The 72,089-nt window shown below is 32.2% G+C and overlaps 1 long non-coding RNA gene across 1 annotated transcript; it reads right to left on the reverse strand.

The window, feature by feature from the left end:
- Positions 1-6,293: 6,293 nt before the first annotated feature.
- On the reverse strand, positions 6,294-49,217 carry LOC146993276 (uncharacterized). The gene is made up of 2 exons (XR_015038777.1): positions 49,029-49,217; positions 6,294-6,650 (listed from the first exon to the last, which is right to left on the reverse strand). It is a non-coding gene; the product is annotated as an uncharacterized LOC146993276 (long non-coding RNA).
- Positions 49,218-72,089: the final 22,872 nt, after the last annotated feature.

Genomic DNA, 72,089 nt, shown 5'->3' on the forward strand with positions numbered 1-72,089 from the left:
TCTGGTTTTATGTATTGCATTTTATTTTATCTTTTACTTGTGATTTCGAATAATGTTTCTTTTTATCCGTACGTGGCAATATATTATGTTCCCAAGTTTTATTTGGTTATTGGCTATTTTCGAACTAAAATCTAAACTGAAATTTCATTTTTGGAAATTTAAGTTGTCTTACTTTTCAATACTGTAATTTTTTACTTCCACATTTATAAAGTTTAGGCAATTTTGCAATTTTTTTGTAATTTTGGTTTTCCTGTTTGTCGTTTTTCTTAGCAGCTTTTTCATTTCTGTTTCTCCAGAATTCCAGATTACTTTTTGTTAAAACGAAAAAAAAATTCTCCTTGTTTCAAAATAGTTTATATAATGGGAAATTAATTTAAAAGTATTTCAATTAACTTCTTGTTAAAGTACTAAGAAAAACATTATTGAAATTTTAAGTTCTCTAAAATACATAATGTAATATTAATATGTCTTTATGTACGCTTTTTAATGTGCTATATTTATCATTTAAACTGTCTCTTCAGGAATAGTATTCATTACGGTTTTCCCCTCCTTGTTTTCAAACGGTATAATTATTAGGGAAAGAGGGGAATACGCAAATAACTAGGATAAGCCTGATTTGGTCTAGTTTTTAAACAAGGGAACAACCCATATCAGATAAGTTTTGTACTTTAAATTAGGATATTTGCTCAATAAGTCGACAATTTTCACTTTTACCTTTTTTTACGTCCCTAAACTATAATTTTGAATTGTAACTTACTTTTGAATTTATATTACTTACTTACAATCAATACGGCAAGAACGAAAATCGGGTATGTTCTTAGAAAATTGTAAGCTAATTAGCCTGGAGTTGAAAATGGGTGTGAACGACAGCATCATCAATTTATCCTTATCTTTGCAAGGGACAATCTCCGTTTTTCGTGTAATTCATATTGACCTCATTTTACCTCTAAAATGAAAAAGATAAACTGAGAATTAAAGTAATTACAGCATACATGAAAAGCAACACCATATCTTTGTGCAGAATGTTATGAATTAAGATAACCTCCCTTAACAAATTGTATTCTATACATGATACTTATGTATCTTCGATGTTTTATGATATTTTAATAAAGGAATTTTTCATTGCGTATTTCATTCCACTCAAATAAAAGAGAAATACATCAGATGATTTTAAGAAATCCAAAAGTCTTTGTGGGTGCAGTTCGAAATTTTCAAGAGGATATAAACTGGGAAACGCAACCCTATTCAATATCCTGCAGTCTACTCATTTCTTTTAAATCTCCATAGGCAGGTGATAAATTCTGAAAATGTGATTATCATTTAAAACATTTACCAAAAAATCAAGAAACTGAAAAAAAAAGGAGTCACTTTTTATGATTTGAACACAAAATATATCACCGAAGGGAAATAACTTTTACATTTTACAAATGCAAAGCAATATATTATTGAATTTTAACTTTAGAGGCTTCAGGAAATATTATTATGTTTTGAACTTCAAACCCGGTTTCAATTTAAGCCATTTGGGTAAAATACGTACTTTCCTGCTCTCCTAGAAAATATGTTGTCATAAACAGAGGCAATTCTTCTTCATCTTAAATTTTATATTTCTCTATTTTATTTCTCAAAGTTACTCCTGACACTTATTTCTTTTGAAATAAATACTTCGTATTTCGGATCTCTGAGAGAAACTGAATTTAAAAAAAACAACCTTAAGTTAAATCATACGTATTTATGGAACTAAAGGTATATTTTGCTTTTTATTCAGCTAGAAATAATGTATTTTAAATGATTTTCTGTAATTTTTTCCTTTACGTAGGAAATTTAAAATTCACTTTCAAATACTAAGCTTTTAACTGCATGTTAATATGAATGAAATTACGATATGTGGACAGATTTTATGTAAAATTTAATCTTATATTTCATTTTCAAGACTATTTAGACCAAATGTTTTTTTTACTAAATGGCGCACAAATTATTATTAAGCATCGAGGTACATAAATTTTGATATTTGAAATGTCTATAAATATTTTTTATATATGTAGTAGGTGCATTATAAATTGCGTGAATCAGAGATATTATTAATAGAAAGTAATATAAAGTTACAAATTAAACCTCTTTTTTCGATATAATAATCAGCACTGCTGACTGCCGAATCGTTGGGCCCGCATTTTAATCGAGAATTATTGAGGTTATAATTCACCTTTCTTGCCAGTGTATTACTGGTCCACACCCTGCAACGTTCTTGGCGATAAGACGGCTAATTGACCAAAGGGGTTCTGTCATTCTCGGCTGATGCTTAACGTGCAACTATGAGGCCGTTAGGGAAGAGGTGAAGATATACATTTATAAGAAATTTGTGTGTACCTTTTAACTTAGTTAATGAATATAGAATAATGAATATAGTTTTAATTTACAGATAAATTAAACATTATACGCTCGGTCGAATGACGGTAGCTTTGAGATCTGGTAATTAAGCAGATCATATGAATGAATAAATTGGATATTATAATTTGTGCGATAACAACACTTGTCAGACTGCGGAGATGGTAAATGCTTTGATGGCTTTGGATAATGCAATATAAGGTAGGTGAGATTTACATCAATTGTGCACTGCTTAAAGGGTGTGTTTGTTCATACATTTGCTGTAATTGTAATTATTTTCCTTCTTTTATTTCATTTCTTAATCAAAAACATAATTTTCAGGCCATTTCATAGTTTGATGAATAATAATTACAAGTATAATGTACGTATGTTGTTAGGTGTCGTTTACATGATTAATTTATTTTTTATAATAGTGTTACTTGCAGAGGACGGTTATTTTTCAAGTATTTTAAGGTTATTTAGAGGTAAGAGACTGAACAAATATATGAAACGCCAGAACGAGTTTCTCAAAAAGTAAAGAACAAAGAGTTTAAATATCATAAAATTATCATAATTCATTCTAAAATGATTTCGTATTGCATCTTTATCTATTAACAATTCAACGATGCATATAGTAATTATGCAACACGTTACATTTTTTAATTAGAAAGTAATGAATGCAATTAAAGTCAATTTTTTAGGTTTTGAAATATATTAAATTTCTCTGATATTAATTTCGTTAATGATAACCGCACATTTTTGGAATTTCTTAACGATGTTTCAAAAAAACATTACATATAATGAGATCTATTAAAGTAAAGGTTTGAAAAATTTAATTGGAAGTAATATATATATATATACTTTGTAGAGGTAAATGGTATCTAAATTGCTTTTTATTCGCGTGTTTCTATATTTTAAAAACTGCTGAAACTGCTAATTACATCAAACCCTTTGCTCTCATCAAAAAAGCATCGTAATTATTGTCTTATGTTTGAATGGATTGTGTTTTAAAACAGTATTATTATTATTAGTTGCTGTTGCTGTTTCTGTTTACATGCACTTATATAAAAATAAAATTTCAAAATGGGGTTCATGCTTGACTTCGTTAAGATATATTTTGTGTTTACAAATACAAAATACGTGAGTATTAGAAAGAGCAGTACCTTATATCTGGGTTATGACAATTCCAAACAATTATTAATTTAAAAGAGTAGCTGATGTGTCTGGGGCTTCTTGCTTTTGGGCAAAACATTATCGCCTTAAAATTTCTAACACTTGTTTAAAAATATGAAGTGAAACAAATTCAAAGTATTTTTTCGAGTACAGTGTGCTTAAAATTACAACATCTTTGCACTTTAATATGTTTGTCAAACAATGCGAAAACTTTTTATTGTTGAAATCTTTTGCCGGAACTTTAAATGAGGTTACTCCCTTTTTCTCAAAAACTGAAAATTAAGACGTTGTCTCGCATTTTGCGAAATTTGCAAGTGCTGCTTGGGCATTACGGATTTAATTTAGTGTACAAACTTTCATTCTTAGGATTCCTAAATTGTTTGTTAATATGCAAGGGAGATTTCTAGATTCACCAAAAAGAGGTAGACGGCAAGATTAAAAATAAATTAAAATGTTGAGCACTTTTACTTTTCGCTTCAGTTTTATTGTTTCTGTTTCTGTAATTCTGTTTTCCTCAAACCATCATGGCTCAAACATATAGTAAACATATAGTTGTTTAGTTTAAACCATAATGGCTCAAATCAGGAGATAAGATGTAAAGCTTAGATTGTGCAAAAGTGTTTAAATATTATTCGGACAAAATCCGCAAAAGAAAAATCAGTAATTTATAGGTTGATATAGTAGAAGTATTATTGAGTTTTGTTCCAAAGAGTAAATAGCGTAAAATTTAAAAAAATTAATATTTCGAAAATTCATTTTGCTCAAGAAGTATAAAGAATAAAATGAGTAAAGGTACTATCTTTATAAAATGATTTACATAGAAATCAATTGTATATCTTTGATTTCTGTTTCTAAACTCTAGAACATCTCGTGATATTTTAGCTGTTTGTAGGTATCGAAATATTTAATAAATCAGTGAAACATAACTATAATTATAAATGAATTTATTATAAAACTTGCTTTTGAAATGAGAATAATACTTTTTCAAATGAAACCCTTACACTTTTGCTATCCCAAATGTATTAAACCAAAATTTACTTCCCTACCATTTTTCTCCATTAAGTGAAATTACACTTTGAATTTGAATGACAACTGTCTTGCACGCAGAGATTGTAAGGATCTTAAGTTTTACTAAAGTTTATTTTATTTTAAATCTTTACTATCACTTCTTATTTTCTACTTCCGGCCAGAATTAAAAGCTTTAACTTATTTATGCAAATTTGTCTGCCGAACGCCAAGTACTTAAGTTGTGGCTTTTTGCCAAGCGAGAGAGAGGAAGGAGTTAGTAGAAGCAGGCCGCTTGCCTTAGCAGTTTTTACTCGGTTGCTGGTTGCCTTCCAGGCCAGAGGTTTAATCCTCGTAATAATTTTAAACGTATTGTAGTGTTAACAGTTCTCTGTACTACATACGGCTTCCTGTTAATATACGGCCAATCTTCCACGTAGGCCCTTGTTTATTATTCCAAAGTTAAGTTAATATTTTTATATTCTTACGTTCAGACCACAAGTGGTTGGTCTCTGTATTCCGAAGTCCGGAAATTATTGTAAAGAGTGAAAAATAAAGGGTTTCGTATACCCTTCCTGTGTATCTTGTCTACTTCCCACATTTATTGAACATAGCTTTAGTAAGCTCCCTGTTCCGAGTCAGGTTCTTGAATGTTCCCCAAGCAAGTAAGGAGAAACACTGAACCTGATAAGATAAAAATCAAAAATCATCGTTTTAGTTACAGATTATTCCCGTTAGGATCATTTATACTTCTATTTCGGTATCTCCGAAAGAAATACTTTTCTTGATACCAAATAAAGGATGTTTTTGTGCATAATTACATCGCAATCAAAGATAACTGTAATAGCTTCCTGTTTCTTGTCTAAATCGGCTACCAAACTCAGATTTTTCTATAACTATACATCTATTAAATCCAGTGTCATTAGAGCGTTTTAAGTTTCCTGTTTTTATCTATGATGTTTCCCATGTAATCAAAAGGTTAAATGAATTCTTTGCTATGGTATCTATTCTTTTGCTTTTAAAATAAATATTGCTATAAAGCAGGTGATTTTAGGTCTTGTAGCTTTGACTGTTAATGAGAACTGGGATGTGTTTGATATCATTGGTACAGTAAGTAACATTCTAGAGGACGAACTTACTTTTATTTCCATAAAAGATACAAAATAGATGTTAGAAACTCTTGTCACGCGAAAATACTTAATCACAGAGAAATTCTATCAGTAAGTGCATAAAGCTTAAATCTATGCTATTAATAATAAATAAATTGATATATCAATGTAACAGTCACGAAGATTAAATAGTTATATTGAGTTCGAATATAACAAATGGCAAAATTATAGCATTTCAGTATGAACTAAAAGCTTTGTGTTAACAATTGTTTCGTCTTGCGAGTGAAATAAATTGATTAGATGATTACTGTACTTATTCTTAGCAAAAAATTTCTTGTTCAAACAAGCGAGGTTTATATAGAAAATTAAATAATTATTTAAATTTGGTTAAAATTCACATTTAAATTAGAGATGGTTTTACTCTGCTCCTATTTAAAACTGAATTAAACATGAATCGTATTGTATTCCGAAAAGTATTGATTTAATTAAACTCTAAATTAAGTGCCGTGAAAACAAGTTTGCCCTGATGGTGTGTTCGGAAGTAGAAAATGATGACTTACCAGGGACCTTTATATATGAAGAATATTTTAATAAAAATTGATTCAGAATAATTCCACATGATTTTATAAGGATGAGTTACACAGACACGGTTAACTTTATACACGATTCCTTACACAATATACATATTTCAGTTCGCACATCTCGTGAAATGCTATCGTAACGACCTATCTTTTACATTTTAGTTGTAATGTTCTGTGTCAGTCAACTTGCTACACTCAATAAGTTTTCCACTTTCCATTCGTTACATAAATTCAGAAAGTATTTGGTCCTTAAACACAGCCAGGCTACACAGGCCAACTTGCTATATCTTCTTTTCCACATTTACTCCATAATTACGTCTTGCCTGTAGTTCTCTAACCCGAGTATCCCTTTCACTCACATTCGCTCCCTTTGCTTTACAAACCAGCTGTCCGCGAGACCATCTGGCCTCGGATTCCCACACTAAAAAAATGTAAGAAAACATATTTCAAAACTAAATTAAAATGTCAAATAGTTTGCTATTTCTGCATCAAAAACATACTTCACATTTTTTCGGTAAATCGCCTTTTCGGTTTGTGGCAAATATAATAAACGATTCATGACCTCAAATGAGCAACCTATGCTGTCCATTCCTATGATTACTATATTACGTGAAATTAAGCTCTTGTTCACAGTTTCGTGAAAGGAAATCGTAAAACTTTAGTCTTTCTAACAAAAGGTGTGAAAGTGTCCATTGTTTTGTACACTGATGACATTTAAGCCAATAAAAAGGCATCATTTTTAAACAAGCGTTTTAGTCAGAAAATTACAAAACTTTGCATTTCTCTGATTAAAGCACGTATTTAAAATTATTTGCGAAAATTAAAAAAAAATATATAAAAACCATAAAAATAATTAATGCTGTTTGAAGCAATATAAAAGCTAACACAAAGCTTGAGGTACAGTTACGTTAAAATATTCAAAACATAATGGAATATAAATAATCAAGATTTTTAGAAACAAGAAATAATTGTACGCTCAATATCCTTATACGAATGATTGCTGTTTACCTGTTCTTTTGCGTTTTAATGACCGTAGAAACACATTTCATAGGGTTTAGTAGCTAAAAAGTACTTGCATATAATTCATATTCTAGGAAGGATATTCATATTCTTGTATCAAACCTATCAAGCTAGACACTTGATTGTCTGAGGGCTAGAAATTAAGATTATTTCTCCTTGGCTAACATACACTGTCGCTATAACTACTTGAAAGTAAGTTTAGAGACTTCTGATTAAGACGAGAAATGAATATAACAAGGGAAGGGTGCAAAAGACTCTTTTATTGAACACAGTTATTTACAGACAGCACAAGTCTTTGCGCTGACAAATCCACCATCCACTTGTTTCCATAAACTAAAAATAATGGCAAACTAAACTAAATTTAAGGATAAGCTAATAGCTCAAAACTATACAAATAAATTTAACGTAGCAGGTTTACTCAAAAACCAACACCAGCATAATAATATTAAACTTCAGCGGCAAGAATGATTCAGAATTCAAACAGCTGGTAGAAATAACAACCTGCGCACTCCGTAGCGAAACACACTCTGACTAACATTTTCGCTACTTCAGTTTAAATATACTCTTGTCCATTCTAAATCATTTGCATCCTGGCGAGGAAAGGCAAGAGGAACAAGAGAATGCAGAAAGTGCTAGCCAATTAAATAACTATTAGTAAAAATAATATGCACCTCACATAGTATTTTTATACTTTAAAATCTTATTTAAGGCAAGTCAAATAATTCCAATACACTATGTAACGATAATTTCATTTACCCAAGGTCTTTGCAGTTATAAGTGAGGCATAGTGCAACAGTACCATCATCATGATCCAAATGAGTTGTTTACTTGTTCATGATTTGAATCTGTTTCCCAGCGTTTGTTTCAAAGTTGCGTGAAAGTTAAACTGAAAACTCTTTTAAAGAAACGGAAGAATGCATTTAGAGTTAAAAAAATCATCAGTTAACGACTTGATGCTAAAAAAGCCTTTTTATACTGAATGTAAAAATCTGAGGAATAATTCTAAGAACTGTTGTAGAAATATAAATCAGTCCACTTTATATTTTACGTAATCGGGAAATTCTTCCTAATCATCTTCTGTTTCGGGATACAAACAACACAAAATTAAATAAAATTATTGCTTAACTTAGAAAGATCAGAATACGATAAAAAAGAACTTTTATCTTTGAATTGGAATTTATTAATATATGTGATTTAGCAGAAAAATAAACGAGTAATTAAAAACAGCCAACGTAGTTATTCCGACAATATCGGCACAAGTTATTAAATTTTTCTAACTTGATGCACCCGATCCTATGATCCTATGATCCAATAATTTTTGAAACTGTATTGCCTATGACTGTTAAATGTGAAGTTTGTGATATAATTACTTTCAATTCAATTTGCCTACACACAGAGATGGGAACAAATTTTACGTACTTGACTGCCTGTCAAGTTTATCGATTTGTGTTTTTAATGCAATGTTCTAATTAATGCATTAATGTATGGAAGACAATTCTTGAAGGGGGTTGTTTGCACATCTGTCAAATTCATTAAAAGTTCCATAGTTACATCTGTCAAATTCATTAAAAGCATTTTATGCCTGAGTTTTTATTAAGAGAATGGGAAAAAGCATTTCTTGAGCACGATGAAGTTTGGATTAGCGATGAGTTCAGTGACATCTTTTCTTAAATTGGGGGGGGGGTGGAGAATAGAAAAACGTAAATCTGATTTTCGAAAAGAGAATTCTTTGTCAAGAAGAGAAAAAAAAAAAAAGAAAACATCGAAGATTGAAAAAAAATTATACTTAAAATGCAATTATGCGCTTTAGTTATTCCTTAAAAATTTCCAACCAAATTGAATTGAAGTTTTGCAGAAGCAGGATATTTAATGAACTTCGCGTATAAAATTAATCGTATATAATAAATAAGCAATAACAATATGTATATTGTTGCATGCGTCCGGGTTCGTAATAGACTGAATGCTGACAGGTCCCATGGTAGGTTAATAAATTTATTTTATCAAAAGAAACACATCAGAGTTCTGTAACTTTCCACAAAATACTGATAATCAGTACTTACACCTTAAATTACTAGGAATGTTAAACACAACAGAATGCAAAGCGCCTCTAAAAGGCGAAGCTCTCCAAAGTCGCTCTGAGCTGATAACTACAACTACTAAGAATTGATGCTCTCTCGGCCTTATATAGTTTTTATCCGGCCGCCGAGACAATTCTAATACTTTCTCGAAATCAACTGGGAGGCATATGAGGTACAGATACGGTTGCAGCTAATATAGTGATCAAATAACAAATTTTAAATTTCAATATATAGTACTGTAATATAGAGGCTGTTCCCAAATGTCGCCAAATTGGTCGCCAAACGGCAATTTCTCTCCAAATTTGGCGACAAATATCAGTTATTAAAAACGTAGTTAACTTTGCGATATCGCGCCAAATTACCGAGATACCCATTAACTTATGTTAAATGCACTTACCTGTGTATCACCGATAGAGATTTTCATGTTACTTTATACAAAAAATACAACAACTTCATATATAGTTTCACTAAAGTTATCTATTTATGTAGGAAACTCGTAACGATATATATATATATATATATATAATGTTTTTTGATACATCATTATATATATATATATATATATATATAATGATGTATCAAAAAACAGTATTCTTCGTTTTGAGATGAATTTTAAATATTTTTGCTTTCCTGTAGCAAGTTATTTTCTAGCAAGAAATATTCATGTATCTTGTAACATGTAGCATTTTAGTAACATTATATTCTACCGGAATCTATAATGCTCGGAAATATGATTATGTTTTGCCTGAAAAAATACATAAGATTACATGTAGAAGATGTAATAAATATGTTACACTGTAGAGACATTAGGTACATTTTGGAAGCAGGCAAGATGAAAAATGAGCAAACGCCTACTCCGGGAATCGAACCACGGACCTCTGGAATACCGACCCAGCGTGCAGAACCACTACACCACGAAGGCACGCTAGGAAAGTGGGAGAAATACCTTATATCACAAACCATCAATCTGGACACTTTTGTCATGATTCAGGCGATTTGTTATTGCTTCTGCTCTGAAGCTACAAAACAGGAGAAAATGTTTTAGTATATAATAGCATAACAGAGTTTCTGAAAAAGCGAAAGACCGAATGATATAAGTGGTCATGCACACAAGAAGTATGTTTTTGCTTGGAAGAGAACATGCTAGCATAGAATTTAAAATCAGACAAGAAAGCAAACTTAGGTTGCATTGCATTTTAAATAAAACTCTATTGATAGTGTTTCTGTTCAATATTTATGCCACTTTAAAATTGTTTCTGCCAAATTCTAAAACTTACCGTATTCAACAATTAGCTCCCTGCAGAGTACAATTTTATAAAAGTATTACTTGGTTATTTCTCATCATTTCTTAAAATTCATGCTATTTCCTGCATTTAGCGTCAGGTAAAAAACAGTAGTAGGTAGGATTTACAATAGGATAAGAAAACGGCTCCATTACTTTTAATATGCTAATTACTTAATCTCCATAGTTACTCTTATAGACCAAATGTATAAACATATAAGGAATGAGTTTCAGTATATTAGAACCATATATCAAAAAATCACATTTTATTAGAGAATGTAGTCTTAAATATTATCAGATGATGCAAATGTAAGTTAATACGCAGCTCACTGTAATGCTACTTCTCCGATGGTGCGAAGTAGATCGGTAAGTTACAAAATCAGTTTGTTAAGAAACAGTGTTAACTAATGTATTTCAAGTGCAAAAGAATATTAATATAAATAATGCTGCTATTTCACAAATGAATGACATCTAAGAATGTGAATAATAAATATATAAAATAAATTTAAGTAATAATATAACATAATATTGTTACGAATTTGACATATATATAAATAATTATATTGATTTGATATGTAAATTATACTACCTCTTGTATAATTTAACATGAAATGCCTCAAGAAAGCGAAGCTTCGCCAATGACATAAGATTACAGGGACGAGTCCATTTGAAAATGGCTATCACGATTTGGAAATGGCGATGGTTTTGACGACGAATTTTTGTAGCCAAATTTGGAAAGAAATCATCAAAAGTCGCCATACCTGCTAACACATTAGTTTATTTCTGTGTAAATATATATGCAACATTTTCAGGACATTTTTAATTACGTTTCGAAAAATTGTTTAGAAACGTCAACTACGCAGATAATGTAACTTTTTATATCCTTTGGATTCAAATATTAATAATTGTACGCCATGTGACATACAACCATCTTGTGTTTTTAACAAAATAATTCTTAAAAAAAATCTGATAATAAATTGCGTTGATTATAAATGCTTTAGAATTTAAACAGCTGCTTTTAAGGAAACCATGAGTACAGTTAGCCGTGAAGTTACCAAGCATTTTCTTTCCTGTAAGCGACAGCGCAATATACGGGAATTTTTCACGAGAAAAAGATCTTGTGAGCACACTTTTTTTAAGCTACAGTATAGCAATTCATGTAGCAATATAGTGTTTTCTATGACGACATGCATAATATACTGTAGTACGCATGCACTGTAAACGGTTAATTTGCGGAAAAAACTTCTCCAAAAATAAAATTTGAGTTCCGAATTAACATGAATTTTTTTAATACGAAATCTTGATTTCTCGGCTCCTTAAGATTCGTGTTAACGTGGCTTTATTGTACTAACTTTTCATCGAAATTTGTGTATTTAAAATGTAAAAAAATTCTTACTGTCAAAATTCCCTGTTTCTTTCAATATATATTTTGAAATATATGCTTTTCAGTCACATTAATGGCTGCCAAAGAGTCTTATTTAACTAGGCAGAGAGATTCTAAATTCAAATTTTAAATATATGTACTGCATCTGATTGTTATTTTTATAATGAAATTCTTGAAGGAGTTTGCATGCACGTACAAGTTTACTCAAGACATCTGCACGAGGTTATCCTGGTTCACAAATAAATCTACTTTTGAAATTTACAAGCACAAAATTTAAAGTTGCATGTTACATGGATGAAAAATGTCCAAGTTTGTATATACTATCCTACAGCTTGTCAAAATGGTGGTTTTTAGACATCAAAAGGACAATTAGATTCTTGCCATACATTCTGTGTTTGTTACCTCAGTTGTTACCTCAACTCTTTGTTACCTCAGTTGTATCCTTTGCACTACCTAATACGCAGCTATTGCCTGATAGCAACCGTACCATTTTAAAAGCTCAACAGCAGTAAGAGTGTGGATTTGGAAATTTTTCATGCCTGATTGCGGTGTCCGCAGAAAACATCGCGGGAAAAACAATGCAAGGAGAAAACGTCGTGGAACAAAACATCGTGAGAGATAAAATCGTAAAGAGAAATATCGTAGTTCTAAAACATCGTGGTACAAAATATCGTTGTCGAAAATAAAACAGTTCAAAAACTTCAAAGTTTAAAAACATCGTCGTCAAAAACATCGTGGTAAAAAATAAAGTAACCTACAAATCATCGCATGACGATAACATCACACATGCATTTTCAGGTTTTTAAAGTTGTAAATGCATGTTCGTATAAATATCATACAGCGCAAGAAGACAAGAGGGATTCGTTTACTTTTATATTTGATATATTTGAACGAAAATTAATGCAACTTAAAAACCATAATAGAATTTTACATTTGTATAGTTAATTAACAAAGGTCATTAATAAACTAGGCTTTTTTTAAAGTTTCTGATGATTTTTTATGAAAAATATAGTCTAAAAATGCTTAGAAAAAGGAAGATAAATAACTTCATGAAGTTACCTGTATAAAATTTGCTTAGTTAATGACAAATTATTTTCTTTCACATTTCTTAATTTGATATTGTTTTAATGAAAATTACATATTGTTTTTCTCCGTTTATTCGTAAAGTGTCGTTAACATTTTCATGTATAGCTTGCAATCAATTGTTTAAATATCGATTTTTTAGTTATGACGAAAGTCAGTTACATATTATGTCACTATGCGTTTTGAAGAACGCATGTATGTGATGTTATCGTCATTCGATGATTTGTAGGCACTTTATTTTTTATCACGATATTTTCGAGAAAAATGTTTATAAACTGCGAAGTTTTTGAACCGCTTTATTTTCTCCCACGATGTTTTGTACCACGACGTTTTCTCCTAGCGTTGTTTTCTCCGCGACGTTTTCGTCCGCGATGTTTTTGGCTGTAACCCTGTATGCAAGCATAGTTATATATTAATAATTATAATAATACAATGAATAATAAGTTAAAATTCGTATGGTTAAATTATGTAACCATAGGACACTAGTTGTGGATTACCACCAGCTGCGGACTTAATAGCCGCAAATACAGTTGACCTGTTCTATGCGCTGAGTTAGAAATTATTAAAATGTAACATTCTTCCAGGTTTTACTGGTATTCTTAATTTCTTTGGTGCCAATGTCAGTCTTCCGAAATATCTTATTATGCATAAGTACCACAATAATACACTGCCAATATGTACGTAATTTTGCTCATTTGAAATAGAGATAATAATTTTTAATAATTAATATTATTGCGTAGTTTCTCCTGAAAATTTGCATATTTAGCTTAAGTTGTTTCACCGCGCGTAATTAATGAATGGTCCCTAAAATTCACCTCTGGCTCAGGCAACTAAAAAAGAAAGCAAATGGGCTATCTAAATTGCTGATAAAAAAAAGGTCGGAGGAAAAAATCCAGAAGAGTGTTTTCTTCCTTAATTTTCGTTTCTTGGAATTCCAGTCTTATGCCTGCTGGTTATGAACTAGCAAGCTCGGCTAACCATGCTAAATCGAGCGATTATTAATCTATGCATGCTGAAATAGGAAGCCACTTGTAATTAAGTATTTCTGCGCCAGATACACTAATGAGATTGTAAGCAAACTGAGCATTAAATAGTAGTTTAGTACTTTTTCAACGTTTTCTTTTAGAAAATAAAAATTGTCAGATGTTGAAAAGTTGGTTTTGTTTTCATTTCGATTCTACGTCAAAATGAATACAACAGTATTTCGTGAAATTTACAATTAAATGAAAGGAAATTATGGAAATTGCAGGAATTATTGAGATAAACTTAATAGCGACTTTAGATTCTACTTCTAGTTCTCCTTTCGTTTTCAGACTTTACATCTGATATCAATATACTGTTCCCAAATATTGGTCGCTATTTTCATTCTGAATTTCAAGACAGTATGGGCTGAAAAACTGCTGATACTATAATTTTGATAAGTCAAAATAATTTTGTTTTTCAATAAGAAGATTATAATTAAAACACCCGGTGGGCGTGGAAATAAAATAGCTTCAATTTGTCCATGAGAAAGGAAAAGAGCCTTGTGAAGCCCTACTTCTTAATCTTTACGCTTAATATCTTGTATAAATCCATATCGAAATATTTGCGTGTCTGATTATTATGAGAAAGGTAAGGATTCTTAAAAGCTTCTTAATGATGTACTGATAGATAAAAACTAATTTCCGGTTAGCAGCAAACAATTTACTCTCAGTAAGACTGAATGTCGTGAGCGTTTGTTAATTATTTTTAAGAATAAAGCTTCGAAATTATTGTAACATTCCCCATTAATTTTAGCAAAAGTTGTTTATTTCTTTTTCTGTTAATTGATCAGATCGGATTGCTCAGTGTAGACATAATGCTCTTGCAGGCTTTCGTTGCAATACACAGAGGGCCCCAAATACTAATAGTATACACAGATCGAAATTCAGGCAAAAACTGTTTTTTTTATTAGTGTTTATGGAACATGAGCATATGTGCTACATACTGCATTGACGCATATAAAATACTGCTACGAAACCATTGTGTACCATGTATCTAAGTCTGCAATCACTAATCAACTAAGCGTGCTTTTCGGTTTGTTTATACTTTTATTTGGGACGCCATGTAACTTGCATATTAATGTAACTTGCATACTAAAAATAAGAGATACAATTTATTACAGTTAATCCAAAGGTTATTTAGTTTGACCTTATGTTAACAAAATTAAACATTTTTATTTTAAATTCAATTAGAACGAGAAATTGCGTTAAACCCCTGCGAATATTTTTTCGGTTAGTTCATTCATGGTGTGAATGTTTATAAAATATATCAGCTGCAGTAAATGTAAATTACATCATTTAAGTATATAACTGAACCGTTAAAAGTAAAAAACCTGAGAAGAGTAAATAATGTCATACATCCTGTTACATCGACAGCAAGTACTGCTATAATTTGAAATATAAATTAAGGATTTTAGACAGTTAAACTTAAATCACAACAGTTATCCATTATCCTTTAATTAGATCAATTAAATAACTCTAAATCATCCATTATGCTTAAATTATTCAATTATGTATATAAAAAGAAACAAAGATTAAAAAAATCTATTGATAAGTATTTATAAATCGCTGATTTTGTTACATCGATAAAAAATGCACTGCTAATTTGAAAAATTAATTAAAGATCTTATGCCACGAACTCAAAAATAATTCAAAAATTATTTTTTTTTAATTCGCAGACCACGCCGATGATTAATGCTATGACAGCGTAAAGTAACATGGAGCGGAAATAAAAAGAGTAAAATATGTAATTTCTAATAAAATCACTTGTGAAAATTAGCATACAGCGAACAGTAATATTTTGACATACTGCTGCAACATAATGTGCTGTAGGCTCAAAAGCGTGTACTCTATGTTTCTCTACGCATTATGCAATGTAATGCCTGTCTGTCTTATGTACAAAAATTAAGAAAACTAATTATGTGTTTATTCTTTACGTCTAAATCTGTAATAGAAATTAATAATCTCACTACCTGTTCTTAGATTCCATTTCCGCAGAATTTATATCCGACGCACAAGAGACAATGGTTCTCGAAATGTTCTTCAGAAAATAAGCGGGACTTTTCTCTGAAACAAGTGTTATACAATTTGCATGAAGAGCTTCTAAGTCATTTGAAGTTAAGCATATTATGACGCGTAACAGGTACACTGCACTTTGAGAGGATATATTTCGTAATGATTATAAGTTACTCTACTTTGTTGCACTTGAACATTGCAAATTAGTTCTTAAATCTCGCCTTTTGGAGTGCTGCAATATTTGTAAAACTGTTAAATAAATAGTACTTTGTACGTCATTAACAACAATTTGTTATATATTATCATATTTTTGTAGACAATATTATTAGGCATTCTTTCATTGTTTAGCTTACATCAAAGGGCATTCTAAACGTCTAGATGTTAAGTTGAGGAGTTCAACTTAGAAGCAGTTTGCTCAACTGAACATCAGTAGCATTATGACTCTCAGACAGCACACAGTTTCACGTTCTTGTGGAAAGCACAAGCAAAACATTAGTATAGAAAATAACGGACTAGGGACATTCAGTTTCTTGTGCATTAAAATATGAAACCAGATTCTTTAAAGTTATATATTATGATAAAAATACATTACAAAAAAAGAAAATAATAATTAACATTAGCTAAATTTCATCATTAAATGCAAATTTCGATTTACACCTCCGGAGCATTAAGAACTCCCGAATTAAAAATTGTCATCAAATTACCGAATTAAAAAGAAGAAACTTTAAATAGAAAATGAATATCATAGATTTTGTAATTTCATACATCACACTTGCTAATTTCTAATGCTAATATTAACCAGCGTCTAGGTTTTTTTTTTAATTTTATTTTTTATAAGTAAACAGTATGTTTATTTTCTACTGCTGAGTTGCATTCGATTTGTTAAGACTTCGATCTCTGTGTTTTGTCCTTCGAGAAGGTCAACACCCGATAATATTTAACATTTGTATAAATTAGAAAAACATTTTGTCACAAGTAATTTCAAACTGTAATGGCAACTATTTTAAACAATTTTTTGAATACTTCTGGACTATTTTAAAGCATTTTAATGAATGTCATTTATGATAAGGATTGTCAACAAGTGAGTCACAAAATACAATTATAAAATATAACGAGATAATCACATTTATCCTCTTTTTATTTTTACACACATCATCTTCATAATAATTCCTACACTTTCCCATCTTTTTATCAGTTCTTTGATACCATCTGCATAAAAATTCTTTGGATTGCTTTCTCAGCTACATTAAGACTTGGTGTTGAACATCGTCATCATCTATGAAGCGACTGGCTCCAAGATTTGTTTTAATGCATCAAATAGTTACTGCTGCTGTTATTGTGTACAGTATATTCGTATATCTCGAATCACCTTCCTACCCCCTGCACTGCTCAGTATGTTTCAATCTAAACAAGATGCCCACTTTTAATTCTCAGTGTAAACTTTAGAGCAGCCTTGAGAAAATTTCTCAACAAACTTCAGTACTGCTTTACGCAACGAACACTTCTTTCCATAAAACTTAAACATTCATTTATGAATATCGTTCGCATGAAGTTCTTTCCTGCCTCTCCCCCCAAAAAATAAAGAACGGATAACAGCACGCTGCTTCTCTGTTGGAGCAGAGGATCCAGTATTTTTTCATCGAGTTTCATAGGCATTTTCAAACTGAATGGTGCAATTGCTACTTAGTAACTAAAAAAAATGAAAAAATGAATGTGGTGAACTAAACAGTTCTGCCACCTATAAACGTACATGGAAAGTATTTATTGCTCTTTTCAAATATATCATGCAGGTTTATAACTTACTTAATTACCTTCTTTCTTAGCGGCGTTATTGTACTTTTGTATTTGCGTTGAATCCTGAACTTCAGATAATATGAATTATATTACAGTAATTGATTAAAAGCTTATTACACAATATTTTTCTAAATACTGTAATAGGAACGATATAAAATAGCTTAGGATCAGTTCAAAGTTTTGACGTTCTCTGACTTAAGAAAAAAATAATTTTAAGTGTCTGTAACACTTAGCTTTTATGCACGAAACTGCAAGCTCAATAAGTTTATAGGTCGTAAATATATTCAAATTAATTTTTTTTAAATGAGACAGATTATTTTGTGAAAGCACTTTCAATACTGGGAGCACAATACTTTTAATGCAAAATTTGGCTCTTCCCGTCAAGCAAAACGTCCAAATTACATAAAATGTTTCTTTTATACTGAAATTGAAAAATATTCCATCCCGAAAAATGCATAATTCACCGATATATTCATGAATATCGGGTTGTCCAAGATAAACCGAACCAAAAGCATATGAGGTCTCTCATGCCAAGTTGGGTTTATCTTGGGCCACCAATATTGTTAAAGCACGTTCTGTGCCATTACGTGCAAAATTCAGTGACATAAAAATAAGGAATATTTTCTCCGGGCACCTGAGAAAGTATTTATAATTAATGCTACTTTGCTTAGTATGAAATCGTTAGTGCGAAAACGAACTAGTCACCTTTGTTTTACACGTTTTGCTTCAAGTTTAGAAACTTTTGTGAACGATGCTTACTGAATATTAAATTTTGGTTGAAATTGAAATTATGCGAAGAGAAGTCACCTAAGTCAGTGACTTTGTTTCGTAAAAAGTTTGCAAAATTTGCAAATAAAGATACGGAGCATACGATTTAATATTTTTAATAATATGCTGACCGAATATTTTCTTTCAAGGAGGCCACGCGGTATACTCAATCTTGTCTTTTCAGTAACGGTTCTCTTTAAAGATTTGAAACATTTCTCAGAGAATTACCTACCTTATTTTGAGAAATTATACAGCTGGAAGTACATGTTTTGGAGCAATAAATATAGAAAGCTTATGCCCACCTCTTGTGATGTTCAACAAATATTTCTTTTCTCATTTACGTTACACTGATGCAAAATTAAGCATTTATGGAAGTTTTCCTTGTATTGGTATAACATTGAGCAACAAAATAGAGCATGGACCTTGCTAATCTATTATTTCCCAAAAATGTACTGTCAAATGATAGTAATAGCTTTTCAAACAACGCAAATTTCAAAGTGTGCTATTAACTCTGTCAAGCACCTCTAATATTTTGAAATATATATTTTATCTGCAATACTTGGCATAATAATATAGACAGAAATTTTGTGGAGCTTCATGCTTGAACGAATCATTAAACAAAATGTTAAGTTTGCCAAATTATTATGCTTTTACAGACCTGCTGCTTACTATGTCTAAATAAAAACATCTGTTCAGTGATATAACGACAAATATTTTATTTCCATGCTTTCACCATAATAATATAAATTATGGAGAACTGTGTTTCAACAAAGTAACGAATGAAAAATTAAGTTTCTCAAATTATTGTTCTTTTGCGGAAACATGGAGTCTTTTAAAAAAGAAAACATAAAATGACATACATAAAGATTAAGTCGATGGAGCATGTCATCGACTCAAGTAAATCATTTAAGAGAAGCTTCAGCGTATAAATACGCTTTATCAGTTAAAGTGAGGGAATTATCTTATAGGAGTTTCGAAAAAAAAAGGTACGAGGATGACATTCATATTACCGACTGACATACTGTATTTTTCACTTTTAAATTGCTTTCGAAAAAAATTAAAAATTAGTATAAACATGAATTTGTGAACAAGATAAATCATTTAAAATGCTTGTTATTGTAGCATTTAGATGATAATAAAATTCTTTTCGCAAAATATTGAACGTTTTAAATTATAAATATTTCACATTAAGTTAAAATAGCAAGTCAATTTAAACGAAATATTTCTTTTCAACTAAAACGCAGTTCCTATATGTCCATACGTAGTTCATAAAATAAAATTCCGCGATGTCAACTGTACACTGCTGGCCTATAAATTGCTACAACAGGAAAGGAAAGGTAAAGGTAAAAGTATGGGGGACACAAGCGATGTTACCATAAGTCAACTTCCCATACTAACTCTTAAAAAAAAGGAGGGGGAATTGCAAGTTTTATATGAATTTACATAGACTGAAGCTTTCCAAAAGGTCCAGATTTTGCCTATTATGGTACATCGTGCAATATCACAGTAAGCCCCGCATCCAGTATTTATTAAAAATAATGGTGTAGGACATAAGTAAATTACAAAATAGTCGGAATACAATTTGAGATTTACAAGATAAATTGAACATCTGATTTGGTGCAACAAAAATAGGAGATTAACATAATTAATAAACAGATAAACATAATGAGATAATTGTAATTAGTACTGACAACACAATGTTAAAATGAATTTTAAGCAAACCAGAGTGTTATTAACTTTATATACACAATGCAATGGGAGGTAGGTATGATTGAATTTGTAGGTGGTATGGGATTATACTGCTCGCAGAATTCAGTCAAACCTGTCATCTCTGGCAAAACAATAGCTGTAATCCGGCTGGGCATCCAGTCTAGCTGAGCTTGCATGATACATATGGGTACTTCATTGCACGTGGATTGAACTCTATACCTTGGTTCATTAATCGTAGTGGCTGGCGTGCCAATCTTTCAACAAACCATGATCAGATGTTCTTAGTGGATGAGAGATCTAGTGGGCGAGATGGCGTCATGCAGGCCTTGAAGATAGTGCCCAACTATGACCTTATGGCCTTAACACGTCAGAAACGTAAAGGCGTCATCTAATTACTGGCTATGCGAACATAAAGTAACGCTTATATGGATCCAATGGCACCGGTAAACATCAGGTGCTGTGCCCACATCATTATGTCGAATACAGGCTGGCAACGTTCGTTTTCTTCGGTGCCTTCATACGAGTAACGTCCATTACAATGCCGTTCGTCTGAAAGGACTCCTTGGTGCTATTTTTGCGTCTAGCGTTGTAGCTCGTCTCATTATTGTAGGTGCACCTGCTTCTGCTTCAAAGTCAAAGGAAACCGCAACGATGGTTGCCGTGCTTACAGTGCGTGGTGCTACAGAAGTCGTATTGTCCGCACGGTTTGCCAGAAGTAATACTCTTTGTCCTGCATACGAGACAGGTTCGGAACTCAGTGCCCGTGACGTAACTGTACTATCCTGCAAGGTCGGAGACTGACAAATTGTGTGTCATCTCTGGCGTTAGTGGCGTGGCCACTTGTATCCTGCGTGGCGATTAGTATAATCTTCCTGGACAAATCGATTCATTTTCCGTCTGCCATTCATGCGATCAGAACCAACACACCAGCAATGTCGCAAAAGGCTAAACCGCATTCCCGATAGTCTAGTATCTTGCACCGTGTTAGAATTCCAACACGTGCTGGGAGGATTTCTTTCTTCTAAGAGACGAGGCGTAACACGAACTTTACATAAAGAAGTCAAATGAGAAACCCACTGTGAAATCTTCTCGTGTATGCACAATGTAGATGATGTTGCTCCTGCCTCCTTTTCAAACATGCGCTGGAAATCCAGCACGTAGTAGTTTAGATGAAAATTTGGCGATTATTGCATTTCTGCTTCATGCAATTTCACTGGCTAACAGTATACTAAAAATGAAAAAAGACACTATTATTTTATGTCTACCTGTAACCTATGAGATGAAGGTACTTGGTGTCCAATAAAGTTCACACATTTTTCAGGTGCCAGAATGGGAAAATAAAATGCTAAACCTTGAAAATTAATAACTCGGGAACTATTTCCAAGTTATTAAAACAAATGGCTATCATATGAGAAAAAAAGGTGCAACAAAGTAAGTATGCTTTGAGGCTATTGAATTTTCTTTTACACATAAACCAATTGCTGTATGTTCTTTATTACAAAAATGAAATAACTACGGAAATTGCTAAAGCTAAAAATCTTTTTTATTTCATTAATTTTAAACATGAATACTTCCTATTACATACATACAGTACCTGACAAACGAAGTGTCACACTATAAGGGAATGATGCAAGAAGAGACAAACTTTGCGCATAAATAGATAATCAAACACTTAACAAAAGATATAATTTGTAAAGATATATAGCATTAAGACAGTTATACAAAGCATAAATAAAGTTTTACGGTTAGCTCTTCCCGGCAATACATTCTTGAATATGCCTTTACATCGAACCAGTTGTATGCCAGCATCATATCCATGTGATGCTGCGCACCAACCGTTGCTGATGTGACCGCACATCTCATCTTCGTTTTGTGGATGAGAAAATATACTCTTTCACACAGCCGATGACAACTTCTGACCCACAAATGCTAGATGGTGGAAAGAAACTGTCGACACGCGGTCAGGTAGGGAAATTGAATCTGCAAGTGTTTAACAGCGAGGGTGCTAGAAAACATAATAGTACATTGGTTTTAATTGTATTTAAATGGTAGATTTGTAAAGGAAAAAATTTTGAAACAAAATTGTTTCCACGCCTCGAACGAATATCAGACAGGCTAGAAAAGAAACATTTTGTGGTTCCATTTCATATTGTTTAAAAGTTGTAGCTTTAAATCTTGAAAAGATTTAGAATTGAGTTTAATTATATTGTAAAAATATATCTATGTCAATTATAATTGACGTAAATATGCAAACAAAACATGCCAAACCATGTATGCAAAAGAAAACATACGAAAATATTTTTGAATTAGTTTCCTCATTTATTTTCTTAGGTAGCAGATATATTTGACAACAGACAAAATAATTTTAGGCATACTAATTAATGTAATTTTATGCCTTAATATTCAATAAAAAGTCATATTAATCATTTCAGTTTTCTACTGAATGAAATCTACGAAAGATATTTTTAGTTATGACTTAATGTATAATAAAAGTAGATAAATTTAGAGCGTTACAAGAAAACTCTAATAGCACTTATAGATTAATATTTTTACTAATAAGTGACATATTTAGTATTTGATAATAAATGAAATTTTTAGTAATAACTAACACTCATCACACTAATGGATGGGCGGTAAAGTCACTGAACACTGGTAATTCCAACCTAGGTTCGATTCCAGGTAAACGGGCTGGTTGAATTTGCGTTCTCCTGCTTTTCCCAATGTGTAACGTGTACACGAGCAATTTTCTCTTAGAAAGACATCCACGAAGGCATCTTTTCCCTTAGGCAGATAGCTCTCATGTACGTTGCCACAATTTAAAAATAACATAGTCTAATTTAATATGAGTGAAGTCATTTGGGAATTACAACAATGTAAGGATGAGGAATTCTTATAAGACTAATATAAAAGTCAAATGAGGATAGCTTTATTACATCTCACATTAATTAATTACTGATATCTTGAAAATTTTTGTCTCTGCACAAAATTTAAAGTACACATATTGGTTAAATACACATATTTCTTGAGTCAACCTCTACGCAAAACTTAAAAAGGGATATCATTTGATGAGCTCATTCAATAGCGATTAATCATGGTTGAAGATAAGAAAGCATTTTTGAGAAACATTTGATAAAAAAAAAAGAAAAGATTACCAAAATGAAAGAAAGGTGTCACTTTTAAATGAATGGAATAATATATTATTCACGTAATGATAAATTTTATCCATCTGGAAGCGTTTTTCGACACTAAATACTTACTTTTATTTTGAGATCTTTAGTGCATGAATAATTCGTTGAAAAAAAGTTTCTTTAAATTAAAATGATTCCTAACATCATGAAACTATTTTCTTTGCGTTCGCTAAGTATTATAAATGGCAATATTGATTATTCATACACTTTAATAAAATTTTTATAGCCAACTTTTAAAGTATTCGATTTTTTTTATTAATCACGCCAATCAATGAAATTTGAGAACCTCCTGAAGATCGTTCTCCAATATTTTTTATTGTGAGTCATATTGAAAATAGTTATAATATCACGCTTTTTAATGCACTGTAGCCTTATATTATACTCACAATTCTTCTAGAATTTCTACTCTACGCATGAATTAAAAAATCTTTTTTTTTTTTTTATTATTTTTTTATAATTACCTAGATTTTTCATCCAAAGCAGATAACCCTTGAGTATTTGATAACGTCTGCTCAAAATTCTCAGTTTTATACAGCTCCATAATGCAGTCATAACGTTGTAGAGCCATTCGGAATTTTTTACGCTGGAGACGTGAAAAATGTGCATTGCTTTCGTCGGTACTTGAACTCTGGACCTCTCGAATAAGCGTCGAGTGCGCTTCCAGTTATACCGAGAAGGTATGCGGAAAAGGGGGAGAAAATACCTTCTAACTTTAGGTAATGCTTTTCTTTCAATATAAGTATGAAATGAATTAGAATATATAATTAACATAAAAAATTAAGAATACATTCAACAATAAAAAGAAAAAAAATATCTTATGGTTATTAAAATGAAGATTTATAGTTCCGCAGTAGTACAACCAAAAATGGCTATAAGAAGTAGCTGCCTCTTTTTCTAAAACTCAGCGATTTCGAAAAAAAAAAAAAGCTGTGTTTTCGAAAACACTGCTTTTTTCAGAGATGGAACAGAATTATTTTATCCTTTACGGCCTTTGTGAAAATATTACTTTTCTGGCTTCTTGAATTCAAACAGAAAACTGTTTAATTTCTTTCTGATATCGTATTATTGCATTTTCAAACAAAATATTGTATCCTTATATTCGCAGTTTGACATAGAAAGCAATTTCTTCTCAAATATGAAAAGGAGAAAAGCATGTCAAAAATACTTGGTTTTAACCCTCAAATAACAAGCATAACTTTTCTCAAGTTTGAAATCTATTTCACCACCTGCGTTTTCATTATATGCGATTTTCATAAAAATAAAAGTTATATTTTGACGAAATCAATTCAATGAGTTACAAAAAGTAATATAAAAATAACTGAAAATATGCCTGATACTGGAAATGCCTGATACTTGGTTTAGACTATGCAAATGTCTAACAAAATCTGACTAAATGCCCTATGGAAGAAGAAATAAATATGATTTTTAAATTGCATAACTGTGGCAGGCTGATCGTACGATAAAAACAGCATCTATAGATTTAAGCATTCACTGCATTCATAAAAATGCATTTATAGATTATTTTCATAGATAATATGCATATCGGAAATAAAAATTTATTTGATCGACACATTCTATCTTCGCATCTCACAACTCTTAAGTGCAACTTATACTTCAAGAAGGTGGTACATTATCGTTTTACTATCATTCTTCTTATCATTTAGAATACTAATTTGCTTTTATGTGCTTAATGTGCTTATGTGTACAAAATACCTTGGCAGAAATATGAGAAATTTCCTAGTAAAGGGAAAATTTTAAAATAAAGGAGGATATTGATTTTCATTTTTATTTCCAATATAATTGCTAGGTAAGAGGTAAATATGCGTTGTTTTATTTCCTTTCATTTTTATATCCAATAATACTGGTTTTGTTCCAAAATCTGTATATATGCCATATTCCAAATTATATTTAATGACGTATTTTAAATTCTGCGTTAATGAACATCTAAATTTTGTTTTCACTAGTGCCTGTTTGAGATTTCCTTTTCACTTTCGTTGTCTTATGTAGTAAAATATATCATGAGCAGTAATGGTAAGCAATATTAACAATACTTTCCTTTAAAAAATAAATGAGGAAACGAACGGAGACTGTGTCTCCTAAATAATGAGTGTGATATCTAAATATTCCCACAACACATATATGCAGATTGCGCATCTACTAACATCCATATATAATTCTGTAATACAAATTCCAGTTCCAAATTTCAGGTAGTTGCTAGCTTACCTAACAATATTATATTTAAAAAACTGTTCAATTTAACAATCAAGAATAAAATAAAAACAATTGATAAAAATAAGCAATAATAATAAACCAAATTCGCTAAGAAAATGATACTCATATAAATTATAAATAAATACAAGAAACAACAGTTTATTAATATCTGTTGAAGGGATTTGACCTTAAATAATTGCAGTGAATCACAATTATCCTCGAATTCGACAAAAATAATATAAAATAATGTGGTAATAAAATGACTTTGAGTAAGCTGGAATGGATTGACGGTGCTTCTCTGCGTTATACCTTCGAGAGGCTTTACTGCGTAGTTAGGTTGGTTTATTGAGATTACGGCAAAGCACACTAGGGCTATCTGCCTAAGGGAGAGAGATGCGTTCGTGAAGGGCTTACTACGACACGTTGTACACGAGAAAAGCCACGTAAACACCCATGCAGCCAGCCTGTTCGCGAAATGTTTAACTCGGACAGAACAACCAGCGTTTAACGACTTTACCATCCTGCCGATGGTGGACTTAAGTAGGAAAACAGAAAGAAAGAAGTGACACTAAGGATTCGTAACATAACTGGTCAATTGACATAAATACTTTAAAAGTTACTAAAATTATTAATTTCATTTCAGGCATAATTGATTAGTTAGAAAAAAATCATAATAATTAAGAATCCTAGGAAACAACCGAAATTGATCAAGAACAAATGAAGTAACAGTTGCACTGTATATTTAACTGACATTAACTGAAATTTTAAAATCTTTAAATTGAATATTTTTCAAGTTTCAGGAGGATTTTTTGAAATTATCTTCAGAGATATTTGAGTATAAATACCGACTGCTTTACGCCAATCATTTAAAAACTTCAGGGAATATAATATTATCATCAAATTGTTCAATCAGACCATTTTCGAACCACAAGAGTACAACATACAACACCGGTTTAAAAAAAAGAAAAGGAAAACTTCGAACGCGGAGAACGCTAGAACTATTTTAATGAAACTTTTGACCATATAATCCATATATCTATATATATATATATATGTAGGTGATTGTGTAATCGTATAAAATATGCATCGTGTACTTTACAGGGGACTCATGAAATGAAAGCTGCAATGCATTGGCGGTGCTTCTCTGCGTTATACTTTCGAGAGACTTTACTTAGTAGTTAGGTTGGTTTACTGACATTATGGCAAAGCAAACTAGGGCTGTGTGCCTAAGGGCTAGCTCTTATACATGCTACCCATGGAGAAAACCACAAAACGCACATGCAGCAAGCCCGTTCGCGGGATTCGAACCTCGGAACGAACTACCAGTGTTCAGCAATTTTACCCCTTGGCCGCTGGTGAGGCACAGCTTAGTTAGAAAGATGACACTCGAGGGGAAGATTTGTAGACAGTTGTGGTCGAATTGAATATAATTTTTGTTGCTGCACACGGACTAATTATGGAAAATATATTTTTTATCACACATGATCATGGGCGCAAAAAGCAGCTTGCAATTTTATACAGAGTATCACATTTTAGATTACGGTGTACTTAGCAGCAGGGCAAAGCGAAGGGAGCGAAGTGGTGCCTTGATTAAAAGAGAGCTGAAACGAAAGTGTACAATTATCCAATATGGAAGCTCACCAAGAAACGGTTTCGGTTATAGATTAGAATAGTTTCAGTTCTTGAAATTTTGAGTTCATTTTCTAAATTAGCTACGTCATCACCGTTACGCAACCGATGCAAGATGGATTGATCTAGAAATGATTGAATCCAGAAGAGTTACTACGAATTTTAGAATAGGGAGGGAGAATTAAGAGGCTATTACTAAAATAAATTATAAAGTTTTTTTGCATATTTTTATCTTACGCATATATATGTGTGTTGTGTTTGCTTTTATGTGTATGGTTTAATAATTAAATTCCATTTGATGATCTCCTGGGAAGTGAAAATAAAAATAAAAATGAAAATAAAAATATTAATTTGAAAACCTAAAAGTGCAAAACTTATTAAAGGTAGACCACTTTATGGAGAGGGCAAAATTGCAAAATGAAAAAAAAATTAATGAATTTCTTAAATATAATATATATATAAATATATGTGTGTGTGTAAATAATATTTTCTAAAATTGGGCAAACTTTTGCAACTATCCGAATTTTAATTTTTTTAAATTTAGCTTTCTGAAAATCTGAACTGTATTATAATACGTGATCTAATATTATACATTAGGCACATACGTCTATTTCTTGACTATTCGATTTTAAAAAATCCAGGAATCCTTGCAAAAAGAAAAGAAATGTCTGTATTTTGAAATCAGCAGGGATTTCACCCTCCGACTGTAAAGCCAGGTGCCAAATAAAAATGCGAGCTTTCGAAAAGCTTTGTATTTTGAAAAGTCATGAGAGCAGTGACGAATTCCTTTTTATTCTTCCACACAGCACTATTATTATGCAAATTTCCTTTACACAGAAATTTGCGGGTTTGTGTAGAAATCGCATTATCTACTTTTTACGCAGCTAAGGCAAAATTTTCCGTATGAAAGTTGTGTTAAAAATAGTTTATATATTTTTACTTTCAGAAGGAAGAAAGTAAAATCTGTAACTCATGCGTCTCTAAGAATTATTCAACTCAACTTATTAATGACCTAGCAAGCATATAATTTAGGATGGCACTGACCAGCCAATTTCTCAGCTCTGGATGCATGTCAGCGTTAATATAGATCTAAAGCACTCTCTTCAGCCGATATACCTATTACGCTGCGGTAACCATGCGGTGTTATCTTTAGCGAAAGAGTTTACGACTGTGAACCAAAAATGGAATATAGACATCGCGCTTTACTCATATCGTGTTGATTCTCCTTTCTTGAGCCCATTTAGAAATTTAGCATTGCCTTTTCACTTATAACACGGATTTTGTCTTAGTCCACCGTGAAATCATTAAACTTATGAATTTAGTCAATCTAAGGAAAGCAAAACAAAAACAACAGGTTAAAAAACCTGTTGTTTTTGTTTCTTTCCAGAAATGGAACATTTCTTCTTATCTGTTTCTATAGGAATGATGCTCAAGCAGAAGGGAAATATAAGTATATGTTTGGTGATATATAAATGCTGTATAAAGAAACTGTGTAATGTAACGTTACTTGTGGAAATCATCTTGCCTTAAATTGATAAGAGTTTTGATAAAGGAAAAGAAATGAGATTTTGATAAAATTAAATACAAGGCATAGTTCGCATATTTTATCTTACATATTCATTATTTACGTTAGGCCCACCAGCTGCCGAGCGGTAAAGATGCTGAACACTGGTAGTTCGGTCCGAGGTTCGAATCCCGCGAACGGGCTGGCTGCATGGGCGTTTTCGTGGTTTTCCCCATGTGTATACGAGCCAGTTTCCCTTAGAAAGTCCTCCACGAAGGCATTCCTCCCTTTACGCTGATAGCCCTCGTGTGCTTTGCCATAATTAAATAATCCAATCCAATCCATTATTTACGTTATTATTTTCCTTTGTCCTTATTTTATATTACTAGCCTATGGAAGTCCTAACTATCTAGTTTAGTAAAGAAACAGAATTTGCATCGACGTATTCTAATTGTCGAGTGAAATTTGACTGAAGTATATTACTAGGCATAAAGTAGAGCATCACTAGTAAACGTATCCATTCAAGTCCATTAATAAATTTGAGCACTTTTCTCTCCGAACTTTCGCTAGCCTCCGTTTAGATACATAAGTACAACATGGTATTTAAATTCCGAGAATGAACTTGTAAAACTGTATGCGCTGAAAATATGACGAATATTGCCGGTTTCAGAATATTCCCATTGTGAGTTTTTCCATTTCTTAAATGTCATCCTCATTTCTGGAAGGTAACCTAGAATTAATTTTTCGGAATACTACTGAGCATCAGCCTTTTATTCTATTTATTGGCTATGAGTTATGATAGGAAATCTTCGTCTTTTCATCGCAACTTTTAACTTTCAAGACAGTTAAAAATGACACAGTTGACGAGGTTAGATAAACAGGTAGATTGATTAAATTGGGTAATAGCATTTTTGACTTGAAATGTTTCACAAGAAGCATACTGTGATGAATTGTGCCAGGCACTCATTCGCAATCTTTCACCTGCTCAATTAATGAGTTAAAATTAGTTTAAACTTTTCTCTAATTATTTATAATTCTTCAGATATCAGACTCATATTTAACCGTTAGTCTCAAAATCTCATCTAGCGATCTGTTAATACTAAAGTTTGTCGAAGTTTTTTCTATTTACTTGTATCTGGGACCAAAAATCACATCTATCTTGCCCATTTGTGTATCCCTCATGCCACTTCTATCCATTCAAGCTTATCATGACAATTTTACGGCATATTCTTTTCAGAACTTCTGACCCTTTAATAGCCGTTTTTAACAATTCACTCACAAAACTCCTTACGATGCTCTAAATTTTGAACACGCATTTTTAGGATAAAAGGTTCAAGCCACAAAAATATATTTTTGTCCAATAACTTACTAACACTTGCCTTTATCAGCCTTAACGTTTTCTGCAGATTATCTCAGATATTTCCAAGCACGAATATACTCACGTGATTTAGACACATTTATGTCTTGGGTGGCTCTACGTTATCATTTCAAGCATTTAATAGCCAACCCTTGTATGAGAAATTACGTTGTTTTGAAGATGTCAGTTTACTTAGGACCTAATCGTGAAATAACTGACCATGCAAAATTAGGTTTTGAAAACTTTAACTTTAAAAGTTAAAAATTTCTCTTTAAAAGTTAAAAACTCATAAAATATCTCTTGTTGCCGAAACTTAATTTTCAAACATGAAATGAAGCTACATTAAATGATATATTTTTCAGACCTCATACTTTATAAAATTGACGATTACCGGTTTAAAAAATTCTGGCCTAACCAACCAGTTTTTGGAAAGATTGAACATCAGTATCCAAATTGGGAAATTATGCGCATACTGATAAATTAAAGTGATACTGATAAATAAGTGATACATACTCATAAATTAAGTGACGATAATGTATATGAAATATCTGAAAATGTATTGGTAGAATGGTTTTAAAAAAATGGCAGGATACTATTTTCATTTTTCATCTCTTAGAATATACCAAATGATCCATGAGTAGAAAAAAAAGTAAAAATTTAATATTTCGAAAGGCATGTCTTGAACAAAAGCACGATGCAAGTCTTGCAGAAACCCTTGAAAATGTATAATAATGAAAGCTGTTGTTGACAGAATAGTTAACTGATAATATATATATATATATATATATATATTCAAGAGCAGGAATTTGGAAATCTTAATTTTTTATTTTAGCAAACATGTTGTGGCGACAATCAAGTTGGCACATTAATTGTGCTTGTTCTAAGAGATTTTACTTTTTAGATAAATTTGCAATAAGAAAAAGCAGACAGACTGCAGTGCGGCCAGGCCAAAGCATCGAAAGCAAGTGCGTAACGTTCAGGATGAAATCTCAAGTCACACTGAGTTAGTTTTTGTTCTCAAAGCATTTTGATTGGAGAGTTAATATTGCTCTAAAATTACTATTGGCTGGTTGAGTTTTACTTCTATTTACATCATCATAATTACGCAAGAATCATATGGCATAGAATAGTCTCGAAATGACGCAGGTTACTATTTTGACGAGGGGTTACTATTTTTAGAATAGAGAAGGGAAATTTACGTCGCTAATTTAATAAGACTATTTTTCTTACACGCATATATATATATATATATTGGGTAATTCCTCTCTCTACTTTAAAAATAGCATTATTTTTTCTAGGCTGCGTTATTTCTAGATAAATCAATGTCACATGAATTGCATAACGCTTATGAAGTAGCTAATTCTAAACCTGAACTCAAAATTTCGAGAATTGAAACCTTTCTCAATAAGCAACATATACAAAAACATTCTGTTGGTGCGCTTCCATGTTGGATAATTGCGCACTTTAGATTCTACCTCTCATCCAGTTAAGACGCTATTTCTCTCTGCTCTTTACTACAGCAGCAGTATAAAAAATGTAAATGTTCTTCAGTAGGCTCGATTAGAGTGCTAAATAAATTTTGGTTGGGAATGACAATTGAAACAAAGTTAAATATTTAATCTTACTTGACTGCCAAGTTTCCTGTTTAATACGGATCTACGTTCTATGCCATCAAATTTTCCTACGTTTTATTCATTACATGTATATATAAATTTACATTTTGCCACCCACACAGATATATACACTGCTGGCCATTAAAACTGCAACACCAGGAAGGAATGATCTGACGAACGACAAAAAATCACAAGAAAGGAAGAAGAAGTTGGGATATTCAGATAATTGGTATTTCAGTGCATTTAAACGACGCAGGAGAGAGAAACGACATCTAAAACACTGCATAAAAGAAAAGTTGTGAAGTGGATTTCTTATTCAGTAAGTATTTTGTAAGGCTGGAATTTGCTCAGAATACCTGTTATGCCTCGAATAAGAAAAGGAAATGCTTATCAGCAAGTTTCGAAATTCGATAGAGACAGGATCGTTGCCTATCGAAATTTGTTTGTTCCGATATCGCCGGTCGCACTGGTCGTCATCCAACTACTGTCATGCGAATAAGGAATAAATGGATTGCTGAGAGTCATACGGAACGACATGCAGGATCTCAACTCCCTCCCATGATTAACGCCTGAGAGGACAGACATATTGTGAGGTTAGCCCTGCAAAACCGCACGACCACATCACGGACCATTTGCCAGGAAATGGGCATGTTCGTAGCACGCTCAGCATCAGCTTGTAAGTTGCGTCGACGTTTGCAGCAGCGTGGACTATCAGAAAGTTGACCATTACTTCGACTTATCTTGACAATGCAGCATAGAGAGAGACGGCGTCTCTGGTGCGCCAAGCGACAGAGCTGGGTTCAGGAGTGGCACAATGTCTCCTTTTCAAAGGAGTCCCGGTTCTACGTGCTGTATTTTGATGTCCGTACACGTGGAGTGTCCGAGAAAACCGCACTTCACACGCTTGCATTCAAAATCGGAATAGTGGCCGTGCACCTGGTGTGATGGCTTGGGCAGCCATTGGGTACACGACAGGCACATCTCTAGTTCAGATCGATGGAAACTGAAGCGCAGATGGGTACATTTCTGACATCTTACATCCAGTGGTTGTGCCCTATTTTCGAGGCCTCCAAATGCTATTTTTCAACAAGATAATGCAAGACCACATGTTGCACTTCGTGTTTTAACCTTCCTCGATACGCAGGGTATACGATTGCTGTGCTGGCGTACACAGTCTCCAGATGTGTCACCCACTGAAAACAGCTGGTCATGGGTTGCTGAAACCCTGGCCGCCACTCCTCTCCAGCTAATACTGTTGATGAAGTGTGGCATACAGTTGAAGCAGCATGAAATGAGTTGCCCATTCTGTCATCCAAGCCCAATTTGCCTCCATGTTTAATGGGGTAAGGGTCGTTTCAGCTGCCAGGGGTGGCTGCTGTTTCTACTAATTTCGCACCCCTGTAAACCTCCAAAATGCTCACAAATTTAATCATTTTGTCTTCATGGTATACTGTTAACGTGCAATAAATATCTTTTTGTATTTGCTTTCCTTCACGGTGTTGCAATTTTAATGGCCAGCAGTGTATATACACTCACGTTTGTGAAAATTGCAACACCATGAAGGACTTTCGCGAGTGAGCTGAAATTTTCAGGAAATGCAAAGTAGCGCATGATATACAAATGATTAGAATTGCAAATCCGTAGCGCATGCGTATGCTGAGCAGCGCCCTCTGAACGGCTGATGGATCCGAATAAATAGACGGCTGTAGCGAGGCGTGTATGGTTATCGTTGGTTATCTGCTAGTGGTAAACGTTAACTCAATCTGTACTTATGCCTCGTCGACGAAAGAGAGCGAGATTTGAACAACTTACAGAGTTTGAACGAGGGAGAATCATCGGTCTTCGTGAAGCTGGATATTCGTATCGTGCAGTAGCCTCTCGTGTGCAGCGTAACAGCAGCACAGTGATGCGCGTTTGGAAGCAGTGGACGGACGAGTGTCGGACAACTCGGAAATCCGGGAGTGGACCCCGAAATGTGACGTCAGCTCGCGATGATAGACACCTGGTCCGCATGGCGCGGACGGACCGTACAGCTTCCTCTAGACAATTGGCAGCACTGTGGTCAATAGCTACAGGTGTTTCATTGTGTGCTTCATCAATTCGTAGACGTCTGCTGCAGTGTGGACTGCGCGCACGGACTCCTTTATACAGGATCCCCCTAACGCACGACCATCGCCGCCTGCGGCTACAATGGGCCAATCAGCATAGAGACTGGCGTGCTGATTGGCAGCATGTCGTGTTTTCTGACGAATCCCGCTTTAATTTGTGGTACCATGATGGCCGCATTCGTGTCAGACGCTATGCCGGTGAACGCCACCTTCCGGAGTGCATTATCGAACGCCACAGTGGACGAACACCCGGAGTTATGGTCTGGGGCGCCATAGCATATCATAGACGATCTCAATTGCTACGAATTGTGGGCAATCTGAACAGCAACCGGTATATCCGTGAAGTTCTACAGCCCGAAGCTGTTCCCTTCCTTCAAAGCTTGCCAGGCGCTGTATTTCAACAGGACAATGCCCGCCCTCATACTGCTCGGATTGTTAAATCCTTCTTTGCAGCGCAGCAGGTACAGCTTCTTCCTTGGCCTGCGTGTTCCCCGGATATGTCGCCAATTGAACATGTGTGGGATGTCATTGGTCGGCGTCTTGCTCGTGATCCTCGTCCTGTTGCGTCTGCAGACGAACTTTGGGTACGCGTACAAACGATATGGAATGCTCTTCCTCAGTCAGACATTCAAACTTTGTTTGACTCCATGCCACGTCGTGTAGCAGCACTTATTGCGGCGCGTGGTGGCCACACAAAATACTGATTCTGATCTCTTGTTCTTGTTTGTTTGCTTTGAACATTTAATCATTTATTTGTACCACTACCACTCAACTGTGTATTAAATTGCATTCAATTATGACGATTCCTTCTTGGTGTTGCAATTTTCACAAACGTGAGTGTATATATACTTTAGACACTCACCTTTTCATGTTTCGACATCCTTCTTTACATTAGCCTCTACGTTTAAAATAAAATCTAAACAGTAATTATAACATTTTGTATTTAACGCACAGAGCCCTGTTTCCCTCTACTGCATGTTTTAATTTTATTTAAGCAAGACAGCCTTTTTTTATGTTTTGACATTCTCCTCCGTAAACCAAATTATGCTTAGAAAATAAATACCAAAATGCTGCTTTATTACATATTTTTCTTTATGAGTTGACATTTTTAAGTACATTTTTTTAATAAGATAAGCAAAGTGTATGTATTATTTGGTACATTTTTATTTATTTTTTGGTTCAAAAATTTTAAAGTTTAACCATTTATTTAAGTGTCAGAGATTTTAGATTGTCTGATTGTTAGTTTGAAATTTTAGATGGCTAGAAAATTATTTTTAATTGTTCCATCAAAATTACCTGACTTTCTGAAGTAGGCAGCTCAGGACGTTAATAGCTTTAGTACTTACATATACGTCATGTCCATCCCAGCTACCCTCATTTATTTAAAAGCTGATTTAAAATTATATTTGTTTCATTGTTTCCCGTAGTTTGCTTTGCGCCCTTTTTATTATCTCTGATAAGGCCATGATGCTAAAGATCAAATTTCAAGTGCAAATCAATGCACTTTCCAAAGAATTGCTTTTGAAAACCTCTTTAAAGTATCTTTGGCAACTTAACAATTTCGATATGTTCAAATTAAGAAACAAATCAATATTTATTTGAAAATAATGAAAGCTTTGTGATTAAACTGCAAATACGGCCACATGAACATTATGCTTTAAATCACTTTTTCCAGGAAAAGTGAAGCCACTAGTGCATTTAGAGAACTATTAAAAAATGAGTTTGAAAAGTATTTTGAATCTGTTTCTTAAAAACCGGAAATCATATCTGTTACCTATATTAAGAAAGCCAAGAAATTATCTGAAAGTTTCCCCAAATATTTTATATGCTACGTACAATGTTCGTTTGCATTTTCATAAAATAACCCTGTGTATTAATGAAGCTATAAAAGTTTCTTTTAGAAACTCCAATTTGTTTCTCTCTTATTATAATATGCAAGGATTTCAACAACATTTTATAAAACGTATAGAAAATGCGACAACGTTCACAAAAATGAATTAAAATCAAAAATGAAAATACTAAACGCAGGATGAGATATGAGCATTTAAAAATAGTTTTTAACCGCTCATACCCAAAATATATCAATATTTTCCTTTCATAATTTGGCAGCCATCTATTAAAGGCAACTTAAATAAAAATTAGTGAATATTATAGAAATTCCAAAAAATATCGATAATCTAATGACCTGTATTGTTAACTTCTGTAACTTGTAAAATAATGAAGAATTTTCCTCAGATTACCGTTTTTTAATGTATCGGACACGCCTTTGTTGTAAATTTACCACTCCGCGTGTCCGTTGCTACATAAGAGACGGTAAAAATTGTTTGAGCATAATACACTTGTTTAATGTCAAATGGAACAAACAATACATTACCAGAATGACTGTTGCGAAAACCTTCTGCATCATCTAGCTAGTTTTAGAATGAAACTGCAATCTTTCTCAATAGTCACGGTATTCAGCTAGAACTTTCGTATGAATTATTCTTAACATTTGGCTACCAAACTATGAAGGAAAATCGCTCGATATATCTTGTGCATGCGCAGACAAAAATTATTTTATTTAAATGCTCGTATCTCATCGAATATAGGTTTTTTTGAACGCTGTCATCTTTTGTTAAATTTGGTTAAAGACGCTGCATGTTATTAGGGCTCCAACATAAAATGCCTAAAGGGATTAATTGTCTTTATTTTCCTCGCGATAGAGAAAAAAATCTGAGAACAGCAGTTTACACTTTAATAGGAAGCTTAATAGATTGATCCGGCATTAGTGCCACATACGGTATTTAATTATGTTCTATTTTTTGCCGTATTAGCTATTTGCATCTTACCCTTGATAAAAAACTTAAATCACCTTCTTAAGTTTAATGAATCAACACCTTGATACGATGATACATTCCTGGTGATACCAGAAGAACATGATGGACTGATTCAGAACTGGTATATGGATTATATTCTGATTAAAAACTGTCTCACTCATGACCTAAGAATTGAGATAGAGGTCTTTTAAGATTCCGTTCTGGAGGTATAATTATGGTGTATATTTTGAATTTAAGTGTTTATTTGATTATTCTTTGTTGTGAATTGGATAGAAACTAAATTTGAAGACGAACAATACATGACGCAAACTTGGTGATAAAAGCTGAAGGGTTAAGGGGAAATACATAAGCGCATTAGATTGTTTTTTCCAATTTCTTTAACAAAATTTGAAGGTACAATAAACAAACCTTTAAGAAAAATTTATAATGAACAACAAAAAATTATAATCTCAAAAGAAACCAGTTGTAAAAAATTAAAAATACTAAATGTTTCAGTAGTGAAACGAAAACAACATTCAGCATGTATTAGTTAAGAAACGTTATTAATGAAAGTGTAGAATATAAGGAACACGGTATTAAGTGGAAAGGTAAATGAACACTTAATAAAGTGTTCCTAAAGTTGATTCCCAAAATGAATTTCGGGTTAATAAGTCGAATGAAAATATTAAGCTTGGAAGACGTGAATTCAGAAACGAAAGTAAAGTAGTTAAGTTTTCGAAATCAACATAGAGAAGTTTTATGGAGGCTGTAGATCTCGGTTGGAGTTATGGAATTCATATAATGTAGCTGTTGGGTGATAATTTGAATAATTAGTAATTGTTAATTAGCTTACCTTGAATTTTCATAACATACCTGCCTGTCCCCATCTGAACTTTCAAGTTTAGGATGACTACATAGGAAGAAGACAGTATTTAGAATTTCGAAGCCGATAAAGTCCAGTCGACGTTTATATTTCAACAACTCGAACGACTCTGTCTTTTAAAGGAAAAGCTTTTGTGATTCTTTCGAGATTTCCTTTCAAAGGAGCAATGAATCTTCCCTGAAATACACCAAGTCATTCGCTTGATTATTCTTTTCATGCAAAGTCCACTTTTTACATAACTGCGGTTCACTCAGATACACTTTTTTCCATCTTGCCCCCAACTGATTACGAACTTGTTAAGCAGATGCCAATCTTTACTTTCTGCAAAGCGATTGTGTTCAAGCTTTTTCAGAAAGGCTGTTATAGGAGCGCCCATTAAAAATGTCATGAAGTAAGAGCTTTAAAATACTAAGGATCTGCAGAAAGAGAATTAAGACATGCTTTAATTTGTTTTATTACAGTGATAAATTCCTCAAAAGTTAGGACAGTTGGCTTGAAAACTTTGAACTAAGATTGCTTCGCAGACTTGATTCCTGCCTCCCACAATCCTCCGAGATGCGGAGCTAAAGGTGGAGCTTAATACCAATATGTAGTTGAGCTGAAAAGTTTAAATTTTGGCAGAATTGATAAGAGCTGATACTCTTTTATACAGGTTGCTGCTCCCCGAAATTTTTTATATCAAAAATTATATGAAAATTAATTTTTGGCCTTTCTCATCCAGAGGTAAATCGTCTTAAAAACCTGTAGAAAAGCGTCTATTTAAAAATCTGATACAATTTCAAGGAGAACTGCTTTAGTGGCAAAACAAATAAAAAGAGCAATGTTGGATTTAGTTCTCACTCTGCTGCGAGTCAAATTAGAATTTGTTACGTATGGTCCTCAAAAATCAAGTCTAACGTTAAGAAATGCTCTTCCAACACTAAATATAATAGAAAGAAGTCTCGAATGATGATAATGCATGGTTGCCACTTCAGTCGAACAGGTCAAAGCAAGTCAGAAATTTAGATAGAATTCGTCAAATTTCATCTCTTCCAGATGGTATCCAATACTTTAGTAGAATACAGTACAGAGTAAGTTCAGGCCGCAATGTAACTGAATTTTGTGATAGTAAGATTATGGCATTTTTGATTTTGATCTACGTTTGAGTTTTTTAATCGTCCTCCTACTGTAATAATTCCATCTCTACACAGAACAATATTCATTGGAATCAGTTTACTGTTTTTGGAAAGTCTTTTTTTAGATAGTGGTACTCAAGCTTAAATTCTGATTTTTGATTGAACTTAACTACAGATTAGTTGCTTGTTCAAGTTTTCCGGGAGATAATACAACTTTGATTCTTTGACTCTGAACTTCTATTTTGCAACTTCTCATAAATCTTAAGCACCACAACATTATTTTAATGCATTTTAAAAACATTGAGTATTTGAAAATAATTTCTAACTGCCAGATGTTGACTTACAGAGCCGATTTCGTTTCTCCGCGTCTGATATCAGCCATGCATGCTTCTTGTGGATCTCTATACAGACAGAAAATATTATTCTGAAACAACCATTGAAGGCTCTGTCTCCGCGAAGTGTGACATTTGAGTTTTGCTGCAGAAATACCCTTGGGAGCATAATCTGCTGGATTGTCTTGACTTTTCACGTAAATCCATCAAGCTTTCGAAGTTATGTCTTGAACTTTTGATATTCTACTCGTATTAGCAACAAAACTTTCCATTTTTGAAGAGTATTTTGAAGTCGGAGTATAAATAGTCTGTTCAATAGGAATATTTCCTTAAACATGTTGAAACAACTTTATAAAGATGAGAAAGAAGTGCTACACGCCGTTTGAGAACTGACAATGATATTGTTTTCACTGGAGCAACCTTTTTTTTCGAAATAATCAATGAAACGGGGATTTTTCCATTTTCGAATTCTGCTTTTAGATAAAATACTGCAGCGTATGCGTGTTCAGAAGCATTTTATAGATGTTTCCTAGTATGAATTTGATTGTCTCCATACTGCCAAAGTAAAGACTTGTAAATTCTTGTTGCAAATATTCAATAACTGATAACTCATTTAATATCCTTTTCCTTATTAAAAATCCACCTTTCTTCATAATTTGTGAGAATAATTGTTTCGCTTCCTGAAAGTTCTTTGCTGCTGTGAGAACATCATCTACGTAGCTATTTTCCAATATGGGAACTCTCAAAGCTTTTGGGAAAGTCGTTTGTTCCTCTATGGCAAGCCCACCAGCGGCCGAGCGGAAAAGACGCTGAACACTGGTAGTTCGGTCCGAGGTTCGAATCCCGCGAACGGGCTGGCTGCATGGGCGTTTTCGTGGTTTTCCCCATGTGTAACGTGTATACGAGCCAGTTTCCCTTAGAAAGTCCTCCACGAAAGGCATCCCTCCCCTTAGGCAGATAGCCCTAGTGTGCTTTGCCATAATTAAATACACCACCTCTATGGCAAGTTGTTTTAATGGTCTAATGGCCAAACACAAGTAGTGTTGTACGTAACTGTCAGAAGCCGGAATTTTTGAAGCGGTTCATCTCCAAAAGATTCTCTGGAAATCAAAATAATTTTTATTAACTAGGATTTCTCAGAATAGTTTTTCAATATCTTCAATGAGTTCTAAATTTTAATAGCATGTTGAACGATTAGTTTTGAAGTTTTGGAGCAGTATTAAAAATATCCTCTAAGAAACTTCTGACTCAGACTTTGCAGAACTGTCAAACACAACCCGTGATTTGGTAGTTTCACTTTGATATCAAATACCTCGAAAAGGAGCTAAAAAGAAAGACTCTATTGCTGATTTTGAAGTAATCTGCATATGATTAATAATTCCCTATTCTCGCATGAAATTTACATATTAAACTGTGGATTCTGTTGAAGGTTTCTTTCTAAAGAAAGAAAATCGCCTTTTAGCTTGATATATTGAATCACCAAGAAAGCTTTATTCTTAAATGAGAGATTTTACAAATTTACCATTAGAATTTCAACTAGTATGATTTAAATAAAAGTGCCTCGACATCCTGCTCTTTTTCTCTTTCTCTCTCTCTATATATATCTAAATCTATATATATATACCTTTTTATATCTTTGTACATGCACTTGTTATTTTTTCGAAATTAAATTGTAATTTTGCACGTATCATGTAAATATTATGTGAAGTTTAAGAATCATTTCAAGGTTTTTATGGTACAGGGTGACAAAGGATATTTTTAAAATTATTTGTTGATGTTCCCCTAAATGAACTTGTAATTTTAACCGAATATGTAAGCCTAAGCATGTCGTTTACGTGCCCGCAACTACAGAAATATTTCTGTAGAAATCTGAAAAAAAAAAATTCTGAAATCTAAATTTTTAGTGACGATTGTGTATACAATATAAGTGTCACTGCGTTGATACTCAGATAAGTATCAAATGCAGCGTTCTGAGAAAATGTTGCACGGAAAGGTTTTTTTTCCACTTTTATAAGCATAAATGCATATACTACTCTAGGTTGTTTGTAATATATGCATGTATATGATGAAAAATGGCTGAATTATAAACTTAATTTCTAGTATAAATAACATAATATTTTTAAATGTTATTTTTTGGGTAAACTTTGTCTCAAATGTCTGTATTTATAAATATATTACAATAAATGTACAAAAAATTGTTTCCTGAGCTGAATGACGTAAGTTATACAATATAAAACTTTGAAAATTGTATTTATATATTTAATGAAGAAAAAATTGAAATTGTATTTCTTAACTTTCATCCGTCTAAGGCATTTTTTAAAAAATCTTTCTTCGTTCTTTTTCAACTTTTCCCAAAGTTTAACCATTTCTCAGTAAAATGCTGTGAAGGGAACGGTAATGAAATTACCCTTTTCTCTGGAGACTATTGGGCATCTCGTAAGTTAGCTGTTGGACGTGTATTAAATTTTATAATGTCTTCAGTTACGGCTTGAAAACTCGCCGAATGAATGAAATACAGACTTTAACCCTGATTAGCTTCCGTTACGTGGTATCTTAATACTAACTCTTTAATAGCTGTTCAGGGGATGCGATGTGAGAAGTTTCACTTTTTCTTCGCTAATGTTTTTCCATGGTGAATGATATTTGCGAAGTTTTAGAGGAGTTCTCTCCCCTTTCATGAATAGGTCGAGGTTAGATATTGCTGTTGAAATATCCTCAAAAGTTAGGAACAGATTTTCACACCCAAAACCTTTCTACTGTGTTTTAATACTGGACATTTAAATTTGTGAGTAACGCTTTTTCAGTTTCTTTTCCTTATAAACGTGGGTTTTATGGGTAACTTATGAGTGATATTTATTTTGAAGAATGTGCAGGAAAAAAATAGCCAACAATTGTACTTACGCAGAATCAGAATTTACTGCAACTTTATTTTAATGTGTTTTATCTCAGAACTCAATTCAGAGTGACTGAAGTTATAATTAAGCATTTACCATATATAGCTCTAAGTAATAGCAATACTTATATTGTTATACAAAGATAATATTCCTTAAAGAATGTTACTTTTTATTCTTAAAACGAAAAAAAAAATATTTATTTTACTGTGCAGCTCTAGTCTACAAAATGCCTCATGCTCTTGCAAGTATATTCCGTTATTATTCACCGCTTATTTTGAAGGGAGTTTAATGCTAAGCAAATCCAGATTTTTTTAAAACTCCTTTCGTGTGGGGAGAGATGTGTTCGTCCAAACGTAATGCCAAAGGATGGATAAACCAATATTGCAATGCATTCATTTATTTATTTTTAGTCCCACTACACTGTAATAGCCTGGACTCGATTGCTATTCATTCTCAATATCACGAGCGAAAATTCTTCCCCTAAATTACAGAACCTATCCCATGTTGAGAGTTTCAGCTAAAACCACGTCGCTACAACATTCGCGGATCTTCGCAGCCTCAGTCACTATTATTACAGAACATTTATTTTTTTTAATTTAAGATGACCTTTGGAAGACGACTTACCAAAATTAAAATAATATTTCACACATTAGTCTAAGAATGATATTTTACAACAGATCAGTGTTCAAAAGTGTGTTTCAAATTAAATGAACGTCGTACAAATTTTATTATACGCAACTTAGTAGTTAATATTTTTAATTACAACAGAAAGCAAGAATTTTAGGCATTAGTTTGTGAGAGTTTCACAAGGACACATTTGAGTTCCATATTTAGATGTCACATCATTTCAGATAGCTGCAAATAAAACGATTTTATAGTGTTTTTGACAAATTATTTATATTGTTTGACACTGTAAATCAAACAATCAGAAATCAATTCAGATAATTTTGGACTAATTTATATAACATTTCCTCTGTTAGTTCAGCATAGTTCAAACGGCGGTGAATGAGCTTGGTTGTATGGCAAAATGCAGCCTATCATAAGAAAACTAATAGTTCAACAAACGTGTAACGTGATAAAAGTGTTTGAAAAAAAAATGAAATGCCATTATATTACAGCTGATGCAAATACAACTATTGTACTGTTAAATGCAGCTTAGTATTTAGTTTTACTAAAATACGTTAACTTGACCTGAAAAGGTGAGATTCGCGTTTATTCGAAAGAAATGAAATGTAAGCCGTGAAATAAGAAACAAATATGACGAAAATATATTCATATGCGTAACAGAAATAATTCACGCAAACCCCTTCAACTGGTAGAAGTCTTAAGAACTTCATTGTATCCGAGAATGAACGTACAGCTGCGGAATTTTAACGCATTGCGTGCACGTACCTTTTTATTTCCATGCTAGATCCGAGCTCATGGAAATTAATTTAACAACAGTGCTTTTGATACCTGTTCGTAAAGCATAAATCACACTGACCCAGCAACGTCTTGTCTCTCGAAGGTATGAAAGCGGAGTTTGATTTGAAGTACTGAATAGATTTCCTGGTACAGAAATGAAACGAAAAGTGTCAAATTGCATCATCTGGTAATTTATCAGTAGCGCTATTTCTTTTGTTTCCATTTGGCCAGCATTATTTAGTTGCGTTTATTGTTGAGACAAATTTCAAATGGAACAGCTTATTTCGTTCAAATTACTATATTTATATTTTCTTTTTTCTTACATTTTTACATTATTTTTTTCCGCGTGTTCCCATTAAGAGATGAATAAGTTTAGCTTGAAAACATTTTCTTCATTAGCTAATTATTTGAATCGCGATGTGAAAAATGCTTTCGTGGTGTGATGCATTTTCCAAATTCTATGGTTCAAATACATATATAAAAAATACATTAGTCCACACGTGTCGTATTATTAAGCCTTTCCATATGCACTTTTAAAACACCCATTAATAGACAAACCGTTGCTTTAGTTCTCAAACCTTTTCTGGTTTCCTTTCAATATATTATGCAATAATAACTTATTTATTTTAAAATGTAAAATTTATAAATGCAAGAAAGACCAAAATGTATCCAAATAAAGCATACTGTAATTAGAGAATCTTTTATTGTGTGTAAATATGTTGCCCATCAAAGCTTCAGTTTTAGAAATTAAGCAGATATAACTTAAATTATCATTAAACAATTTAAGTAAAAATTGTAAAATCGTAAAAAAAAAAAAATCTCTTCCTGAAACCAGCCAAAACATTCCTCTGAAAAACAACGAAAGAGCATAAAACTCAGTAATGCCTTTTTTTCAAAGGTATGTTCCAAAAGACGTTTTTCAAATATGCGTTCAAAATTTCGGGTGTTCACAGGATGTCTAAATCAGTATTGGTATTCTAGTATACGCAGAGAAAAAAGATCCTGGAAATTAATTAATTTACTATTATTGTAGAAATTCAAACTGCAAACAACGAATGACAGCAGTATTTTAAATCGATAAAGTAACTCGCTATGCCCACCAGCGGCCGAGTGGTAAAGTTCCTAAAAACTGGTTGTTTGGTTCGAAGTTCTAATCAAGGGAACGGGCTGGCAGCATGGGCGTTTTCGTGGTTTTCTTTTCCCTATGAGTGACGTGATAATACGAGTAAGTTTTCGTAGAAAGTCCTCCAGGAAGGAATCCCTCCCATATGTGTAACGCCTCAAGGCGGAACACGTAAACAATAAATAATAATACTAAAGTAACTCTCTGTTAATTCACAAGTTTGCGACTGATAAAAATATACTTGATTGGAATTACATTGAAAATAATAATATAATTTGACTTCTTTAAATTCTAAGTACGTTTTCTGCAAAATATATACTATGATTTGCGTGGCAAAGTCTTATTCGTTCAAGTTTTTAGCGAATATATTAAAGATATTAATATTAGAATGCTGTATAGCAGCTTCAAGAAAATGTTTTTTTTTTTTTTTTTTTTTTTTTTTTTTTTAAATCTAATGAAGACTACTTTTTTGTCTTACTACTGGAAGTGAAAATTTAGCAAACTCACTTTAATTTTCAATATCCCTTCGAGATCCTTAACGCTACTAATTACAAATTTACAGAACACTTGTAAATAGCACAGTATGAAAAAAGGGGACGTGGATTAATAGAAACAGCTTGGGTTATTGGTTAGTTGATTGCCGTAGAACAAGCGAAGTTTGTCCGCTTTAGAAAAGATATCCTTACGATGACCTTCCTAAAAGAATATGTCTTTCATTGTTGTTACACTAGAGGAAACCAGTAAATATCCATGCAACCTTCCACAAGAAACTGAACACAGGGAAAAGAATACAGCTTGATGGTCGTATTCACTGTACTATTCGTATTCGTACACTCGAGTAATAGCAAAGCGGGGAAATGCTAAATCTTATCTAAAACTGAAAAAGAAAAAACACTTATGGTTATGCATAGCCGCCTTCCAATAATTTCATCGTTTAGCATTCAAAAGAATAACTAAGTTCGAATTCTTTTTGTCAATCATTATGCGACATTAGTTAAATTCAAAACTAAGGTAATAAAAGCAAAATATTAAAATGCTACTATTTAACGAATAATGCGTTGAAAACATTAGCAAATTTAATTCACCTTTAATTACCATGTTTCCGGAGCGGTGAGCAGGTGAAAGAAGACATGTGTTAAAAATAACTGTCTTTCTTTGCAAGTTTCATATTTCCTGGTTTCATCTAAAACTAGAAAGAATACCGAAACACATTGAGACGAATATTCCGTAGGTAAAATTTAATATGTTCAGAATTTTTGTCTTCACGGTGGTTTTTCTCAAAAAATTTGATTCTTAACTGTAAATAATTCCAAACTGTTAATTAAATCAAAAACTATTTACATTTCCACTTTCATTTTCTTTTTGCATAAGACAGCTGGTTGTTGCTGCATGACTAATTTTAATATTAAAATTGCGAAGTATAAAGCGCTGAAATAAAGAATTCCGAGTTTGCGGCTTCGAATAGTATGATTCATTTCTGAAGCTTTTCTACTCAGATCGAAAACTGGACTTGATAAAAATTATAATTTGCAACACAAATATTTGAACCAAAACTAATACCCACAGCTAACACTGACTGCCACATAACGCATTAATGTTTAGTTTAACAACATACAAATTAACATAAAATTTTCTGCCTTTCATTTTCTTATTCTCCGTATAGGAAATTATTTTAAGACTTCTATTATGTAGGATTAGTCTGCAAATTTTGGAGAGTGTAATGGACATGCTAATTTATCATATCAGAAGACAAAAAACTCATAAAACGTTCGCCCTAAAACACTTGGTTTTTTTTTAAACCTTTATAAAATAAATATGTTTTTCTGTTTAAACCTTGGTTGTATCGTCCTAATCCCTTTTATTACCTCCTGCATATGTTTGTCTTAATATTTCCCAGATTATCGCATGTATTTATTTACAGGCATTTGCGTACAAACTTAAAGTACATAATGACTAAATTCCATTTTCTGTTAAATCGGGGAACACATCTGTAAAGATTTATGTTAAAAAATAACTGAGTTTGTGGCACATCATTTTATGAACTGTCATCTTCTAAAACCTCGAATTTGCTTAGGATTAGTCTCTAATAAATATTTTACTACCTTCGATTTTATTGCAACGGTATAATCGTCTTCATTCATTAATCATAAGAGAAGTGATTTGTCGTATAAAGGTGTTTCAGTAGAAGATCAGATGACTGAGAGAGGATCGGGAAAAATCAGGGTTTGTTCTCTATTACCGTCTGAAGATCATTTTTATGAAATTTTAATGATGTTTCTCCGCCTTGGACCTTAGGGTTGCCTATTAATCAAGAAGGATCATTAACGTCAACCTAGGATAGGTGACTTGGATGATTATCATGAAGTTTCTTTGCTATAAGAGAACTGTAGATAAATCACATCACCTTCGTACTGAAATTTTCACTGAGAAAAAAGGCTTGAGAATAGGCGAAAATTTGTGGAAGCAGCGAATATGCTGGCAGTGGTGCATTATTATCGTTCACCACTGCCCCATTTCTCAACCAGTGTCACTTTTATGGCAAATTGGAGTGTTTCTAGACATTTTATGGCAGTTTTTGCTACATTTAGGGCAAAGAAGCAATTTACTTTCAGTCTTTTTCTTCACCATTATAAATCAATATTTTGAATACATTTCTTTATTTCACAAAGAACTGCTTTTTATTTATTTCTTAGCTAAATCATAACTCAGATAGTATAAGAGTAATAAAACCTTTTCCTTTACTTCTCTTGATAATTTTCATTGTTATGAGCTTCAGACAGTTTTAGAGTACTTCACACTTTACTTTTCATTAGCTATATAGACTTCAATAATTTTATGAAGCGCTTTCAAGCAAATCATCTGCCGTTTCAAGACTTATATCCCATAAACACATAATACAATAATTTGTTTGCATTTAATTGTAGCTTAAGGTTGCCTCTATTGAGGACTAAGTAAGTCTTGTCGCGCTTTTAGGGTGCACATTTTATTGATTAATACAGTTTTGTAAAACCCCATTTCACTACTTTAAAGACACCGGGAACGTAGTGTATAGTCTTTTATGAAAAGAAAACATAAAAGAAACATGTTAAATATTGACAATCCTAAAAGGAATCTTTGTATCTACGATATTCTGATATTAGAATCTGCCTGTATATTTCAAACTTTAACTTAATATCATTGCTTCTCAAAAATTCATGTTTAATGAATGGTTATCGTGAAATTTTCAGAGCTAACAGAATTTTTCATATCAGCAACACATTTGATATCATTGAAATTAACAAGAATTTAACGTTAGTAAGCGAAGTTATTCTCTGAAGCAAAGAAACAGTTAAAATAAGTGATAAAGCTTAAATTTTAAAGAAAATTTCAACTTAAGTTTCCAAACTCCATTTTACAGAAAATTATTTGTAAGCATATACATATAGTGCTAAATCTCAACTAGTGTTATTGCAAATTCATCGCAAACATGAAGTAACAAGGCAAAAAAGCAAGTTTTTATTTTAATTATTACATTATATATTTATGTAAAATTTGATTAGATATTCTTTTCCCAGGAATATATTACAAATGCTTGAAAAAGATTGACTTGTGGATTTGGGAATAAAGAATCGATTCAAATTTGGATGTAAGCAATAAACCGCAGTTAATGAAAATGCTCTTAAAGGTATTGCTTGAAATAATAAATGATATTTAAATACTTAATTTAGCCTACTTCAGAAAGGTCTATATTTTTTCAAATGACTTATTACGATAGAGACAGTTATGTCTTTTAATATGGCTTATTACAATGTTCACCTCTATCTCTTGAGGTGAAGTTGGCCATGCGTTGGCCCAGAAAACTCACAACATTAGGAACCTGAAGTGAGTAAGAGGGCTTAAATCGCAGTTAACGAAAATGCTCTCAAGTGTTATTGCTTGAAATAATAAATGATATTCAAGTACTTAATTTAACATTACTTCAGAAAGTTCCGTGTGTTTCCGAATGACTCATTACAATAGAGAGTTATATCTTTTAATATTACTTATTAAAATATTTACCGTTATTTGAGATGAAGTTGGCCATACGCTTTCAATAACTACAGGAATCTAGAATGAGATTTTCCTGATCAGATATGTGAATAATAGCATTAACAAAATTAATTTCATCTCTTTTTTTGTGTGTGTTTGAAGAGAAGAACTGAAATAGATTTTTGGAAGCTATCAAAGGCAATAATACGCCAAAACTTAGGAAATTTATCTGCTTTGTTTAATGTACTCTGATTTAAAGAATTTTTTGGCCGATTTCTGAAGATTTTGTAACATTCTTACGTCAGAATTTAATGCATTTAAATAAATTTTTAATATATTATTAATCAGACAATAAATCTGTACAGAATATTTTAATCAAAGCTTCGAGTAGTGCAGTATTTTGTCTAATAGTTTAAGGGGTGACAGTTATGGCGGTCTCAGAAGCCAACCAATGCTCGCTAATTAAAAAGAGTTGACTTACTTGAATTCACCGCCGAAGAGCTCATATTTCAATCTCCTGAGACTGACTCAAGTTCTGTTCTCCAAAGCCACTCAGGTTTCTCGCATCGCATTTCTGATTCGACCAAGAGCAAGTCTCCGCAAAAACACCAAAGTGCTGAACATTTTCGAGCAATGAGCTCCACTTCTCTGTTACGCAATGAAACCACACTATTACATAACGAAAATTGCAGTTAATAGTGTGACAGCGGGCCCCGGGCTGCCACACTAAATTAATTGCAGTTTTCGTTTACGTTTACTTGCAGCTCAGCATTCATTAACGCAACAATTCCTCTTCTTTGCAGACTGATTAGAGCGTAACGTTTTGATGCAGCTTAATTTGAGTATTTTAAAGACTTTTTCCTCTGATTTTATTGAAATTTAATTTGAAGTTTAAATAATGGCTACACTTTTCCTAGTATTTTATTTCAGCACTTTAAAACTGCGAATCAAATTATGCAGAGCTCTCTATAAAGCATTTCATTCAGAACGATTTATCAGAATTAAATATGTCAAGACAGAAAATCCTACTAGAATGTAGGATATTTATTGCATTCTCCAATGCCTGCTCTCAAATTATAAGTGCGTGTTCAGCTCACATATTGGAATATCCACGGTTGGAATCCCAGCAAAGACATAATTACGTATTTTTTTACATATCCTGCTTCAAAAAGATAATAATCTCTACATTGGCACCCGAACTAAAAACGATCAATAATTTGTCTCTAGCTGGATTTGGGTGACTTCTTCTTGTGCATGTTCCCAACCTCCCACTCAATGCGAATAATATAAGCGATTTTTGAATTCCTCTATACATGCTTACGCGGTGTAAATGGTTAACACGTTTATCTAGAAAACTGTTACCCTTTGGTTTGAATCCTGGTGAAGGCACAATTCATTTCTCTCGTTTCCTGACTCCTCTTATGCTGCTTACAATAATACTTATACTTTCTTATAAGCAACATTAAATGTTTCCCTTATGTTTCAAATTCTGTAATATTAGCTATTCTATAACAATCAAAACTAAGATACACGTACTTGAAAATGCTAAAATACACTCGATTACTCATTACTTAAGAGAGCATTTTGCTCTCTTGAAATTAACAGGAATTGAATAGAAATATGCGAAATGTTTCTTTAACCACTTCACCGTTTGCCCCGATAGAGTATCGTCAGTTTGAAATGTTTATTTAACCGTCAGCGACGGCAGACTATCGTCGAGGTGAAATTTGGCATGAACCGTGACCCCCGAGAGAGATTCGACGCTTCTTATTTTTCCTACCCCTCAGTACCAGTCGAAAAGGAAAAGAAGTGATTGATGGCTTAATTGACCAGACTCACTCCACAGATTGTACCTGAAAAGCAAACGACGGGGGATCGCTTTTTCCGAGGTAATAATCCCCCTTAACACAGATTTCGAGAGATGCACAACAATTCACACACCTTCCCATTAACCGACAAACAAGTCTGAAGGTTTTAAATGCTATCCTTTCAAATCCGAACGTGGCCTTTTTTTTTTTTTTTTTTTTTTTTTTTTTTTTTTGAGTACATACACTGTATACTCTGAACTCTTTCTGAAGTAATAAGAATTTCGCATAGAAATAATTCCCTTACCCCTTCATGATTAACTTAGTATAAATAAAATATTTTCTGTTTTAATTTTGATTCCTTGAAGATTTTTTTTTTTTTTTTTTTTTTTTTTTTTTTTTTTTTTTTAACTTTTTGAATGTAGAGAAATGAATTCACTTTGAAAACGTACCACTTTTTCATGTTATTTGGCTGTTTTTTAGTTAAAGTGATTGTATTCGCTTTTGTTTTATTTTATTACTGTGAGAAGTAAAGGAAGTTTATAAGCGCGAAAATTTTTGGGGTTCATATTTCATCGGAAATATCCATTTTGCCCGTTCCCAAATCCATTTTCACAACCCTTTTCCAACTGTGCGTACGGACAGAATAAAGAAGTCATTTTTTCTTAAATGGGTAGTTAAACAGTAAAATAAATTCAAAATAGATTTTTTTTCCTGACATCTGTATGGTACGTACATACGTATGTATGTATCTCGCATAACTCAAAAACGATTAGTCCTATAACAATGAAATTTTGTATGTTGGGCAGCTATAACATTTAGTTGTGCACTTCTCTTTTTTATTGCAATCGGCAGTACCAAATATATATATATATATATATATATACTGCCCCTTACCAGCTTAAATATTTTTACACGGCTTTTATTTTATTTTCTCAATCTTTGGTGGTAGTCATGTATATCCAATTATGAAAGTATTATAAATGATGAAAATATGCATGTTTTGACAATGTCAAATTAAAAGAAAAAAAATTATTTTGATAAATATTGAAATCTATCTTTCAATGTGTTCTTCAGGTTCCCATGCCTATTTAGGCTAGTTCTGTACTCGTTATGAAAAAAAAAAAAAAAAAAAAAAAAGTTACAAGAAGCTTGACATCTGCACGACAAAAATTTCCCGGGATATTAAGTGCTATTTTTCGTCTCATTTTCAACTTGCATGAGGGATCGGTTTATTAGAATAATTCGAGAAAATAAGTTTAAATGAAACGCAGAAAAATATGTATGATGTAAATAAGTCGTCTTGTGGTGTTCACATCAGTTTTTTTTTATTCTTCTTTTTGTTCATTACCCAAAGTATTTCGGTTTGGTTTAGATGTATACGGCAAAGCATTCGAGGGCTATCTGCATAAGAGGAGGGATGCCTTCGTAGAGGCCTTTGTAAGGGAAACTGGCTCGTATACATGTTACAAATCGGAAAACAACGAAAGCGCCCATGCAGCCAGCCTCTCCGCAGGGATTCGAACCCCAGACCAAACTACCAGTTTTCAGCGAGTTTACCGCTCAGTTGCTGGTGGGCTCACAAAAATAAACGAGTTGTTTTCATTTTTTGGTCAATAGTTTAACTTATTTTTGGAAAGAATAAATCTTAATTTATTCTTCTTTGGTTATTATTTCAGAAAAAAAAAAATAGTTGGAAAGGGAGGGAACTAAAATGACTACTTCTTGTATCCATAACAATAAAAAAAGAATTTTTTTTAATCCTTCTGGAGCGTCTAAGTCTTCTTTATTAGGACTACAGCAAAGAGTGGTTAATATCTCTTGAGAAGAGAAATAAGAGGGCAGAGGATTAATATAAAAGTGATAAATAAGTACATAAGTACAATTAAATAATTAAAAATAGAGTAAATAAATATAAACAAAAAGATGTCTAACAGCAAATAAACTCATATTAAAATTAATAATCCCAGAATAAGAATAAAATCGAAAGATTAGAATCTTTTTGATTGTGGAAAAGCAAAAAGTAGAAAGAAAAATTCTTGCATCTGCAAAAAACAGGCTCTGGTCGCTTTTCAAATCAGGCTGCACAAGCTATCATTTTAGTTTGATTTCCACAAGTCGATGTCACTTGATGTTATCCACAATCTGGGATTATCATTTTGCATGTTATTTTATTTGCTCTTTTTTTAATACATATTAGACTTTTTTTTAATCTAAATTTATTAGCCCAAAAGAGCTATTAATCTCGTTTCGGAATTTTTGCTTTGAATCACTTTATTGCGTCGAATCACTTTAGATGACCGTTTCACTTTTCAGATTGTATATTATATATAAAATATAATATACAATCTGAAAAGATAGAATATATATATTATATAAGATATTAAGATATTTTATTTATTTTTATGTAAGATTTTTAATTTAGGAATATTTCGTACGAATATAGTTTTATTATTTATAAAATGATGTATGATATATTACACTTTAAAATTATTCCTATATTTAAAATAATTATAAAAACAGATTTCCAGGGACGACATAGCTTGGTCTTAAATGGTAGTGTGGTGAAAGCTGATAATATCTCTTCTACGAGGTACCAGCTTTTGTGTTCGATGGTCGCCTTTATGGGGTTGTCACTGACGTCCTTGAGTGTGACAAGTACGGGGTTCAGGTTCATTTCAATAGAATTTCTCAATAGACCTCACAGGTAGTGGAAGGGGGAAGGACATATTTCTCTCGTTAACTGAGCTAAATTTCAGACACAAAATGTTTACCTTTGGAAGAGAAAATGGTACAAAATATAGAAGTTTTGCTCGCCGGTGAAGTGGTTAATTCAATTAATCAGTTAGAGAAGTCACAGTTTAAAATTCTGAAAATAAAACAAATATTCATCAAGTTCATAATGAGCAGAAGTATATATACAATTTTTTAATTAATAATGTGATTAATAATGTAATTTAATTAATAATGTGATTTAATGTGATTTGTTGCTCGAATTTAACTGAGAATATTTACAACGGTACTCAATAGATGATACTAGCTTCCTCAGTTCAAAACGACATCAGGAGTGAAAAATACAATGTATATTAATGTTAGTTTTAACGAACTCAGCCATAATTCCGCGCAGAAAGTACAAGAGGAAATGGTGAAAGACATCTCCAAGTTTATCTGCAATTTATGCCTCCAAGTTTATCTGCAATTATGAATGTTAAATGCCTGACTTAAAGAACACAGAAATGTTTCAGAATTTGAAGGTCACGCAATGTTATCGACCGAATCTCTGTAAAAAATTAGACAATTGTTTCGTTTTATTATATAAAGGATTAGTGAAAACTGAAATTAGTGAAAACCACTGTATCAGAACGTAATGTTCAAATTTTAGACTTCCTTGTTCAAACATGCAATTGAAGCTACAATGTAGTGGTTTACTCAACTGTAGCTAATCAGTTTATGCTGTTGTATTCAATATTTCCTTTCCATTGATTTTGTTTTTTATGTTTTTCGAAGATATACAGACCTTTTTCTGTAACACCTTATAAAAAACTCACATACTTTGATGCTGTTCTAAACAGTTAGGTGATATAAGTTCACTAGGAAACAACAATACAATCGCCTAGTTGTTTAACAAAAAATAGAAGGAAAAAGTTATAAAAAGAAAATTACCACGTTTATGAATTTAGCAACATGCAAAGCTTATCCATGACTTCGAAAATTACGAACATCCTGTAAGGAGCGAAAACGGGTCTGAAGCATCCTTTATGTAGGCGAAGAAACAATTGAGATATGTTGAATACGTACTTTGCAGCAGTAAATACGATGTCTCAATAAGATGAGTTAGCTGAATCCGCTACTTGGCGGGCCATCGATCGTTTAGAAACAAATAAAGAGCAATGTATTGCATCGGAGCCTTTAAAGTGTTCCACAGTGTCATTTACAGACAACGAAATCTATGTATTAAATTGGAAACATTATGTGAAGGTTGTAGTTGCACAATAACACAAAATGAACACAAGTATATAACAGTGACGGCCAGAAGAACGGTAATGTGGACGCCTAAAATTTCATTACAGCACCTTCTCAGAGTTTCTGGGGCAGTGTTTCAACTTGAGCTGTTCGAAACTGACTCCATGGTGCTGATTTGTATGATCACATACTTACGGGTTGTGTTTCTTTAACACCGGACCACCATGCTGCACTTAGAATGTGGGCACAAAAATATCTCAGATAGAGACCAGAGGTATGGAGCAATGTTATCTCTTAAGAAATATGATGCACTCTCGCTTTAGTGCACAACTTTACAATAGACAGTTTACAGTTTCGAGAGAATATGACACTCAGAGTAAACCTGTATTTGCGAAAGAAAGTGTCTTATTTGAGGACTTAATGTAATTTTCCGTTAGGTATTAGCACTAACAGTCAGACTAACCTGTGCAGCATAGAAATGGGCAGCTGAAAACTCAGCAATATAGAGCTCAGATCTTCCAGCCTTTTGTGATTCCTTAGGCTTTAGCAGCCGGAAAATTTTTGGAATAAAGGGTTTAACACTTTGAGCCCCGCGCTAGTCCCTAGGGACCGGCAGTGAATGCGTGTGGCCGGCGTCGGTCCTTGGGGACCGGCATTGGAATTTTGATTTCGTTGGCGTCGGTCCACGGGACCGACAGTATTAACATTCGCGACCACGAGCTTCGTCACAGGCAGGACTTGTATGTCGGTAGCCGACAAAGTTCACCATCAGATAAACTCTACTCAGTACAGGAAGTCACGGATCAGCCTACAGCACTGCACCGATTCATCGCTCGCGCCGGCTGAACGGAAAAGACAGCTCATTCGGCGCCGGACTCAACGTGTTAGGTATAGAACCCAAAGAGATTTCTGAACTATGCGGAAGGAAAAGAGGAAACATGTTACGTAAGTTGGTAAAATGGAAGTCTTTTTTGATATTTCAATTTAAACTCTTAGTAATAATCATAAGTTTCAACTACGTTGATAAAAAATAAAATTATAAAAAATGAAGTTAGTGCCATAAAACTGTCAGTTAGAACAGTAAAGAATAAATTGTTAAATAAAGTACTAGGTTTTTCCTTTTAAATTTTGAAAAAAAAATGAATAGATTGGTAAGAAAAGAAAAAAATAAGAAGAGTTAAAACGTGGGCAGCTTTTACTTTAACAGGATGCCTAAGGACTTGAAAATGAAACTTTAGTCCATTTGTAAGAAAAGGAGATAGCGGTTATAGTGTATAAACGTATTTGTAATGGCTTCATGCTCTTAATTTGTTGCCAAGAAAAATTTATTTTTGTTTTCTTTCCGTAAAGTATTGCATTTGACTTAACGACTTAAATTTGTCAGTGTTGTTTTTGTTATCATTTTGTTATTAATTTACTTTTATTTTAAGTATCTAGATTTTTTTAACGTTAAATTTTCATTATTAACAACTCCAAACGAATTCAATTTGAGCCATCATCTACTTAAATTTCAAATTCTAAATTCTTATTACCTGAGACATTAACAAACAAGTGTTTGAATGCTGGTATAATTGTCGCCATATTTAATGCATTAATTATTGTCAAAGTGCATGTTATTTATGCATTCTTTGCAATTTAGAAAATTGTTTTGATAGTGGAATTATCGCTTATCTCCAAGAATGTGCGTACAATGCTTCTTAGATCTCTGATTTAATGGAATGTTAATCGTGTAAAAGTAATCAATCCCACTTAAGTATATGCTCATAGTAACAACCTAAACAATGATGGTTCTCCTGTTAAACAAAATCATGACGGCTCTCATATTATAAGGTATTTCTCTCGCCTTATGAGCATGCCTTTGTGATGTAATGGGCAGCACACTCGGCGCGTATTCGAGAATTCTGTGGTTCGAGTCACGAGGAGGGAATTGTTCATTTTTATTTTGTCCTGTTTACAAATAAGCTAATGACTCTACAGTGACGTCCAAACTAAAAAAGGTGATGGGTGATTTTTTTCCACCACGAGGATTTGGCGACTGGGTCCTCTAACTACCAGTCGACCTTCAAAATGGGGGTATATAACGTATTTCTCCCACATCCTTAGCATGCCTTGGTGATGTAATGATCTCGGCGCGCATTCAAGAGTTTCGAGGTTCGAGTCCCGGCGAGGGCATTGCTCATTTTTCAAGTGTTCGAGCTTCAAAACAACCTAATGTCTCTACAATATTAATCAAAATTGTGAGGCTTTTTAAACTTATAAAATTTAATGTGCTTTGCAATTATCTAATAGTGCCCAAACTCTTGGTAGAAGTTAAACGAATTTTCGCCAAGTTTAAAAGAACAATTGAAACTTAAGAATGGTGTAAAAAAAACCTTTTGCTTAAAACTAAGAAGAACAGAAGGCACACCTGATGCTTACAAGCTCAGTCAGTACTTATGTTGTGATAACATAAAGTAACAGCAATTTTAAATGTAAAATTAGATTTAAATAAACTAGTAGCCAAAGTCTACACAGATCAGTGGAACGAGAAGTTGGTTTAAATTCTAACCTATGTAGAGATTCAATATCGGCAATTATAGTGCAAGGCCGAAAACTCCAAATCTTATCTGAAATAGTAACCGGCCTCGAGAGAAAGGACACGCTCTGCCATACAATTTAAAATCCTCATCTTAAATAGACGTGGCATAATTTGCATTCTGGATGGAAATCGGAAAGAAGAAGTGCCAGTAAAATTCTAAAACATAATTAACGTAAATGAACTCTATCAACTGAACGAAATGCAACATTCCAAATCATCGTATAAATCTACAAACATAGGACTCATCTTTCTTTTATCAAAATGCATATAGATTGAGAATTGATAATGTTTTAAATTCTAAATTTACTTGCAGCAAAATGATTTAATAAATTTATTTATTAAACCTCCATGGTTTTCGTTTAAAGGATTTTCCTTTAGAGATTTCTGTTTATATTAATAGGTATCAAATTCTTGAGGCTCGCTGTAATCTGTAATCTCGCTGTAATACATTTTGTATATAACTTATGATCGAGAATTTAGGTATTTTTTAATACCATAGTTTTCGTAAGCAGAAAAGTAAATTGCCAGACTCTGAAAAACTGCACATTTCCTTATATATGAATCCTAGATAAGATACAGTTTGCGGAAAGTTCTCTGCGGTACTTTTTATTCGAACTTTTTACTAAGCTTCTAATTTTTGTGTAATCCTTAGCATTAGCATCTCATTAAGTCGATCTGATAAAGATGACCCATTTTTCAGAGCACTGAGCGAAAACAAATCCAAAAGCTCTAGAACATTAATACCTAATTATCTGTCGGCACTCCCTTCTATCACGTATGCTGCGGGTCTGTTTTCGCAATGCAATTTTGCATTGACAAAACGTTAGTGAAAAAAAGAAATTCTGAATGCTTTCAAGCATAATCTGATGTGTGTCAGCTCCTAAAGGAGGGAGTAAAGGCAGGCAATTTTGCTTACATTTATTATTTTTTTTTTTCTTCATTTTCAGTGTTAGCTTAGTCGCAAGAATATCATTATTCCAAAATGCTGGTTTTCCCTTTCATTGATCTAAGGTCTTACCTTGATGCTGCTTTCGTTTCTAGTGTACCGTGATTTGGGAGAGAACGAGAGGGAAAAAAATATTCTACTAAATGAGTAAAAAGAGTGATAGGCGGTAAGATTTTTTTCCTTAATGCAGTGACAATTAGGATTTATTGTTTCCCTTTTTAATTCATAAAAGAAGCTTCAATGTTACGCCTTTCTGCTGGGATTAAATACGAATTTTTATAAAGCAGAGAAAACTTCGGACAGGTCTGATAATATTCATATTTTGAGAGAGTTTACAAAATCTCTGAATCATTTATTTTAAAAATCTGATGCTACTTTTTGCGATTCCTTTAATATGCATAAAGGGCAAGTTCTTTGTCCTTAATTACAATTGAATTCGTTTCCATAATGGTGTAAAATGCTTCAATCTCACATTTTTGTCCTCTTATTTGTAAAATGAGACATGAAGAAAAGGCTTTTCTCCAAGTTAAATTCCTAAAACCTGTTAAGGTAAAAGGAAAAATAGAATTTTGCCTCTATGATAAAAAACATCTTTATTATAAAACTACACATTTACACCCATTGTTTCAAAAATTAAAAAAAAATATTCTAAGCAATTTGAGATCAATTTTTTTTGTATTTTTGTAAGCGACAGTTGTATGGGATATCAAATTTCTTTCGTGATAACTCATGAGCCATGAATGTAGTAGAAGATTTTGATTTAGTTTTAAATATATGTTAACCATTGCTATTTATTGCTTGAATGAAAATTTAGACAATTGAAAACAGACAAATTAGCCGTTTTGAAGTTACTTGACTTCAGTTCTGAAATTTTCTGAATTTTTGGTTACATTTGTTTTTTGAATTTTTGGTTACATTTGTTTTTTAAATTTTTGGTTACATTTTTACATTATTGATATACATTTGTTTATACACCTCTAGATACTACATAACCCATGGAGCGCTTTTCTATGCTGAGTTTCGCTTTTTTTCCTGCAGTTATCATTCGTTTTTTCCATCAGGTTTCATGCAAACTAACTCTGTACTATGAAACGCTGCGCATTTTTATGATACATACTGTAAATTTCGGCGTATAACTGGCTCCTATAATTTCAAACTACATATGTTAATTTTTAGGTATATTCCCCGCATACAACGCACCTGAAATGTACATGTGCGATATTCATATCTTTTAAAGTCATTCATTCGAAGATTTTTTTTTCCGAGGCTTTCGAACAATGGTGTACTTAATTGACAAGAAATAAGGGGAACAATATCTGTGAGGAAGAAAATATTTAGGGAAGTAAATAATGGAAACAGAATGGATTGGATTCAATGCAGATGTGCACAAGAATGTTATTTTAGATTCTGAAGAAAACAAATGGGCCCAGTTTAGGTAAGTACGCACTTCAGATCCGAATGAATTTGCGAAATTAGGAGTCAGATGTTTCTCTTTCTCCAGTCATTTGAAGCTGCGATTTTGAAAAGACTATCGAAAGCTTTAGTTAATGGCATTTGCTTTAGTTGAAATACGGTTGATCTAATGTTCCGTTTAGCAGCAAATATGGCTCCTTTCAAAAGAATTAAACACAGTGTTAGTTTCGAATACCATTCAGTTCGCGAAAGAAAATTAAAATCGTGCTGGAGGCAGGATATTTGGTGGTGGAGAAAGCTCCATACGTGTGTGGATCTCACAATTGTGTGATACTCACAATAATTAATACGTCAAACTATAACTGCACTTTGCTTAAAGGAGTAAAGAAATTGCTTATCTAGAAGATAGTGTTGTGAACTAGGTACTGGAAGATCTCCTGGATGGATTAATTGTAACAGGAAACAGCGTATGTTTATTTGCCTTAAAATTGACAAAGAAGCATGAATGTACAAATGAATGCGAAAACTTTAAAGTAACTTTGAGTTAGTGCAGGTCAATTTATGCCACGGAATAATTTAGTCGTCTCAGAAGAAAAACGTTTTTCAAAAGCTTCCTAAAGATTTGAACAGCGAGTTAATAAGTATCCAAAAGTATGTTATTGGCCTAAAAAAGAAAATAAAAAAAAATTCACATATGGAACTGCAGTAATGTTTGATATGATAAAAATGAGAGCAACTGTTGTGAAAGTAACAAAAATGGTTCACTTAAAAAAACAGGTCACAAAACATCTCACATTACCGTAGTACGTTCCTGCTTAACAAGAGTACAAAATTAACACCCACAGTTACTGACAAACGACATGGATGTAATTTCTTAACTGGTGTTTTCAGTCTTGTACACGAGAGAAGTTGGGTGGACGAAAACGGCGTAAAATTAAGGTTAAGAAATGTTTGGCAAAAGTGTCCTGTTGATTTAAAGAATCCAGAAAGTCTTTTAGTTTGGGACGTGATCAAATTTCATCTAACGGATAATAATAAGATATTGATGAAAGAGTGTACGACGGACTGTGGCTGTTACTCTAGGTGCAGGTAGAAATCTAATTTATTCTCATCGTTTCCTTATTTTTAAATCTACCATTTTTATATCCAGTGTATAACGCGCACCCGTAAGTTTCGATATTATTTTTTTGCATTAAAATTGAGGGTTATACTATATATATATATATACATATATAACACTAGAAACTAAAAATAACTAGTACATCCAAATAAATCTTTGTATTATATAGCGCGTTAAAACCTGTAGTAATTTAGAAACAATTGTAAGGTTTCGTTTAGTTTATTTAACCAGTTATTTTAAGTTAATTCATTTTCCTGTCTTTCTTGTTTCCCGTTTTCCTGCCAGAATGTAAATTTCTAGCTCGCATGATATTCAAATGAAGTAAAAAGGAGACAGTCTTTAAAGGAAAGTTTTAGAGGGTAGAATTAGAGCATGTTCCGTCTGCTCAATGCCGCGTTGCTAATTTTAGGTAGCATTCCCCAGCATTGTGTTATTCTCGCCATTAAGCTTGTCATGCCGACCTTAGATCACAGCTAGATTGCGCGCTACTATAATTGTGTAGTCGTTAGGCTAACTTACTTTTACTTTAGTTAAGTCAATTTCAATACTTTTGGTTTAGGCCATAAATGCTGACTTCTGTAAGTTCGAGTGGTGCGTTATGTTAATTTTTGAGTTTAGTAAAAGTGTCATTTATAGCATTTTCCTGCCTGTGTCATACTTTCCAAAACATAATGATAATTCACATAAAGTCTTTAGACATTCCGTACATTTTATGCTTCCAAAAAACACGAAACGTTATGCAATATTAATATTATAAATTAAAAATAAAATGATGAAAAGTCATCATCGTTTTGAAAGGCAAGTACATAATAATGTACAGCAGTGGTTCTTCACTTGAAGTGCTAGAAAGCATTTATAGGTTTGGGAAAGAAGTTTCTAAATTGTTGAGAGAAACTTTCAGCTGAGAGAAATTAGCGAGAACTTCATTAAATTTACTATAAGCTTTGTCATAACTGTACAGTAAGGCACTTAATAGTTTTACGAATGTCCCAAAATTTATATCCTAAATTAAGAATAGGGGAGGAAAATTCAAAGAGAGGCTATTAATATACTCTCACGAAAGAAGACACTATCATATATATTTTATAAATGATGAAAAATTAAGGTACAATTTGTTAATCTTTTAAAATATTAATTAAGAATAAATTTATTGGAGTTTTTAACTCTTTTAATCTCAGTTTTTGAAGTTCAGGAATTCTGGACAGGTATTTCTAACGAAAATAGGAAAACCTTTTTATATGCAGCTGTTTTACGAAAGGATGATCATAGGTTCTTAACTGAACTCTTGAGAAAAAGAACTCTTGAGGTTTCTGGATTTTTCTTTATGTGAAGGAAGGAAATGTTTCAGGTTTCTTCACATTCGAAGGAGGCGAGATCCGTAGTAATATAAGAATTAAGCATACGAAAATTCCTTTGATTGAAAATAAACAAAAAAAATTCCTTGACGAAGTTATATTTCTTAAGGGGGTTTACCTTTCCTTTCACATGAGTTTTTGCTATTTATTGCTCTATTCCAGTTGATTTAGGATGCTTATAAAATAAGATATTGGCTTGACCAATGGTAAAAATCGAGTGTACTTTCAAATAAGAAAACCTAGGTTTTTTTTTGGACTTGTTAAGAGAGAGAGAGATTTTGCGCGGTTTTTAACTTATTTAAGTATGAAACACAAGAAGAGAGAGTCCGCTGTTGCATCTTCGATCTTTTCTTACTTCTGCAGTAGTGGGCGAGTTCTTTGTTTAACTTTCCCACGTTGATATAGTACGCATGCTGAGAAAGGAGGAGCTTTGGTATGCGTTTTATTATTTTATTACGCGAGCAATCCGAGAGAAATATATTATCATGCGCGCTTGTCTTGCGTTCTCTTCTTAAAAGTATTGTAAGCGTCACTTCCCTAAACTAAGATTCGCAGACATCTGCTGGAAATAATCGGATACTGAAGATTATCATACTGGTGTATGTCAATTTATGAGAAGTGATGAACGATGTCAAACCTGCGTTATCCCATCTGCGAGCGTTGAAGAGCCAGAACTCACGATAATAAAATTTACATCCAGAGGGTTCATTTTTAAAGTGTTACGCAGCTAGCAGCAGAAGACAATTTATATCGTAGATCTGCATTTGGAGACAGTGTTACACTGCTAGCAAAAAGCAAGAGAGCTATGGCCTAGAAAGAGGTTCATGAAAAAAACCTAGGGGACATATTTCCGTAGTGGGTTTTCAGTCGTAGAAAATGAAAAAAAAAATATACCGTTGGTAAATATTAGTCTCATAATTTATCCGCACATATTCGGTTTTGTATAATGTGTTATGTTTATATGCTGATGTATAAGAAATAACTTGGGTTATAATTAATTTAGGAAATTTTTAAAAAACCGAGATTTTTGTATTGTGCGCCTGTGATCCTGTTTAGCTTAAAAGAGGCGTCTCTAACTTATGAATTTTTAAATAGCTTCTAAGAAAAAGGGAAGGATTTTAATGATTTTAATGTTTGTGTCTAAGACGCACCGTCTGTAAGGAGACTCGGTCCAGCTTTCTAAACATGTCGTTAAATCAAATTAGGCTGTGGATTGGTAAACCCTATGTTTGAGAATTCTTTGATCTATTAAGACTCCCCATGATTGATTTCTGCTGAATTTATTGGACCATCGAACGAAAGTGCCTGGTTGAATTATTGGGACTAAAATGAAAATATGCTTCCTATATATACGTATTAAAATTTAACAATGAATGATACTTAATATATATATATATATACACAAATACCCGAATCCAGAACCAAATCCACAAACACTCGAAAGAAATTAAACTCAAAACCAGTAAAATACAAAATTCCCTATAAATATGAAAATAATCAATAGTCAGGAGAATTGCAAATACGGGAAATACAAAATTACAGAAAGTATATAGGAAGAGGAAAGCAATCAAAATCTGATTCAATGTTATCAAGAGGCGGTAGATCAGCATCAATTGATTCCCTCTTCCATGTAAACCACTGCGTTTTTGTCCATCCAAAATTGGCGGATAAACTATTCTAAATTATTTAATTATAACAGTTCACCCCAAGATTCTTAACTTCTTCTCGACGCAGAAGAAATCCGGAAATTAAATAAAAGCATACAAAATCACTTTCATGTGTAAAACTCCCAATGTCCAATAAAGTAAAAGAAATTAATTAGACACATTTTACTGAGTTTAAGACTCAAATTAAAATGTGGAAATACAAATAATGCATAAAAATTTACAGAGAAGAATGAAATCAGACCACCTTCTTAAAGATAACAAAGACTAAAAGACAAAAATTCTGAAGTAGGCATTTAAGTTCTCCAGTTTGGCTTCTTTGGCGATGTAGATGGCAAGTTAGAAATCTCCCAAAATGTGAATTAAAAGCATGCAGATAATTTTCAGATGTTTCGATTCGGAAAGCAAGAAAGTAAATTAAGAAAAAAGGAAGGAAAGAAAGTTTAGAAAATCTTTACGTCAGGATGACTTAGAACCGACATCATGACGACTTAAAATAAAATAAGTCTTCTGTTAATAAAAGTATAGACAGGAAAAAGTACAGTAATTCAAATATACACAAAATACTTCTTTATTCTTGTCTATTTTAGCCATCAGATAAAAAATTCTTTACTTTAAAAATTTATTACAGTGTAGATAACTCCACCTTTTCAGTAGATTGTTAATGAAGTTGTAAAGACCGCATTTTATTCTAATTAATTATTTTTAGTTTGTGAAACTTTCTTTTTCTTCTGATATCAGTTTTCTGCTAGAATGTAAATTTTAATGGCATAGTATGCAAATCTAAGTTAGTTCGGAATCAGTATTTAAGCAGAGGTTTTAAGAGTACTAGGGGGAGAGTCAGTTCTGAATTGATGCCGCATGTTTGAAGTGCCTTTGTACGTGAATAGTTGGTGCTCAGCCACTCTCTTTACATCATATTGATATTATAAGTTCGGCTTTGTTGTGTGCAGCCGATTTAATGGTTTAGATAATTAAAGAACTAATCGTGTAGCCCACCTTACTTTATTGTGATTTTACATTTTTATTTTCTGTTCGAGTTACTTAACCAGAAGTGGAGATAAATTCTGAGCACGGAGCGAGTGCGTTCTGTTAAGATTTTTTTTCAAATAAAAAAGTTATTTAAACCTTTTTCTGCAGTATCTCTTCTTCCAAGACACAATGAGAATTCGCTACGTAGTCTTTTCAGTAGGGTCTACCACAGGATGATCCTGAAAAGAACAAGGAGACTCTACAAAGTTAATTGGAATTTCATTTTCTTATAAAATTTAGCAAGAAGATTTTCTTGTTGTTGCTACTCTATTTCTGTGCACATTTTTTAATTCTGTTAAGTTGATTAAAAATTGTACTTGCTATAACATGTTTAGAGATGCTGGTATACCAATTTATAATTGCAGAAAAATTTAATTCTCTTTTTTTATCAAATAGTTTTATTTCTTTACGATTATAAATGCTAAGATCCAGATAATCTACAATTAATTAATTTTTATTGGTCTTGTTCAGTTTTAGAGTTTGTTCAGTTCAGTTTGGGGTAGATGCTGTTATTTTCGAAAAGGATTATTATTATTGAATGTAATAATATCATCAATATAGCTGAAATTGTATGCAAATCTATTAAAATCATTATCTGAAAGGTTTTTAGTAAATTTATATTCTTTAGAAAGCAAACAGAGGTTACATAAGTGAGTTGAATAAGAGCTTCAAGTTGGAATACCATTTGTTTTTACGTAAAGAATATTTGCATGCTTGATAAAGTTACTGAAGAGCGAAAAATGTATATTCTTTCTATTTTTGAATATCCAGAATAGTAAGCATTTCATGAAAAACGTGGGTAGATCAAGAAAACTCATAGATTTTCTTTAACTAGGAGAGACGTGTAAATATTTTCAAAATCATAGCAGTTGCTACTGTAAACTTTCAGATTTTTAATTAAAATAAAAATTGTGATGCTGTAATATACATATATATATATGCATTTTAGACTTAATTATTTTATCTTGATTATTTAATTAATTCCGTAGCATACTGCACGGCTTTAATAATTTATAATCTTAATTTAAAGCTTCTAAACTTTTTTATACACACACACACACACACACACACACACACACACACACACACACACACACACACATATATATATATATATATATATATATATATATAACATAGTGAAGCTTGAAAAGGAATGAATGTCTAAATGTCTAAATGAGTAAATATCGTGAAATTAAATTATTTCATATTCCGAAAGTACAGTTGATTAAAGGAAACATTCGACGTTTTGTTCTGAAATAATTCTTGCTTGTAGTATGAAGTACAGATATGTTTGAAAGAAGTAAGTTTGAAATAAAAAATAAAAGTTACGGTTCCAGTGTAAGCTGAAAGAAATAGTAAATAATAAACCACAGAAAATAACTTGAAGTAGAACTATAAGAATATGAATTAAAAGAAAACATTATAATGAAGGAAAAACTATGGGATGAATCAATGGTACGAAATATAACTGAAATGGAAATAATAAGTCATATTAAAAAGCAAGCAAATAAATTAGAGTTACTTCATCGGTACAAAGTTAGAACCTGAAAGGAAATAAAGAAGTGAGTAAATGAAATGAAATGGAAATTAATAACTAGTAATTTTGATAGTAAAGGAGAGCAAGCATTATAAATTATACTAAAATTTAAAAAAAGTTTGGAATATTAAAGTGCAATGAACGAAATGTAAGAGTGATAACAAAGTTTAAAATTACGGTTCTAAATAAAGATATAAAATGAAATAACTAACTACAACGTGGAAGAAAAGAATTAGAGTAATCACAAAAATTTTCAGGGACGAAATTCGAGAATTATATTGAGGAGAAAACGTTTTGTAATTTTTCCTAACTAAGAGTAAAATGTCATTTAAAATGTTTTCTCATGATAAGGGATTACGTGAAAAGCATTTCTGTGTAGTCTACTGTAAATATATTGATCAATATATTTTTAAGGCGAGCTTATTCACAGAATCTTAAAGAATTCGTGTTCTAGGAAACACTAGTAGGTTTCAGTATTGGCCCGTAGCCAACTCGTAATATTATTTTAATTAATTTTAAATGAAAAAAATTGCACTTTAAATGCGCATTCATCAATATTACTTTGTGATTTACTAGTGTCTTTATTTATAATTTTGTTACATTTATAAAACCGAAAGAATATTTGCACAAGTAATTAGTTTCAAACTCTAAAATACATTATTAATGTTATGATTAATTTTTTTTTTACTTAAGAATCAAAAGCTGTTGATTATAAAATAATCAGTAAGAGATAAAAGCTAACGTCAGATAATCCCAATTTACGTATTAACCTGCCCTCACTGTAAATTCAAAATGACGTTAAATATGGCAAATTTTGAAATTAAATACCTCGTTCAGATTTTACCGTTCGGGAGGCAAATGTTATGTGTCTTGCTTTTCATGTTCCTAACTAAATGTTCCTAACTATAAGTATAGGGAACGGAGGAACGTAGAAAACGTCAGGTTTTCGTATTTCAAATATTTTTTTTAAATTAAAAAAATTCATAGCATGAATTTTTTAGTAATTTAGAACGTTTTTATTTGAAGTATGTATGAGTACGACAAAAATAAAGGATGGATAAGATTTGTAGACACGTTGTATCTTCATCTTCCCCACAACACGGTATGTATCCTTAGTTATAAAAGTATTTTTATGGTGATACTCAAATAAGCAGCACGTGGTAACTGTTCTTTCACTATATTTTATTGCAATAAAGCGCGATTTTGTGGAAAAGAGCAACCATTGACGTGGGATGTATTGCATGATCTTTTACAAATTTACTGAAATATTATTTGTTAATTCCATTTTAGGTGCTTTATTCTATTTCCTCGTAATCTTTTAATGCTGCATAAATTTTAACTCACAAATCTATCAGTGAACATACGCAGTTAAAATTTTTTTGCAAAACCTATTTTTTATGAACACAATTATACGACGATCATTATTTAGATTTTAAATACATTTCACTCTTAAATTATCAGAAGTATTAAAGCAATTCATTTTTTGTATTAAAGCAATTCATTTTAAAATTGATAATGACTGTCCTTCTAATTCAGTCTAATTTACTTCTTCTTTTCCGTCAAAAACGCAAAAAAAAAAGTCTTATTGAGCGAAACTTTGTTATGCATAAATCTTTGATAAAAATACATTAATCTTGGTTTTAGACCTAGCATAAATTATGTAAAAGTAACTAACTGCCTATTTTTATTGAAACAATCTCGTATGAGATCGTTGACATCATAGTACAATACATAATAAACGCCTATGCTGTTTTTGTACTGCTTACATTTTTAACCTTTCTTACATAAGCAACATCGGAAAAACTCTGAATGTAGAAATTTGCAATATGATTTTCGTTATTATAAGTGATTACATTTATGAATTAGAATAAAATATTACTATGAATGATTTACTAAAGCAGATTAAAATCTCGCAAACAAGATTTCAAATTAAAGTCTCGTAAGATAGCTTGCGAAATTTAATGATTACCAAGGAATAATGTGTGATCTCATTTATGATTAATTGGAATAGTTAATTTAATTTAGATTAGTTTAAAAAATAATTCATTTCACACACTGGTCGAGAATAATATAAAATTATTACTTAGCAACACTACGTTATAGTTCATCCTGAAAGACATTGGCATTGGCAGAAAATGAAATAGTCTAGTTTTTACTGTTGCAATGAGCTTTAATAAATTAACTACAGTGTGAAAATATAATGAATAATTGAACAATCTAATGTTATTAAATTACAACATTTAATTGCGTGAATATAATTATAAAATTTAATTGTGTGCTATGTGAATTTCAAAAAACAACACATCGTTTTTTTCCAAAAACGTGCAAGCAAACTCTCTGTTGTACATTCATAATAGCTGAACTAAACCATGAAAGTCTCCAACGACATTTATATACTCATTCGCATCTCAAAAGGTAAATTACGCTAACCATAGAACTTTTTCAAATTATGCGATTTAATGTTATTTGACACAAATTAGGTTTCTAACTACAATGGTTAGTTAAGTTTTAAACATTATAAGTTCAAGGATTTGTCACATTATTTATGTCTCATGACTTCAAACAGGTGATGTATACAAGTAAGGGTACGAAAACTATTCTAAATAAACTGGTGAATTGAATATCTTAACTTAAAATATTTATTCCTACAAATTTGCCATTTTTAACTAACGTTATCCTGATATAGGTAATTTCATTTAAATGCAAATTATAGTTCTAAATTAGTTAAAGTTGTTATTAATTTATTACTTTTTCTCTATAATCATCAAGGATTGTAAGCTATGGAGCATTATACAATTTCATTCCAGTGTTATCCGTAAGAATTTATTGAGACTTAATACTTGTTCTTCCTCTCCTAAGTTTGCTACTTTAAAACGTTTTTCATCATATTAAAATTATGACTAATTTAGCTCTCAAGCTCTAGCAACCCCATATGATAGCGAATAAGCGAATGAAAACAAAATCTTTTGCAATCAAAAATTATTCAGGCGTTTATTCTTAAGTAAAAGCTGTAGATATATGAAGTAATAATAATAATAATAATAATAAAAGCCAAATGCTTAACTTGTATAAATCTGGAACTAAGTATTTGGACGGAATTTGATTTCTCTAATAAACTAATTGCTAATTGGTAATGAAATTCTAAGAAAGTCATGCAAAGTATCTCCTAAATTAGCTGTGGATTAAATCATGTTCCTGTAAGCATATTGTGAAGTTATGGAAATCACAAGCAAACTATGGATAGTTTCATTCGGATGGTAAACGTGCCTTAAAATTAGGTAAACTCACTGTTTACTTTCTTTTTTGCTAAATGACGGACATTTGAAAACATCGAACTTCAGACTTCCCGATGTTAGGCGGACGTGTTTTCAAATTACACCACGAAAGTATACGGTAAGGAGGACAAAAATTCTTTACTGAATGTGCAAAAAATTAATGGTGTTTCAAACTAATAGTTAATTTATATTATATATCGAAATAACGAAAAAAGAAATATTTGCTTGTAACTTCAGTGTTAATATGAAATTTGTCAATCCGTGTGTCCATGCGGGAGAATGAATCCCGAAATGTGCTTCTTATTAAACATATTGATTTATAGCATATCGCTGATTTCGGAGAAAGTGATACGACTCATAAATCATAATTTTTGAGATATTCAATTAAAAGGAACGCCTATGACAAGTCATTTTACGGGTAAAATGATATAAGGGATTAAAGATTAGTTGCAGTAATTCTGTACTTTACCATCGATTCAGATGTCCCTGATATTTGTAAAAAAAGGCTTCCGATGAAATCCTTATTTTTCTTTTTTTCACTTGTCTGTCTCTTTAGCAGTTAAAAGAAAACTGAAAATATATAGATCATATTTTTTTTTCCTTCTGCAAATTTAGAGTGATTGTTTTCTGTAAAGATAGTTCGGCTTAATTTCCCCTCAAATGATAAAATAGGAAATAAAATCTAGCTTTTGGGACATAAAATACTAAGCCCAAAACATGTATTTTAAAAAATATGATTAACTGTTATTTTTTTATTAAGCAAACAAAAAAAATTATATCATCAAAACAAATCCCGCACACCCCCTCAAATTATTATAATACACTAGTAAATGCTTAAATATGTCCCCAAAACTGCCATAGACGTTTTATAACATGCATTTAATGGCTTAAAAAAAGACATTAAGAGCAATTATTTAACTAATATTTACATGTGTGCAAAGAAAATTTCATAAGCACTAAGCATCCTTATTAAAATATTCATGAATTTCGACGTAATATACCTGTGCAGTAACAAGCTTAAGTACAATTTCGCTTTCGTTAAATAAGACATAAAAGTGTTAATTCAGATTTGAAGCGATATTTTTTCTTGGATATAAAGGTCGAAGAGTATTTTTTCTCTATAATTTTATATCTTGTTATTGTCTCTTTCTTAGGGGATTAGATAAACATACGCTGCATAAATGTCTAATAATAACTTATTTTTATGATTGCACCCTATAATCGGAAAGTATGCTTGTACATTTATTAGCATTATGTCAATAATTTTGCTTCACAAATGCAGAGTCTGAGATTCATTTTAAATAATTACTTTCATCAAATAAAACGAAATATAATTTATTAAACGTCAGTTTCAATAATAAGCTGTCAGATTTAATTAAATTAAGTGTTATCACATAATTACATTGCGTCAGTTCTTTATTTGCCTTCAGTGATGCACATTCATACCAGTTTAGTTAATTATACATTTCATGTACAAATGTAAATATGTGTGCATGTATATATTATACTTTTGCTAACGTTTTCTTCTATTGCTCTTTATATAATATTAAATTATTTTCTACTTCATAAGGACAGTATTTCGGAACATAAATTATGGTAATTGCACACATAAAAAGTACCTTAAAAGCAATATCTAATTCCGATTTTCTGAGAAGTATATTGTTTATAACATAAGTTTAGAGAAATAAGATTAGTTAAGAAACGTCGCTTTATAAGCATTTACGTCACAAAATCACACGAATTTTTATGTGAGAATAGATTTTTATACGAAAACAAGTTATCTTTAAAGTGCACACCCGCTGACTAATGTACCACGGTGTGGCATTCAAGAGATTTCTTTTACTAATATACATTACCTTGAGCTGCTAACCGTATTTTCCTCCCTCATTTTCATCAGCGAAACAAGTTATCTCCATAAACCACATGTAGTATCTTTTCTCTCCTTAAGATGACTTAGTATATTTTTATTTTCATTTTTCTCTGGTGCTGTCCTTTTACACTTGTTCGATAATCTTCTTTTTGTAAATCAACTTGAACTTTGTCTTCTTTGTTACACTGATCTCCTTTAAATAATAAAATCTTTACCGTGAGGCTGAATAAGCTCTTTAGTGCTCAGCAATGAGCTTTGTTTAGGAGAACTGACTTCGTAAAACGACTAATAAACATGTCTTACCTATGCAACCCGATGACTACTTCTTGTTTCGCTCTAACAAAATTAAAATATTTTGTATAATTTTAAATGTTTCTTGTAGCCATATTTTACACTGAAATTTTAAAATAAAATTAGAATTCAAATCAAACTGTGAAAATAGAGATAGCTGACGATTAAAAGGCTTCATTGAAGGTATATTATTCGGTAGTCGGTAAAATTTGAATTTCTGTGTTTTTTATCATACCTTCATTACTAGCTTATGAGAGAAACTGATATAAACAAATAAACAAGAAGAAAAGAAGAAATGCACATACAGTCTCTAAAAATCAAAGGAGTTCATTTAAATACAAATAGAAAAAAAGCAAAGATTGAAACCGTTTTAGTTAGGAATGTTTCTCACGGAGGAAATTACTAAACTATATTTTTGCTATTTTTAGATAATTATTTACGTCTGCATTCTAAGAAACATTCTACAAAATAAAATTTACTTCTCACACACACACACACACACACAGACACACACACACACACACATATATATATATATATATAAAATCTGTGTGTGGAATATATATATATATAGTATATATGTTTTGTGTTTGCCCAGACAATATTTATAGTGGCTGGAAACTTTCGTTAAAACTCGATATTTACGCTTTGGGTACATGCAAAACATTGATTAATAATAGCTGTAAAATT

The sequence above is a fragment of the Stegodyphus dumicola genome, chromosome X1, assembly GCF_044657685.1.
Source record: "Stegodyphus dumicola isolate Sdum_Otavi_A_Nest chromosome X1, ASM4465768v1".
Classification (NCBI taxonomy): Eukaryota; Metazoa; Arthropoda; class Arachnida; order Araneae; family Eresidae; genus Stegodyphus; species Stegodyphus dumicola.